Source organism: Nerophis lumbriciformis, linkage group LG25 (assembly GCF_033978685.3).
Source record: "Nerophis lumbriciformis linkage group LG25, RoL_Nlum_v2.1, whole genome shotgun sequence".
NCBI classification, from domain to species: Eukaryota; Metazoa; Chordata; class Actinopteri; order Syngnathiformes; family Syngnathidae; genus Nerophis; species Nerophis lumbriciformis.
The window spans coordinates 34,752,516-34,824,604 of NC_084572.2; the positions used below are offsets into that span (position 1 = coordinate 34,752,516).

Consider the following 72,089-nt stretch of genomic DNA (forward strand, 5'->3'; position numbering starts at 1 on the left):
TCATCAACACTCTCAAGTATAAAACTACTTTTTTAAAGTAATTTCTTATTTCAAGCATGAAAAAAAAATCATGACTTTGACACAATTGTGTCTCATAATTAAAACAGATGACAGCCAAATGGACTTTGCTGTTTTATATTCAACGAAACTATAGAAAATGCGTATTCATATAGTAGTACAGTTGTTATAAGTGAGAATATACTTATTTTAAGGTATTTTGGGGTTCATTGAGGTTAGCTAATTAGGGCCCGCAATGGCCCATTGCAAAAGGACTCCCGAAGGGAGTCCTTATGCAATGGGACATAAGGACCTATTGTTATTCGTTCGTTTTATTATTCTTTATTCTTCCGCCGCCAAAACAAACTGTAATTTGACCCACTTAACATGCTTCAAAACTCACCATATTTGACCCACACATCAGGACCTGCGAAAATTACCTTTTTTTAAAAAAACCGAACCCCACAACTCAAAATTGCGCTCTAGCGCCCCCTAGGAAAAAAAAAACTAGACTGCCTATATCTCCCACTAGGAAGATCGGAGAGACATGAAACAAAAACCTGTATGTAGGTTTGACTTAGGCCTAATTTTCATAATTGTATATCCTCGGGCAAAAATCAACAGGAAGTTGGCAATTCCCCCTTCAAGACAAAAAAGTACTAAAAACAGTCACTTTTGCCTCTTTGAGCTGTAATTTGACCCTCTTAACATGCTTCAAAACTCACCGAACTGAACGCACACATCAGAACTGGCAAAAATTGCGATCTAATAAAGAAACCTAACCCCAAATTTAAAAATTGCGCTCTACAGCAATTTTTGAATAAAACGGAGAGAAAAAACTGCTCCTCGGAAGAAAAAAATGACAAAACCGCCTGTAACTCCCACTGGGAAGGTCGGAGAGACATGAAACAAAAACCTCTCCGTAGGTCTCACTTAGACCTACATTTCATAAATTGACAACCCCCAGCAAAAATATACAGGAAGTTTGCTATTCCCCCTTCAACACAACATTTTTGTAAAAACCCGTCACCTTTCTTCAAACATTATCTCCTCTGAGCGCGTTTGTTGTTTCGGCTTCAAACTAACACAGGAGAGAGATTGAACCCTTCTGATTAAAAGTTGGTGAAAGAGTTGTGATACCTGCTCCGGTTTTGATTTTATGACCCTTCAAAGACCCGCTGCACTGATGCTCCTGCGGTGCTGTTTTTTTAAGATGGCTGCTCCAGAGCAGGAAGCACCAACGTGCCCACACAATGCAGACAAGGTAGGTACACTAGACAAAAGTCTTGGGACACTTCAGACTACAAGTAGACAAAAGTATTGGGACACTTAGGACTAGCACCTGCCAAATACGCGGGCCCGAACAACGCTGCTTGCAGCTTTAATTTTACTTGTTTTGGAAAGTCTTGACAAGCCACATTTTCTTGTTCTATTGGCAGATAATTTTGCTTAGTTAAAAAAAAATACCCCTCATTTTTGTATTTTTTAGGGACCGCAATGTCCCTTTGGGACAGAGGACCCTATTGTATTTCGTGCGTTTTATTATTATTATTATTCCGCCGCCTCTTTGAGCTGTAATTTGACACCCTTAACATGCTTCAAAACTCACCATATTTGAAACACACATCAGGACTGGCGAAAATTGCCATCTAATCAAAAAGCCAAACCCCAAAACTCAAAATTGCGCTATAGCGCCCCCTAGGACAAAACACAGCCAAAACTGCGTGTAACTTCCGGTACGAATGTCGTAGAGACATGAAACAAAAACTTCTATGTAGGTCTGACTTAGACCTAGATTTCATACATTAACATTCTTCAGCAAAAATCAACAGGAAGTTGGCAATTCCCCCTTCAAAACAAAAGTTTACTAAAAACAGTCACTTTTGCCTCTTTGAGCTGTAATTTGACTCCCTTAACATGCTTCAAAACTCACCAAACTGGACACACACATCAGGACTGGCAAAAATTGCGATCTAATAAAAAACCCAACCCCAAAACTCAAAATTGCGCTCTAGCGCCCCCTAGGAAGAAAACACAGACACAACTGCTCCTAGGAAGAAAACTCAAGACAAAAATGCCTGTAAATTCCAGTAGGAATGTCTTAGAGACATGAAACAAAAACATCTATGTAGGTCTCACTTAGACCCACAGCAATAATCAACAGGACGTTTGCAATTCCCCCTTCAAAACAAAAGTTTTGTAAAAACCGGTCACCTTTTTTCAAACATTATCTCCTCTGAGCACGTTTGTCGTGTCGGCTTCAAACTAGCACAGGAGAGAGATGGAACCCTTCTGATTAAAAATTGACCAAAGAGTTTTAATCACTGCTACGGTTTGGATTTTATGTGCCGTCAAAGTCGGTCCCGTCCATCGCTGCTTGCAGCTTTAATTCTTCTTGTTTTTCAACACTGACTTTTTGCAGTGTCACCTCCTGATGTGGTCTGAGTCTGATGCCAAAAAGATCAGATTTGAAGCACTTTGGAACGTTTGGACTGGCAAAATAAAATCCGACCTGTGTCACTTGAGGGCACAATACCAAGTTAAAGGCCTACTGAAAGCCACTACTACCGACCACGCAGTCTGATAGTTTATACATCAATGATGAAATCTTAACATTGCAACACATGCCAATACGGCCGGGTTAGCTTACTAAAGTGCAATTTTAAATTTCGCGCGAAATATCCTGCTGAAAACGTCTCGGTATGATGACGTCAGCGCGTGACGTCACGGATTGTAGCGGACACTTTGGGACAGCATGGTGGCCAGCTATTAAGTCGTCTGTTTTCATCGCAAAATTCCACAGTATTCTGGACATCTGCGTTGGTGAATCTTTTGCAATTTGTTCAATGAACAATGGAGACAGCAAAGAAGAAAGCTGTAGGTGGGAAGCGGTGTATTGCGGCAGGTGTTGTGCTGGATAACGCACCCCCGCCGTAGAATGCACCCCCTGACTGTTTTGCCGGATAACACAGCCGGTGTTTCATTGTTTACATTCCCGGAAGATGACAGTCAAGCTTTACCATTGGCCTGTGGAGAACTGGGACAACAGAGACTCTTACCAGGAGGACTTTGAGTTGGATGCGCAGACGCGGTACCGTGACTACGCTTGCAGCTGCGGCTTCCAAACATTTGATCGCTTATGTGCTGTAGGAACTTTGGGGAGGTGAACGGTACTTTGGGCTGTGGGATTGAGTGTGTTGTGCAGGTGTTTGAGTTGTATTGGCGGGTTATATGGACGGGAGGGGGGAGGTGTTTGTTATGCGGGATTAATTTGTGGCATATTAAATATAAGCCTGGTTGTGTTGTGGCTAATCGAGTATATATATGTCTTGTGTTTATTTACTGTTTCAGTCATTCCCAGCTGAATATCAGGTCCCACCCGCCTCTCACAGCATCTTCCCTATCTGAATCGCTCCCACTGCCCTCTAGTCCTTCACTCTCTCTTTCCTCATCCACAAATCTTTCATCCTCGCTCAAATTAATGGGGAAATCGTCGCTTTCTCGGTCCGAATCGCTCTCGCTGCTGGTGGCCATGATTGTAAACAATGTGCAGATGTGAGGAGCTCCACAACCTGTGACGTCACGCTACTCGTCTGCTACTCCCGGTACAGGCAAGGCTTTTTTATCAGCGACCAAAAGTTGCGAACTTTATCGTCGATGTTCTCTACTAAATCCTTTCAGCAAAAATATGGCAATATCGCGAAATGATCAAGTATGACACATACAATGGACCTGCTATCCCCGTTTAAATAAGAAAATCGCGTTTCAGTAGGCCTTTAACCAAGTTAACTTTCAGTTTTGATCCCCGTAAAGGAGGACAAAAGCTGATGAGGAGGGCGACCATTTTAGAGGACTTTAAACTCCGTCCTCTATCATTATATTGTTCGTACTTACTCTTTTTACAGAAAATGTAATTTAATTATTCCTCTTCAATTCTAGTCACCTCTCTTTCTTCTGACATCCTTAGTAGAAAAGGGTCTGGGTGGACTCAATGCAGCCATTAGTTGATGTTGAAAAGTGTGCGTCTGCACTTTGTCCGTCTCTCGGCCTCCGGCGTGCACGTTTCAGGAGCACATGTGACACGGCGACGGCCCGACTCAGCATCTTTCTGACAACACTGCTGATGTTCTCGCACGCGTGCGGAGGGTGCGGAAGGTCGGCATTTTTTTGACCTCGTCTGGGCGCCGACAGACAGCGCCCTTGAACGAATCGATTCTAGCAATGAAGATCTATTATTGTGTGAATGCCTCAATTATCCCACACCAAAATTCCTCAATTTATTATTATTCTTCCGTAGCATTTTTTGCCCGCCCCTAACTCCCAAACCGTTCATCCAATTGATCCCGTTCAACCATCAAAACGTTCAGGACAACCAACGTTCCCGGTTTTACAATAAACCATAATTTTCAAGGTAAAATTTTTTTTTCAAGGTAAAAAATGATTTTCAAGGTCCAAAAAAATTTTCAAGGTAAAATGTTTTTTTCAAGGTAAAATGTTTTCTTCAAGGTAAAAAATGATTTTCAAGGTACAAAAATTTTTTCAAGGTAACATTTTTTTTTCAAGGTAAAAAATGATTTTCAAATTTTTTTAATTTTTAAAAAATGTTTTTAAATTGTTTTATTTTTTTTAATTTGTAAAATTTTTTAAACTTTTTTTAAATTTTTTAAAACAATTTAAAACAATTTTAAATGTTTTTAATTTTTTTAAACTATTTTAACAATTAACATTTTTTTTAGGATTAGGGTTATGGTTAGGGTTAGGGTTAGGGTTAAGATTAGGGTTAGGGTTAGGGTTAGGGTAAAAAAAGTTAAAAAAAAGTTTAAAAAAATTAAAAAAAAAAATTTAAAAAAAAAAAAAAAATTTTTAAAAAATTAAAAAAATTAAAAATTTTAAAAAAAAATTTAAATTAAAAAAAAAAAAAAAAATTAAAAAAAAAATTAAAATTTAAATAAAAATAAAAAAATTTAAAAAAATTTAATTTTTTTTTAAAGAAATTTAAAAAAACTTTAAAAAAATTAAAAAATTTTAAAAAAATTAAAAAAAATTAAAAAAAATTAAAAAAAATCAAAAAAAATTAAAAGAAATTAAAAAAAATTAAAAAAAATTAAAAAAAATTAAAAAAAATTAAAAAAAATTAAAAAAAATTAAAAAAAATTAAAAAAAATTTAAAAAAAAAAAAAAAAAATCAAAAAATTTCAAAAAATTTCAAAAAAATTAAAAAAAATATGTTTTAAGTTAAAACATGATTTTCAAGGTAAAAACAAATTTTCAAGGTAAAATTTTTTTTTCAAGGTAAAAAATGATTTTCAAGGTACAAAAAAATTTTCAAGGTAAAATTTTTTTTTCAAGGTAAAAAATGATTTTCAAGTTACAAAAAAATGTTCAAGGTAAAAAATTTTTTTCAAAGTAAAAATTTTTTTTCAAGGTAAAAAATGATTTTCAAGGTACAAAAAATGTTTCAAGGTAAAATATTTTTTTCAAGGTAAAAAATGATTTTCAAGGTACAAAAAAATGTTCAAGGTAAAAAAAATTTTTCAAGGTAAAAAATGATTTTCAAATTTTTTTAATTTTTAAAAAATGTTTTGAAATGTTTTTATTTTTTTTATATTTTTTAATTTGTAAAATTTTTTAAATTTTTTTAAAATTTTTAAAAAAAATTTAAAACAATTTTAACAATTAACATTTTTTTTAGGGTTAGGGTTATGGTTAGGGTTAGGGTAAAAAAAAATTTTAAAAGTTAAAAAAAGTTAAAAAAAGTTAAAAAAGTTAAAAAAGTTTAAAAAAGTTTAAAAAAAAAGTTAAAAATATTAAAAAAAAAATGTTGCCCTTTTTTTCCTTTCGACTACTCCGCCCACATTTTTCAACTATTTTCAACCATTCCACCATTAAAACATTTGTCTTCATTAGGACAGTCAAATTTTAATGATGTAACCCACTAGTCCAACCTCGGATTCAGGAGGAACAGTGTGGTTTTCGTCCTGGTCGTGGAACTGTGGACCAGCTCTATACTCTCGGCAGGGTCCTTGAGGGTGCATGGGAGTTTGCCCAACCAGTCTACATGTGTTTTGTGGACTTGGAGAAGGCATTCGACCGTGTCCCTTGGGAAGTCCTGTGAGGAGTGCTCAGAGAGTAGGAGGTATCGGACTGTCTGATTGTGGCGGTCCGCTCCCTGTATGATCAGTGTCAGAGCTTGGTCCGCATTGCCGGCAGTAAGTCGGACACGCTTCCAGTGAGGGTTGGACTCCGCCAAGGCTGCCCTTTGTCACCGATTCTGTTCGTAACTTTTATGGACAGAATTTCTAGGTGCAGTCAGAGCGTTGAGAGGATCTGGTTTGGTGGCTGCAGGATTGGGTCTCTGCTTTTTGCAGATGATGTGGTCCTGATGGCTTCATCTGGCCAGGATCTTCAGCTCTCACTGGATCGGTTCGCAGCCGAGTGTGAAGCGACAGGGATGAGAATCAGCACCTCAAAGTCCGAGTCCATGGTTCTCGCCCGGAAAAGGGTGGAGTGCCATCTCCGGGTTGGGGAGGAGATCTTGCCCCAAGTGGAGGAGTTCAAGTACCTAGGAGTCTTGTTCACGAGTGAGGGAAGAGTGGATCGTGAGATCGACAGGCGGATCGGTGCGGCGTCTTCAGTAATGCGGGCGCTGTATCGATCCGTTGTGGTGAAGAAGGAGCTGAGCCGGAAGGCAAAGTTCTCAATTTACCGGTCGATCTACGTTCCCATCCTCACTTATGGTCATGAGCTTTGGGTTATGACCAAAAGGACAAGATCACGGGTACAAGCGGCCGAAATGAGTTTCCTCCGCCGGGTGGCGGGTCTCTCCCTTAGAGATAGGGTGAGAAGCTCTGTCATCCGGGGGGAGCTCAAAGTAAAGCCGCTGCTCCTCCACATGGAGAGGAGCTAGATGAGATGGTTCGGGCATCCGGTCAGGATGCCACCCGAACGCCTCCCTAGGGAGGTATTTAGGGCACGTTCGACCGGTAGGAGGCCACAGGGAAGACCCAGGACACTTTGGAAAGACTATCTCTGCCGGCTGGCCTGGGAACGCCTCGGGATCCCCCGGGAAGAGCTGGACGAAGTGGCTGGGGAGAGGAAAGTCTGGGCTTCCCTGCTTAGGTAGATCCCAAATACACATCAGCAGGTACCAGAAGGTAAGAAAAGTTGCTTTTGCATAATATTGCAAGACAAAAAGCCAGATAATATGTCTGCTAATGGATACAATTTATACACACACACCATAGTAATATTTGTGTGTTGAAGCACAATTCGTCTACCTATGGTAGCCGCAATGCTCCAACAATCCATCAAGCGGTGCGGCTTCATAGCTTATGTGGAGAATGCATATACAGTATTTTTAAGAGTTCTTTCTTTATTCATAGTCATGTTTGAAGCACCTAACATTTTCCCATGTGTACTCTTTATGTTTGTATCTTATGTCCGCAAGTAAACTCTGTGCTTTACCTTGAAGGGGTTCTAATGTGGGCGTATAGCATACTCCCTTTTTACCTTATCAGTATTAGAACAATGAGGCGGCATTCCTTTCTGGGCATGGTGGGGGCTGTTTTCGTATTCAATAAGTTGTCTCTTCCCGTTTGATTTTCAGACCACTTCTGGATGCTGGTCTCCTAAAGCTTTAGTAAAACTTGATAATATTCCTATTCTGTCTTGATGGTCCTTCTTACTCTGCATATATGTCATTTGAAAGAACTTGGGATTGACCAGTGACTTTAATTCCATGAGAGGAAGACTGGTCAGACGCAACACTTACCAAAGTCATACTAAAACATTTTGACAGATTTTTGAGCGCCTGTGTGTCATGTTCTATATTCTCAAAGGAACAGATAAAGTTTTGGTGTTGTTTACTGGCCTCATCTTTTCGTATTTAATAAGTTGTCTCTTCCCGTTTGATTTTCAGACCACTTCTGGATGCCGATATTAGCGCCTTTGTAAGGACTGGTCTCCTAAAGCTTTAATAAAACTTGATAATATTCCTATTCTGTCTTGATGGTCCTTCTTACTCTGCATATATGTCATCTGAAAGAATTTGAGATTGACCAGGGACTTTAATTCCCTGAGAGGAAGACTGGTCAGACGCAACACTTACCAAAGTCGTACTAAAACATTTTTGATAGATTTTTGAGCGCAGTGTGTAATGTTCTATATTCTCAATAGAACATATAAAGTTTTGGTGTTGTTTACTGGCCTCATCTTGCAGTCCACACGTATCTAAGGCTGCAACTAACGATTAATATGATAATCGATTAATCTGTCGATTATTACTTTGATTAATAATCGGATAAAAGAGACAAACTACATTTCTATCCTTTCCAGTATTTTATTGAAAAAAAACAGCATACTGGCACCATACTTATTTTGATTATTGTTTCTCAGCTGTTTGTACATGTTGCAGTTTATAAATAAAGGTTTATAAAAAAAATAAAATAAAAAATAAATAAAAAATTGCCTCTGCGCATTCGCATAGCATAGATCCAACGAATCGATGACTAAATTAATCGCCAAATATTTTTATAATCGATTTAATCGATTAGTTGTTGCAGCCCTACACGTATCTATTATGTGTGACTGCCATCTACTGGTCATACTTATCATTACACCATGTACAAAATAAAATAGCTTTGAAGTCGGTAAGCACAACCAGAATTATTCCGTAGGTGCACCGGTTTATAAGGCGCACTGTCGAGTTTTGAGAAAGTGGAAGGATTTTAAATGCGCCTTGTAGTCCGAAAAATACGGTACTCGTCCCACATTTTTCAACTAATTTCAACCCTTCCACCATTTTCGTCTTGATTAGGATAATAAAACTTGACATTTTTTAACCCCATAAATTAGTATTCTTGATTTTCCAAAATATTGGACAATACCATCGGTACTCATCCCACCATTCTCACTTACAGTTGACATTTTTTCCGCCTAAAAATAACTTTGACTGCAAGTAGAATATTCCACACTATCAAAAAAATATATTTGCTGTAGTAAAAAAATTATGTTTTTAGTGTGAAATTAGCTGAATTGCTCCCTTTAACATTCAAAGTTGGACGTCACTATGAAAGCTAAACAGTTTGGCTGAGAGGATAACATGCATGCCTTACAAAAAAAAGTTTTTCCAATCTAAATTCGTAGTCAATGCAGTACAGTTTCCTCTCTTCAACATGCAAAACAAGTGAACCAAGCGCTTCCTGAATGTGAAGTTGGTGTCGAGCTTTTAAAGCTCAAATCAAGTCAAAAGTGAAGAAAAATACCAAACACACAATTCTTTGTATAACAACTTTATTTGCATCATCTTGTAAAACATCAGCATGTTTTCCCTGATAAAAGACTGGCAAACGTTTACAAAAAAAAAAAAAAAAAAAGATTATTATGGTGACATCATCGTGGCTTAAGACTGCTGCCGGGGTCACCACGGCGGCGACATGGGCTGCGGGTTCTGGAGGTAGGACATGACCACGGCCGAGATGGACAGCCTGCGGACGCAACGTGAAAATATACTTGAACTCACTGAGATGTCAGCCGTGTCACGGTGCTTTTCTCTTCCGGTTTCGTTTCTTTTGCGAGTTGTCTTGGACAACAACAAAAAGTCTGAGGTCACGTGAAAGTGCAACTACGGGGCTGTCATGTGCTCACTAAAGCAACAGGGGGTGCTGTTGTTCTACCTCAGTTTTGTTTGAAATGAGCATTCCGGGCTGCTCATATACAGGTAAAAGCCAGTAAATTAGAATATTTTGAAAAACTTGATTTATTTCAGTAATTGCATTCAAAAGGTGTAACTTGTACATTATATTTATTCATTGCACACAGACTGATGCATTCAAATGTTTATTTCATTTAATTTTGATGATTTGAAGTGGCAACAAATGAAAATCCAAAATTCCGTGTGTCACAAAATTAGAATATTACTTAAGGCTAATACAAAAAAGGGATTTTTAGAAATGTTGGCCAACTGAAAAGTATGAAAATGAAAAATATGAGCATGTACAATACTCAATACTTGGTTGGAGCTCCTTTTGCCTCAATTACTGCGTTAATGCGGCGTGGCATGGAGTCGATGAGTTTCTGGCACTGCTCAGGTGTTATGAGAGCCCAGGTTGCTCTGATAGTGGCCTTCAACTCTTCTGCGTTTTTGGGTCTGGCATTCTGCATCTTCCTTTTCACAATACCCCACAGATTTTCTATGGGGCTAAGGTCAGGGGAGTTGGCGGGCCAATTTAGAACAGAAATACCATGGTCCGTAAACCAGGCACGGGTAGATTTTGCGCTGTGTGCAGGCGCCAAGTCCTGTTGGAACTTGAAATCTCCATCTCCATAGAGCAGGTCAGCAGCAGGAAGCATGAAGTGCTCTAAAACTTGCTGGTAGACGGCTGCGTTGACCCTGGATCTCAGGAAACAGAGTGGACCGACACCAGCAGATGACATGGCACCCCAAACCATCACTGATGGTGGAAACTTTACACTAGACTTCAGGCAACGTGGATCCTGTGCCTCTCCTGTCTTCCTCCAGACTCTGGGACCTCGATTTCCAAAGGAAATGCAAAATTTGTTTTCGTCAGAAAACATGACTTTGGACCACTCAGCAGCAGTCCAGCTCTTTTTTTCCTTAGCCCAGGTGAGACGCTTTTCGCGCTGTTTCTTGGTCAACAGTGGCTTGACACGAGGTATGCGGCAGTTGAAACCCATGTCTTTCAAGCGTCTCTTGGTGGTGGATCTTGAAGCACTGACTCCAGCAGCTGTCCACTCCTTCTGAATCTCCCCCACATTTTTGAATGGGTTTTTTTTCACAATCTTGACCAGGGCGCGGTGATCCCTATCGCTTGTACACTTTTTCTGACCACAGTTTTTCCTTCCCTTTGCCTCTCCATTAATGTGTTTGGACACAGAGCTCTGAGAACAGCCAGCCTCTTCAGCAATAACCTTTTGTGTCTTTCCCTCCTTGTGCAATGTGTCGATGGTTGCCTTTTGGACAGCTGTCAAATCTGAAGTCTTCCCCATGTTTGTGTAGGCTTCAGAACTGGACTGAGAGACCATTTAAAGCCCTTTGCAGGTGTTTTGAGTTAATCAGCTGATTAGTTTGTGGCACCAGGTGTCTTCAAAATTTAACCCTTACACAATATTCTAATTTTGTGACACACGGAATTTTGGATTTTCATTTGTTGCCACTTCAAATCATCAAAATTAAATTAAATAAACATTTGAATGCATCAGTCTGTGTGCAATGAATAAATATAATGTACAAGTTACACCTTTTGAATGCAATTACTGAAATAAATCAAGTTTTTCAAAATATTCTAATTTACTGGCTTTTACCTGTATGCAGATTTTTGGTCAAATTAGAAATATAGTGTGAAATATATTCCACACTAATATATATGTATATATATATTTATTAGGGGTGTAACGGTACGTGTATTTGTATTGAACCGTTTCGGTAAGGGGGTTTCGGTTCGGTTCAGAGGTGTACCGAACGAGTACACATGCTAGCAGCGACCGGGCTAGGACAACATGTAAAAGCCAGATCTGAAAGACCCTCCTGCCTCGTTAAGATCTCCCGTTTGGGAACACTTTGGCTGCGCGATAAAACAATGGAGGACGGAGGTTTGCCGACATTGTTCAGCAGCTGCTTCTGACAACACGTCAAACATGTGTTGCACCTTTTCCTGCTTCCGGCTCCCAGACCGTAGTCGAGGAGCGCAGGGGAGACACTCCCCCAGGGCCGATGTATTCTCGGGGGCAACACCCTTCACTCTCCACAGCTCCGGACTCCAGGGTAAATGACGAGTCCGGCGATTAGTTGCAAATCGTGGCTTTATTGAGGTCTTGCACACAGCCAATCCAACAAAACACTAGCCACTCCCTGCACTCATGCTACCGCTCCCTCACCTCGCTCGCCCACACACTCACCTCACATGCTGTCACACATTAAAGGGCCACACACACACATAAGCTACTCTCATAACACATGCTAAACCATTTGAAGCGTCACCATCGCATTCAAGCAGCCTCTCCTCGGCGAGCCAGGCAGGGCTAAAACAATAACAAATGTTTTTATAGCAGCAGATTTAAGACCATATTGCATTAAAAACTAGATTTTGACCCACTTCTATGTTGGAAGAACAATGAGCCCATATATCCTCTTACTGCCAAGTTAGCCAGGCTGGGCGGGGGGAAGAAAAGTTAATCTGACTTGAAACTGTTTAATGTTGCACTTTTTATATGTAGAAGAAAAGTTTTGTCATTTTACTTAATCCGAGCAACAACTTGAGGCAGTTTAATGTTGATTAACTTAAACAAGTTAAAAAACGTATTGGGGTGTTACCATTGAGTGGTCAATTGTACGGAATATGTACTGTACTGTGCAATCTACTAATAAAAGTCTCAATCAATCAATCAAAAAATGCACTTTATATGTAGAAAGGTTTTGTTAAGAAACCATTCGGAGCCTTATCTTGTTTAGTTTTTATTTGATATATACTTCTTGCAACTCAACGCCAAGAAAACGGAAATGCTGATTATCGGTCCTGCTAAACACCGACATTTATTTAAAAATACCACCTTAACATTTGACAACCAAACAATTACACAAGGCGAATCAGTAAAGAATCTGGGTATTATTTTCGAATCCAACTCTCTCCTTTGAGTCACACATTAAGAGTGTTACTAAAACGGCCTTCTTTTCATCTCCGTTCATCTTCGTTCTATTTTATCCACTAGCGACGCTGAGATCATTATTCATGCGTTCGTTACGTCTCGTCTCGACTACTGTAACGTATTATTTTCGGGTCTCCCTATGTCTAGCATTAAAAGATTACAGTTGGTACAAAATGCGGCTGCTAGACTTTTGACAAGAACAAGAAAGTTTGATCATATTACGCCTATACTGGCTCACCTGCACTGGCTTCCTGTGCACTTAAGATGTGACTTTAAGGTTTTACTACTTACGTATAAAATACTACACAGTCTATCTCCGTCCTATCTTGTCGATTGTATTGTACCATATGTCCCGGCAAGAAATCTGCGTTCAAAGAACTCCGGCTTATTAGTGATTCCCAGAGCCCAAAAAAAGTCTGCGGGCTATAGAGCGTTTTCTATTAGGGCTCCAGTACTATGGAATGCCCTCCCGGTAACAATTAGAGATGCTACCTCAGTAGAAGCATTTAAGTCCCATCTTAAAACTCATTTGTATACTCTAGCCTTTAAATAGCCCCCCTGTTAGACCAGTTGATCTGCCGTTTCTTTTCTTTTCTCCTCTGCTCCCCTGTTCCTTGTGGAGGGGGGGGGGGGGGGGGGGGGGGGGCACAGGTCCGGTGGCCATGGATGAAGTGCTGGCTGTCCAGAGTCGGGACCCGGGGTGGACCGCTCGCCTGTGCATTGGCTGGGAACATCTCTGCGCTGCTGACCCGTCTCCGCTCGGGATGGTGTCCTGCTGGCCCCACTATGGACTGGACTCTTACTATTATGTTGGATCCACTATGGACTGGACTCTCACAATATTATGTCAGACCCACTCGACATCCATTGCTTTCGGTCTCCCCTAGAGGGGGGGGGGGGGTTACCCACATATGCGGTCCTCTCCAAGGTTTCTCATAGTCATTCACATCGACGTCCCACTGGGGTGAGTTTTTCCTTGCCCTTATGTGGGCTTTGTACCGAGGATGTCGTTGTGACTTGTGCAGCCCTTTGAGACACTTGTGATTTAGGGCTATATAAATAAACATTGATTGATTGATTGATGTTGACCACATTAACCCTGGCAATGGACCCTGTGTACCGTATTTTCCGCACCATTAGCCGCACCTAAAAACCACAAATTTACTCAAAAGCTGACAGTGCGGCTTTTAACCCGGTGCGCTTTATATATGGATTAATATTACGATTCATTTTCATAAAGTTTCGATCTCGCAACTTCGGTAAACAGCCGCCATCTTTTTTCCCGGTAGAACAGGAAGCGCTTCTTCTTCTACTGTAAGCAACCACCCGCCCCGGAAGAAGAAGAAGCACGCGGTGCATGCTGGGATATGTGACGTTTCATTTCCATTTGTGTGTTTATGTAAAGACCCCAAAATGGCTCCTATTAAGTGTGTTGTCTGTCTAATTATAAATAATGCAGACGAGGCGTGTTAACTGAGTTCTCAACGTTTACTCACAGCGTGCTCATAACCACATTCTAACTGCCAGCATACAACAACGCTTCTCAGGGCTACCGCGCATGCTCGTCACTATCGTTGCATGCTGGGTAGTGTAGTTGCTATATTTGCTAGCTCATAACATCACATTGAGAGACACGCTTACGCGCTTAATTCAATACTCGCCGTCATTCCGGGTGGATTGACAAAAGACCTCCAGCCGCTAGATATTGGTGTCAACAGGGCATTCGAAGCTAGACTGCTAACTGCGTGGGAACAATGGATGACCGAAGGCGAACACACCTTCACTAAGACAGAGGCAGCGCCGGACGACATTCGCCCAACTTTTCAATTCGGACACCGAAGGAGAAAAATTCGAGGGATTTATGAATGAAGAATAACTTCAGAAAGTGAGCATTATGTTTATTTTGTGTGTTGTGACATTAACCGAGGTACATATCTAACCAAAATTTTACAAGGAAAAATTCCTAGTTTGTGAACCCGTTCTCAAACAATGGCAATAAAAACTATTCTGATTCTGAATCCGGGAAAAGATGCCAAAGCAGACTTATTTCACAGCGGGGGAGAAGATCGACGTTTCGTTCAGCGGCGCCTCTTCCAAAAGCACCCCTCCACTATTTGCTCCTTTCTCGTCGGCGCTTCCTTTTGCCAATGTTAATGTAAGTGGGTTTTACTTTTTAGAATGTTCAATAATGTGACAAATATGCCTGTTCAACTTTTGTGATTTCTTACCGTTTGTGAGGGCACCAAAAGGGGCTTCTCTGCGTGTGCCAGTGTTTTTTTTTCCACCTGTGTGCGTGTGTCACACTCACATGAAGCTGCTCATCATCTGTTTGGTGTCTTCCGAGCTTCTGGAGTTGGCAAAGCTGATGAAGGAGCAGTAGACGGCGATCCAGGCGCACCATTTGAGCTGTGGCAAAACACGGAATCAAATGCTCGCTTTTAGCAGTTGTCATGTTTAGGTTTTTCGTGTTGGATTTGGGTGAAGGTGCCATGTTTTGACGTGATGACGTACCTTGAGCATCAGCCCACACATGCTGAAGATCATGCCCAGCAGGTTCATGTAGTCCGGGGTGGGGTCCTCCAGGGTCGGGTTGGTCTCCGTGCTGGGGGGCTTGTACCTGCAACGCCACCGCATATTTAGACACTCACACCCATTGCCAATAATTATCCATGTAATGAGTTCGATGTTTACAAGTGGTGTTACTTTAAGAGTGCCACTTTATGTTTCGTCGGCTAATCGCTTAAGGACCCCGTGACGATTAGCCAACGTTAGCCGAACAAGCTTAGCACTAGCCTGTAAAACACTTACCGCAATATCCTGTTTGGTCTCCTTGGATCCGCCATGCTATTAGAAGACATAATAATTTAAATTAAAAACTCAGGCGATTGTTTCAGGCAGCTTGCCTTTTTTGGACGGTGCACTCGGCGCAGAGAGCCGTTTCCGCTAACGCTTCAAAACAATAGCATACGCCACTCGCCGAACCAGCATCTCAAGGAGGACATGCGCTTGGAGGTTTTGTTTTGAAGTTTTTACAGCGTTGGCGATAACGACGTGACGTATTTCCTCTCAGGCTACGGAAGTGAACTCTCGGACGGGATTGCGAGAACAAACACTGAAATAGTTGTTGTTTTTAACGATTTCACGTATTAATGTAATAATTGTTAGGATGTTTACGTATTTAATATATACATGTATAAAACATGCTTAGCATACTGCAAAAAGTAGGATACATTTTACATGAAATACTCGCAGAAGTCCTCGTTTTCAATTTTGAGTAAGTACCTCAAATGTATTTGTGTTGAATTAACGATCTTGTCTTTTAAAATTACGACTAAAGCATAATTTTGTCTTTTAAACCAATGTTTATATTACAATCAACATCAACTGTGTGTGCCAATAATGTTGATCACACTAGGAATTTAACTTGGTAGGATGAGTGCTCTCTTTGTTCAATGTCAACAATTAAAACTATCTTAAAATATAAACAAGTACTTAAATAACTAATATGTGGGAGGCTGATTAAAAAAAAACTATTTGAAATGTGGACAGAACACTTTCCCACTTTGCATCAGTCCATCTTCGACGAGCTCGGGCCCAGCGAAGCCTGGCGGCGTTTCTGGGTGTTGTTGATAAATGGCGTTCGCTTTGCATAGTAGAGTTTTAACTCGCACTTACAGATGTAGCGACCGACTGTAGTTACTGACAGTGGTTTTCTGAAGTGTTCCTGTGCCCATGTGGTGATATCCTTTACACTAGTGTTTTTCAGCCTTTTTTGAGCCAAGACACATTTTTTGCGTTGAAAAAATGCGGAGGCACACCACCAGCAGAAATCATTAAAAAAACGAAACTCAGTTGACAGTAAAAAGTTGTTGTCGCAATTGTTGGATATGACTTTAAACCATAACCTAGCATGCATCAATATAGCTCTTGTCTCAAGGTAGGTGTACTGTCACTACCTGTCACATCACACCCTGACTTAGTTTGAGTTTATTGCTGTTTTCCTGTGTGTAGTGTTTTAGTTCTTGTCTTGCGCTCCTATTTTAATGGCTTTTTCTCTTTTTTTGGTATTTTCCTGTTGCAGTTTCATGTTTTCCTTTGAGCGATATTTCCCGCATCTACTTTGTTTTAGCAATCAAGAAGATTTTAGTTGTTTTTATCCTTCTTTGTGGGGACATTGTTGATTGTCATGTCATGTTCGGATGTACATTGTGGACGCCGTCTTTGCTCCACAGTAAGTCTTTGCTGTCGTCCAGCATTCTGTTTTTGTTTACTTTGTAGCCAGTTCAGTTTTAGTTTCGTTCTGCATAGCCTTCCCTAAGCTTAAATGCCTTTTCTTAGGGGAATTCACCTTTTGTTTACTTTTGGTTTGAGCATTAGACACCTTTTTACCTGCATACTGCCTCCCGCTGTTTCCGACATCTACAAAGCATTTGCTACCGGCTGCCACCTACTGATATGGAAGAGTATTACACGGTTACTCTGCCGAGCTCTAGACAGCACCGACACTCAACAACAACACATCAATTGCAGACTATAATTACTGGTTTGCAGAAAATATTTTTAACCCAAATAGGTGAAATTAGATAATCTCCCACGGCACACCAGACTGTATCTCACGGCACTAGTGTGCCGCAGCACAGTGGTTGAAAAACACTGCTTTACACACTGATGTAAGGGATCGAAGGACTGTAATATCATCGCTTACGTGCAGTGATTTCTCCAGATTTTCTGAACCTTTCTACAATATTACGGACCGTAGATGGTGAAATCCTTCAATTCCTTGCAATAGCTGGTTGAGAAATGTTGTTCTTAAACTGTTCGACAATTTGCTCACGCATTTGTTGACAAAGTGGTGACCCTCGCCCCATCCTTGTTTGTGAATGACTGAGCATTTCATGGAAGCTGCTTTTATGGCACCCACCTGTTCCCAATTAGCCTGTTCACCAAAGAGGTGTTTGATGAGCATTACCTCAACTTTCTCAGTCTTTTTTGCCACTTGTGCCAGCTTTTTTGAAACATGTTGCAGGCATCGAATTCCAAATGAGCTAACATTTGCAAAAAAAAACAAAAAAAAAACTTACAAGTTTGAACGTTAAGTATCTTGTCTTTGCAGTCTATTTAACTGAATATAGGTTGAAAATGATTTGCAAATCATTGTATTCTGTTTTTATTTACCATTTACACCACAGGTGTCAAACTCAAGGCCCGAGGGCCAGATCTGGCCTTCTACATCATTTGATCTCGCCCGCAAACACCTGGAAATGATTTGTGTGAATAAAGTACTTAATATTTTCTCACTAAATGTAATTAATATTTTTCAGTTTGACAGAAAATATATATGTACTCCTTGAAATTACCTTTTAAACTTTAATAGTATCCAATATCGCAACAAATATTACAGTATATTAGCATACTTTCCAAACATTTTTGGTCTAAATAAAAATAAATACTTAAATATCTGCTTGACTTAGGATTTTACAGCAAATTACCCGTCAAATTAATAAAAAGGACAATACATTTTACGGTGTTCTTTACAGCATATTACTGCAAATTGGAAAAAAAACTACCAGTTTTTTGCAGTCAAATTCTGTTGTTTGAACTGCCAGTTTTTGACTGTAAAATCTACGGTTGTTGTTTTTAACGGTGTATTACTGGAACTGGAAAGACGGTATGTTTGTTTTTTACAGTAGAATAAAATAAGAACTTGTACTTTTTTTTTTCCATTAACAAAATATTGTTCTAAAAACTAATGTAAATTTAACACAAAAATTTGGGCAACTAAGCTGCCAGCTTTTTCCGTAAAGCCCCCTCCTCCCCCCCAAAAAAACGTGGTACCGTTTTTCCATATACCGTAAAATGTTGTAAATAAAAATAAATAAAAAAAACACTATATTTTACAGTAAAATTTTGTAAATATTAAGTTTTTACTGTAAAATCGACAGTCTACTTAAAACAATTTATATAATGAATAATGAAATCCAGAGGCATATTCATACATTATTCGCTGTTACAAGCGGCCCTCTGATGACAGCCGTAACTGCGATGTGACCCTCAATGAAAACGAGTTTGACATCCCTGATTGAATGTGCCAACTTCTCTGGTCTTGGGTTTTGTAAATAAGAGGGCAGTGGTGAAAAAGAGCGGAAAAGATGACGACGTGAACATGAGTTAGCACATTCACAGTGACAGTAGTTCAGAGTTATTTCAAGGCATTAATTAGAATAATGGCCGTGGGAAATAAAGTGTTTTTTATGAAGTGTCATGCTGAAACTATTTGTTTACCTCCCTTCTCCCTCCCAGGTTGTGAGGTTACAAGCAGGATGTCGTTCCCTCTTCCCAAACCTCAGGTTCCTCAGCTACCTCAGCATCTCCTGCGGACCATCGACTGTAAACAAGGACCCGTCAGAGCCGTGCGCTTCAATGGTGACCAAGAAACAACAAGAGGCCTTTTTTTTTTATCGTTATTAGTGTTATTAATCGTACGACCCTTCTTTGTCCCTCTCGACCGTGTCAGCTGACGGACAGTACATGCTGTCCTGCGGCGCAGACAAATCCCTCAAACTGTGGAGCGGTAGCCGAGGGACGCTGCTGAAGACCTACAGCGGCCACGGCTACGAAGTCCTGGACGCCGACGGGTGAGCAGCTGTGTTGGATGCACGGAATCATAAATTAATTCCGAATTGTATAATAAGACACACATCAGGGACTTTTGACATGTGGTTGTTTGCTAAAGATCCGACCCATGTGTCTTTTTTCAGGGCCCATACCAATGCCATTTACCTTTTTCCTACGCTTTGAACCCTGCAGCTTAGAAAACGGTGCGGCTAGTTTATGGCTGTTTTTTTAATTGAACAAATAGTTTACATATACCCCACTGAAAAGTTGTGTTATTGTTTGTGCTACGGCGCCATCTTTTGGACAAAATCGCTCACTGCAGGTGCTGTCGGTTGAAAATGTGGATCCAGTTTCTGCTTTAAACCGGAAGTAAAACCGTCCACAGCATTTCTGCTCGAAAGGGGTTTTTATCACTCCATTTGATTGATTGATTGAAACCTTTATTAGTAGATTGCACAGTACAGTACATATTCCGTAAAATTGACCACTAAATGGTGACACCTGAATAAGTTTTTCAACTTGTTTAAGTCGTGGTCCACGTAAATCAATTCAAACATTTTACAATATAACTAAAACTATTCATACTTAATAAACCGTGTGAGGCCTGTAGGAGTGTTTTCCTGCATATTTGTACGTGCTATCGTAATGTAATCAAGCCAGTGTTGTTAGCATGAGCTAATATGTTAACACGTTTGTCTGTGTTAGTATTGTTAATTTACAATGGCATTCTTTTTGTATTGTTTCAGTTTCACAAATTCCTCAGTAAATTCAACAAAATGTCACCGTGGAGTTATTGAGTCTGTTTAGCTGATTGGAGAGCTAGCTTCTGCAGCTAGTGGGTCCACGACGATGACTTCTGTTTTGTTTGATCAGCCGTTTTACTGCCGTGTTACAGACACCATTTGGAAGAACTTGAAGTATGTAAATAAATATTTGCAAAATCGTGATTAAGACGTAAGCTTTGGGTGTTGTTAGCTAGTAATAGAAATTTGGATAGCTAGCGTTAGCTGTCATTGAATTTATATTCTATCATAACAACAACATGACTCCAAATATAATTAATAATTATCATAATTGGTTATTAGGAGTATGTGAAAATCCGACCTCTACCTTGTTTACTTCCGTGACGACCTCCTTAAAGTTTTTTAACCAATCAGAAATTTCAAGCATTCGAAATGTGCCAAACATGGATAAGTATGGAGAGTGTTTTGCCTTGTTAAAAACATTTTTTATGCTGAGTGGATGTTTTTTATAATATTCACAAAGTTCAAAGAGCAGGTTGTGTCATGTGTGACCATGTTTGTTGATTTTTTTGTGCTGGTTGAATGTTTTTTTCCCCCCTGCACCATGACTGGGGAAGGTTGTTTGGTTTAGGTCATATAAGTAAATGCTGTGCACAAAGTCAAATTGATGTACAAGTAATGGCCACTGACAAAGTTCAAAGAGCAGGTTGTGTCATGTGTGACCATGTTTGTTGATTTTTTTGTGCTGGTTGAATGTTTTTTTTTCCACCTGCACCATGACTGGGGAAGGTTGTTTGGATTAGGTCATATAAGTACATTCTGTGCACAAAGTCAAATTGATGTACAATTAATGGCCACTTACAAAGTTCAAAGAGCAGGTTGTGTCATGTGTGACCATGTTTGTTGATTTCTTTTTGTGCTGGTTGAATGTTTTTTTTCCCCCCTGCACCATGACTAGGGAAGGTTGTTTGGATTGGGTCATAGAAGTGAATGCTGTGCACAAAGTCAAATTGATGTACAATTAATGGCCACTGACTTGAGTTGCTTTCGTTGGCCACAAAATGGCAGCTATTAGGTCGTTGACTATTTGTATATTATATGAAAACACCGAACTACTTATTGGACATGGGCCTTGGAACCGCCAACGGGCAGTAGTTTCTTGGATATTTTTTGCTTTGAAAAATGTAACTGTGAGGAAGTTGCAAACAGCCCCTTTAATAGAGGTATGATATGTGTATATATATTGTATCTGCTGATGTAGTTCTGTTGTAGTTAGAGATAAAAAAAAGAAAGAAAGACACATATACAATACAGGCCAAACGTTTGGACACACCTTCTCCTCATTCAATGCATTTTTATTTTATTTTCATGACTATTTACATTGTAGGTTGTCACTGAAGGCATCAACACTATGAACGAACACATGTGGAGTTATATACTTAACAAAAAAAGGTGAAATAACTGAAAACATGTTGTTAGAATAATTGTTTCTAAGTTATCACAAAAACTTTGTGTTACATTGAGTGCCCGGTAAGAAGACAAAAGCTGTCTTTGAACCTACCAAGAGTAAGGATCGTAAAACTCCACTGTGTAGGGGGGAAGCAAGATGAAGGTGTTCCTGCTTCTTTCATGTATTATAATCAAACAGAAAGATATTGTCTGACCCAAGGACTATAAAAGCGAAGAGGAAGCAGTACCAGAATCCCCTCCAGGCAACCTTTTTTTTCAAATGTTTTACGGACCTCATTTTGAACTATTTTACGAACCTCTTTTTGAACTATTATATGGACCTCTTTTTGAACTATTTTACAACCTCTTCTTTTGAACTGTTCTGTAACCAAAGGCAACGCTGTTTACGACCCACTTCCCTCTGGAAGCAGCTGTGGTCATGTGATCAGAGAAAGTCAAATAAAGGAGGAGTTGTACAATCTTTTGCCAGAGCGTGCTGGAGATTGTACAAGAGTACAGTGTCCCGGCCTCTCTCCTCAATCGAGTCCAAATTTAATTCTGTCTCTGTTTGATTCTTTGCTTCTTGTCTTGTTTAATAGATGTCATCAGTGTTTGAACCTGACACATGTTTTGTATTCTAGTTTCTTCGAAATAGCCACCCTTTGCGCCGATTACTGCTTTGCACACTCTTGGCATTCTCTCCATGAGCTTCAAGTAAACCTGTGAAGTGAAAACCATAGGTGACTACCTCTTGAAGCTCATCGAGAGAATGCCAAGAGTGTGCAAAGCAGTAATTTCACCTTTTTTTTTGTTAATACATAACTCCACATGTGTTCATTCATAGTTTTGATGCCGTCAGTGACAATCTACAATGTAAATAGTCATGAAAATAAAGAATCCACATTGAATGAGAAGGCGTGTACAAACTTTTTGCTGTCAAAAATGCCAACAATAACGTTTATTTCAACTGTCTTTTTGAACGGCTGTCTCCGCAGGTCCTTTGATAACAGCCAGATTTGCTCCTGCAGCTCGGACAAGACGGTGATTCTCTGGGACGTGGCCACCGGACAGCTGGCCAGGAAGATCCGCGGTCACGCCGGGGTGAGCGCCGCTCTTTTCGTCCCGTCTTCGTTATCTGGCTTTTCACTTTTCACTTGACGCGCCTCAAAATGTCTTTTGGCGCAGAAAATCAACTGCGTGCAGTTCAACGAGGAGGCAACGGTCATCCTGTCTGGTAGGTGGGAGTCTCAAATGTCGCGTTCAAGGCCTGGCTTTATTGTTGTCCAATTTTGAACAGGTTCCATAGATGGGACGGTGCGCTGCTGGGACACCAGGTCTCGCAGGAATGAGCCCCTCCAGGTTTTGGATGAGGCCAAAGACAGCGTCAGTAGCCTGAAAGTGGTCAAACACGAGCTGCTCACAGGGTTAGTGTCGCAACGTGAAGTTGGTAAAGTAACCCTCCACAGCTGGGAGAGAATAATGATGGCATGAGAGGGAAATAACACCTGTCCGTTAGCACAGTGTTTTTCAACCTTTTTTGAGCCAAGGCCATACTTGCCAACCTTGAAACCTCCAATTTCGGGGGGTGGGGGGTGGGGGGTGGGGGGCGTGGTTGGGGGCGTGGTTAAGAGGCGAGGAGTATATTGACAGCTAGAATTCACCAAGTCAAGTATTTCATTATATATATATATATATATATATATATACATCCTGAAAATATGCAAACAAATCTGTGTTTAGATAATTGATACTTCAAACTTGCATAAATAAATATTAAGGAATATAACATAACTTGGCTTCTGAGAGCTTCAAAATGTAATGAATAAAATGTTAAAGTTGTTGATAAACAAGCAATTATTTTAATAATTAAATATGGTCATTTTAAATGAATTATTATGATCATTTAAAATTAATTATTTCAAATATGTTTATTTTAATGTATAAGTCAGAAAAAATACAAATAAAAATATAATTAATTTTGATGTTTTTAGCAGATAAACATAATAACACAATTTATCTGTAGTCTGGATGATTTAGTTCTTGTCACCCTATTGTCCTCCCGTCATGAAAAAAGGCTGTCCTCACTCAGGTCGCATGGAGCTGGAGCTCCGGCTGATGGCCGAAAATCGGGAGATTTCCGGGAGAATATTTGTCCCGGGAGGTTTTCGGGAGAGGCGCTGAATTTCGGGAGTCTCCCGGAAAATTCGGGAGGGTTGGCAAGTATGGCCAAGGCACATTTTTTGCGTTGAAAAAATCCGCCAGCAGAAATCATTAAAAAGCAAAACTCAGTTGACAGTAAAAAGTCGTCGTCGCAATTGTTGGATATGACTTCAAACCATAACCAAGCATGCATCAATATTGCTCTTGTCTCAAAGTAGGTGTACTGTCACCACCTGTCACATCACGCCGTGACTTATTTTGAGGTTTTTGCTGTTTTCCTGTGTGTAGTGTTTTAGTTCTTGTCTCGCGCTCCTATTTTGGTGAGTTTTTCTCTTTTTTTGGTATTTTCCTGTCGCAGTTTTGTGTCTTCTTTCGAGTGATATTTCCCGCACCTACTTTGTTTTCGCAATCAAGAATATTTCAGTTGTTTTTATCATTCTTTGTGTGGACATTGTTGTCATGTTCGGATGTACATTGTGGACGCCGTCTTTGCTCCGCAGTAAGTCTTTGCTGTCGTCCAGCATTCTGTTTTTGTTTACTATGTAGCCAGTTCAGTTTTAGTTTCGTTCTGCATAGCCTTCTCTAAGCTTCAAAAAGAAACATAGTGCAAAAGGAGGTAAGGTGCACAGTCCAGTCCTGAGAACAAATGTTCTGAATGTGTTGTGTTGCGTTTGGACCAGTTGTTCCTCCCAGGGAATTCAAATTGCTGGCCACTCCCAAGCTCTTTTATGACAGTACAGCTGAGTAGAAGAACCACCAGAGACAGAATAGGTATTTTCTAATTTTATCTCCAAAGCTTTGGAAATAGAATGAGACCAGTCCACCATAGAACATTCAAGCGCGCAGCTAAGATGGTCTGATCTAAAATATGGAAACCTTCTCTTCTATAAAGCGTCTCTTCCTCCCACCCTCGTTGTCTCTCTTTCCAGCCCAAACACATGCCCATTGTCCTCCTCAGCTGGGCACAGGAACAGATAAGGAAAAAGAGTATCTGTCCTCATTACATTCCTAAAGTGAAGGTTAGCACACAGTACTTGCAGACAATTAAAAGATAACAAATAAAGAACACTAGCTGTTTTGTACTATGACTATGGTTTAAAAGAAGTAACACACAAATATGGATATATCTAATTATCTGCCTCAGTCAGTTGTTTAAATATTACACTATATACATATATACAGAAGCATTCAGACTGTGGATGGAAAGTAAAAATTGCACACAGAGAGGTGCTAAACTATAAAATCAGTGCCTATGAGAGTTCACCGTGGTTATGGCTTATGGGGTTTGTATATTGATATCGTTTCATCGCCCAGCCCTATAGTGCATGATAGGTTAATTGGGGACGTGTCAATAAGTATGTTTATTATTGTCTATATGTGCCCTGTGATTGGCTGGCAAGCACCTGGGATAGGCTCCAGCTTTACCTGTGAGCCCAGAAAGGATAAGCGGTACAAGATGTAATCAATGTTTTTTCTGAATGATTCCAATCCTTTTGATATTTTCTGGAGTTAAAACTGTTAAAACCTGAGATGAGGCTGGTTGGAATGCACAGCATGTGTGTGCCATCCATCCACTTCCGCTTATCCAAAGTTGGGTCGCGGGGGCAGCAGCCTAAGCAGAGACGCCCAGACTCTATTGTGTACTGTGCAGACTTGGTTTTGACTCCATGATGACTGTGTCCAGGTCGGTGGACGGTCGAGTGCGACGCTACGACCTCCGGATGGGACAGCTGCACGTGGACTTCATCAACAGTCAGCGCGGGAGTGTTTTGTGGTGTCGGGAAAAGCGTGTGTGATTGTGCACGTTGTGTGTCGCAGGTCCCATCACGTGCGTGTGTTTCAGTCAGGACGGACAGTGCACGCTCAGCTCCAGTCTGGACTCCACAGTCAGGCTCCTGGACAAGAGCACGGGGGAAATGCTGGGGGAGTGAGTGGCACGTTTATTTGGGGGGGGGGTACATCCGACATGTAAATGTGTGCCTTGGCCCGCAGGTACACGGGACACCAGATGAAGGGGTACAAGCTGGAATGTTGCCTGTCCTTCAAAGACACGCACGTCCTGAGCTGCTCCGAGGACGGACACGTGTACTGCTGGGACTTGGTGGAGGTAAGAAAGGCGGAGTCTGGTTCCGGTCGGCGGAAGCGACGACGAGGCATCCAACAATCTGTCGTCTCGCAGGGGTCTTTGTCCCTGAAGCTGCCCGTGGGCAAGGCCGTGGTCCAGTCCTTGGCGTTCCACCCCAAGGAGACCCGCCTCCTAACCGCCACGGAGGGGCGTGTCCAAGTGTGGGCGGCCGAGCCTGAGGAGGCGGACGACGCTGACATCATGGCAACATAATCTAGGGTCTGGAAGTGAACATTTATTTTGGTAAACCCCTTCCAGGGCTCCCAAGCCACCGACCAGCACGGCTCTTCAGGTGTCACAGCTAAGCTAGTTGGCACCTGTTCCATCAACCCCCCCAAACCTCACTCTCATTCCGGGTTTCGGCACCAATGTAACTGTGATCATCCCACCGGACCCACACCCACACAACCCATCAAACTGAGGCTAGCATGCTTGCCACTTTGCTAAAATCCTAGTTATTACATTCACCCCCATAAACCTCACTCTTATTCAGGGTTTCGGCACCATTGTAACTGTGATCATCTCACCAAACCCACGCCCACACAACCCATCAAACTGAGGCTAGCATGCTAGCCACTATACTAAAAGCCTAGTTATTACATTCACCCCCCTAAACCTCACTCTTATTCCGGGTTTTGGCACCATTGTAACTGTGATCATCTCACCGAACCCACGCCCACACAACCCATCAAACTAAGGCTAGCATGCTAGCCACTATGCTAACAGCCCAGTTATTACATTCACCCCCCTAAACCTCACTCTTATTCAGGGTTTCGGCACCATTGTAACTGTGATCATCCCACCGGACCCACGCCCACACAACCCATCAAACTAAGGCTAGCATGCTAGCCACTATGCTAACAGCCCAGTTATTACATTCACCCCCCTAAACCTCACTCTTATTCAGGGTTTCGGCACCATTGTAACTGTGATCATCCCACCGGACCCACGCCCACACAACCCATCAAACTAAGGCTAGCATGCTAGCCACTATGCTAACAGCCCAGTTATTACATTCACCCCCCTAAACCTCACTCTTATTCAGGGTTTCGGCACCATTGTAACTGTGATCATCTCACCGGACCCACGCTCACACAACCCATCAAACTGAGGCTAGCATGCTAGCCACTATACTAAAAGCCTAGTTATTACATTCACCCCCCTAAACCTCACTCTTATTCCGGGTTTTGGCACCATTGTAATTGTGATCATCTCACCGAACCCACGCCCACACAACCCATCAAACTAAGGCTAGCATGCTAGCCACTATGCTAACAGCCCAGTTATTACATTCACCCCCCTAAACCTCACTCCTATTCCGGGTTTCGGCACCAATGTACTGTAACTGTGATCATCTCACCAAACCCACGCCCACACAACCCATCAAACTGAGGCTAGCATGCTAGCCACTATACTAAAAGCCTAGTTATTACATTCACCCCCCTAAACCTTACTCTTATTCCGGGTTTTGGCACCATTGTAACTGTGATCATCTCACCGAACCCACACCCACACAACCTATCAAACTAAGGCTAGCATGCTAGCCACTATGCTAACAGCCCAGTTATTACATTCATCCCCCTAAACCTCACTCTTATTCCGGGTTTCGGCCCCAATGTAACTGTGATCATCCCACCGGACCCACGCCCACGCAACCCATCAAACTAAGGCTAGCATGCTAGCCACTATGCTAACAGCCCAGTTATTACATTCACCTCCCTAAACCTCACTCTTATTCCAGGTTTCGGCACCATTGTAACTGTGATCATCTCACCGGACCCACGCCCACACAACCCATCAAACTAAGGCTAGCATGCTAGCCACTATGCTAACAGCCCAGTTATTACATTCACCCCCCTAAACCTCACTCTTATTCAGGGTTTCGGCACCATTGTAACTGTGATCATCCCACCGGACGCACGCCCACACAACCCATCAAACTGAGGCTAGCATGCTAGCCACTATGCTAAAAGCCTAGTTATTACATTCACCCCCCTAAACCTCACTCTTATTCCGGGTTTTGGCACCATTGTAACTGTGATCATCTCACCGAACCCACGCCCACACAACCCATCAAACTAAGGCTAGCATGCTAGCCACTATGCTAACAGCCCAGTTATTACATTCACCCCCCTAAACCTCACTCTTATTCAGGGTTTCGGCACCATTGTAACTGTGATCATCCCACCGGACCCACGCCCACACAACCCATCAAACTGAGGCTAGCATGCTAGCCACTATACTAAAAGCCTAGTTATTACATTCACCCGCCTAAACCTCACTCTTATTCCTTGTTTTGGCACCATTGTAACTGTGATCATCTCACCGAACCCACGCCCACACAACCCATCAAACTAAGGCTAGCATGCTAGCCACTATGCTAACAGCCCAGTTATTACATTCACCCCCCTAAACCTCACTCTTATTCCGGGTTTTGGCACCAATGTAACTGTGATCATCCCACCGGACGCACGCCCACACAACCCATCAAACTGAGGCTAGCATGCTAGCCACTATGCTAAAAGCCTAGTTATTACATTCACCCCCCTAAACCACACTCTTATTCCAGGTTTCGGCACCATTGTAACTGTGATCATCTCACCAAACCCACGCCCACACAACCCATCAAACTGAGGCTAGCATGCTAGCCACTATGCTAACAGCCCAGTTATTACATTCACCCCCCTAAACCTCACTCTTATTCCGGGTTTTGGCACCATTGTAACTGTGATCATCTCACCGGACCCACGCCCACACAACCCATCAAACTAAGGCTAGCATGCTAGCCACTATGCTAACAGCCCAGTTATTACATTCACCCCCCTAAACCTCACTCTTATTCAGGGTTTCGGCACCATTGTAACTGTGATCATCCCACCGGACCCACGCCCACACAACCCATCAAACTGAGGCTAGCATGCTAGCCACTATGCTAACAGCCCAGTTATTACATTCACCTCCCTAAACCTCACTCTTATTCCAGGTTTCGGCACCATTGTAACTGTGATCATCTCACCAAACCCACGCCCACACAACCCATCAAACTGAGGCTAGCATGCTTGCCACTATGCTAAAATCCTAGTTATTACATTCACCCCCATAAACCTCACTCTTATTCAGGGTTTCGGCACCATTGTAACTGTGATCATCTCACCGGACCCACGCCCACACAACCCATCAAACTGAGGCTAGCATGCTTGCCACTATGCTAAAATCCTAGTTATTACATTCACCCCCATAAACCTCACTCTTATTCAGGGTTTCGGCACCATTGTAACTGTGATCATCTCACCGGACCCACGCCCACACAACCCATCAAACTGAGGCTAGCATGCTTGCAACTATGCTAAAATCCTAGTTATTACATTCACCCCCATAAACCTCACTCTTATTCAGGGTTTCGGCACCATTGTAACTGTGATCATCCCACCGGACCCACGCCCACACAACCCATCAAACTAAGGCTAGCATGCTAGCCACTATGCTAACAGCCCAGTTATTACATTCACCCCCCTAAACCTCACTCTTATTCAGGGTTTCGGCACCATTGTAACTGTGATCATCCCACCGGACCCACGCCCACACAACCCATCAAACTAAGGCTAGCATGCTAGCCACTATGCTAACAGCCCAGTTATTACATTCACCCCCCTAAACCTCACTCTTATTCCAGGTTTCGGCACCATTGTAACTGTGATCATCCCACCAAACCCACGCCCACACAACCCATCAAACTGAGGCTAGCATGCTAGCCACTATGCTAACAGCCCAGTTATTACATTCAACCCCCTAAACCTCACTCTTATTCCGGGTTTTGGCACCATTGTAACTGTGATCATCTCACCGAACCCACGCCCACACAACCCATCAAACTAAGGCTAGCATGCTAGCCACTATGCTAACAGCCCAGTTATTACATTCACCCCCCTAAACCTCACTCTTATTCAGGGTTTCGGCACCATTGTAACTGTGATCATCCCACCGGACCCACGCCCACACAACCCATCAAACTAAGGCTAGCATGCTAGCCACTATGCTAACAGCCCAGTTATTACATTCACCTCCCTAAACCTCACTCTTATTCCAGGTTTCGGCACCATTGTAGCTGTGATCATCTCACCAAACCCACGCCCACACAACCCATCAAACTGAGGCTAGCATGCTTGCCACTATGCTAAAATCCTAGTTATTACATTCACCCCCATAAACCTCACTCTTATTCAGGGTTTCGGCACCATTGTAACTGTGATCATCCCACCAAACCCACGCCCACACAACCCATCAAACTGAGGCTAGCATGCTAGCCACTATGCTAACAGCCCAGTTATTACATTCACCCCCCTAAACCTCACTCTTATTCCGGGTTTCGGCACCATTGTAACTGTGATCATCTCACCGGACCCACGCCCACACAACCCATCAAACTGAGGCTAGCATGCTAGCCACTATGCTAACAGCCCAGTTATTACATTCACCCCCCTAAACCTCACTCTTATTCCGGGTTTCGGCACCATTGTAACTGTGATCATCTCACCGGACCCACGCCCACACAACCCATCAAACTGAGGCTAGCATGCTAGCCACTATACTAAAAGCCTGGTTATTACATTCACCCCCCTAAACCTCACTCTTATTCCGGGTTTTGGCACCATTGTAACTGTGATCATCTCACCGAACCCACGCCCACACAACCCATCAAACTAAGGCTAGCATGCTAGCCACTATGCTAACAGCCCAGTTATTACATTCACCCCCCTAAACCTCACTCTTATTCCGGGTTCCCGCACCAATGTAACTGTGATCATCCCACCGGACGCACGCCCACACAACCCATCAAACTGAGGCTAGCATGCTAGCCACTATGCTAAAAGCCTAGTTATTACATTCACCCCCCTAAACCTCACTCGTATTCCGGGTTTCGGCACCAATGTAACTATGATCATCCCACCGGACCCGCGCCCACACAACCCATCAAACTGAGGCTAGCATGCTAGCCACTATGCTAAAAGCCTAGTTATTACATTCACCCCCCTAAACCTCACTCGTATTCCGGGTTTCGGCACCAATGTAACTATGATCATCCCACCGGACCCGCGCCCACCCAACCCATCAAACTGAGGCTAGCCACTATGCTAAAAGCCTAGGCTCTTGACGCAGCAACTAAGCTAGCCAGCATCCATTATTACATCCACCCCCTAGACCTCACTCTTATTCCGGGTTTCAGCACCAATGTAACTGTGATCATCCTACCGGACCCGCGCCCACACAACCCATCAAACTGAGGCTAGCATGCTAGCCACTATGCTAAAAGCCTAGGCTCTCGACGCAGCAACTAAGCTAGCCGGCATCAATTATTACATCCACCCCCCTAGACCTCACTCTTATTCCGGGTTTCGGCACCAATGTAACTGTGATCATCCCACCGGACCCGCGCCCACACAACCCATCAAACTGAGGCTAGCATGCTAGCCACTATGCTAAAAGCCTAGGCTCTCGACGCAGCAACTAAGCTAGCCGGCATCCATTATTACATCTTCCCCCCCTAAACCTCTCTCTTATTCCGGGTTTCGGCACCGATGTAACTGTGATCATCCCACCGGACCCACGCCCACACAACCCATGAAACTGAGGCTAGCATGCTAGCCACTATGTTAAAAGCCTAGGCTCTCGATGCAGCAACAAAGCTAGTCGGCATCCGTTATTACATCCACCCCTCCTAAACCTCACTCTTATTCCGGGTTTCGGCACCAATGTAACTGTGATCATCCCACCGGGCCCAGCCCTGGTGTACGGACCCACGCCCACAGGACCCATCAAACTGAGGCTAGCATGCTAGCCACTATGCTAAAAGCCTAGGTTCTTGACGCAGCAACTAAGCTAGCCGGCATCCATTATTACATCCAAGCCCTAAACCTACCTCTTATTCCGGGTATCGGCACCAATGTAACTGTGATCATCCCACTGGGCCCAGCCCTGGTGTACGGACCCACACCCACACAACCCATCAAACTGAGGCTAGCATGCTAGCCACTATACTAAAAGCCGAGGCTCTTGACGCAACAACTAAGCTAGCCGGCATTACATCCCCTAAACCTCACTATTATTCCGGGTTTCGGCACCACCTGGCCCAGCCCTGCGCATGCCTAGTGTTCTGGTGTTAGGTATTACAGGCCAGGGGGCCTTTTGCGGCCCAAAGCTGGAGTTGAGTTAGCCCGCAACGTATTTTCGGAAAACAACAGTAAAAATGTAAGAAAATAAAGACACAATGTGACGAGAAAAAAACTGAAATTTTGATAAAAACTATTACAATCCGTCACTTATAACACAAAGCTGAGCATTGAGTTTTTATAAACATCTGTGGATTTTTTAAATACAAAATAAAAAATATCCAAATGCCCCCTACATACTTTGTATTATATTTTCTATACATTTTCAGCTTTTTCCTCACATTGTTACTTTTTTTTTTTTTCAGATATGTTGTGGGCCTACAAAACTCAAGCTACGGGCCACAAATGGCTCCCGGGGCCACACTTTGGACACCCTTGTTTAAACACTCCGTCTTGATGGCATTTGCATTTTAGCCTTCATGTGACTTAGTTTTGATCAACATTGTGCCGCTGAATTTGTTATATTGTGACATTTTTGGGGGCATTTTTGTGTTTTGGAGCGTTTGGACAATGGACAAATAGCAGTTTAATCAGAAGTAAACAGTTACTGTCTCTCAAATGTTATTTTTTCTTCAATTCTGTTAAATTTAGACGTTTGTCACAATTTTTTGTTGCTTTTTCTAATAAAAATGATGTCATTGAAAGTGCATCGACATTATTTCATATGTAGGGTCAATTGAGGGAGACATAAGTATTATAATCGTAAATATGTGCTTTTATTGTCATCCATCCATCCATATTCTACCGCTTGTCCCTTTTTGGGGTCGCGGGGGGTGCTGGAGCCTATCTTAGCATTGCACACTTATATTTAGCACATGATTTCATTAATTGTAAGAAAAAAACCCTAACATTTTAATTACTTGACAAGTCATTACATTTCCTCCATCTTAAAGTGTCCTCTACAGTGTGAGGGCCACACTTTGGACACCCTTGTTTAAACACTCGATCTTGATGGCATTTGCATTTTAGCCTTCATGTGACTTAGTTTTGCTCGACATTTTTGGGGGCATTTTTGTGTTTGGACAATGGACAAATAGCAGTTCAATCAGAAGTAAACAATGGCTGTCTCTCAAATGTTATTTTTTCCTTCAATTCTGTTAAATTTAGACATTCATCACAATTTTTTGTTGCATTTTCTAATAAAAATGATGTAATTGAAAGTGCATCGACATCATTTCACATGTAGGGTCAATTGAGGGCATACTTGCCAACCCTCCCGGATTTTCCGGTAGACTCCCGAAATTCAGCACCTCTCCCGAAAACCTCCCAGGACAAATTTTCTCCCGAAATTCAGGCGGACCTGAGTGACGTGTCGACAGCCTGTTTTCACGTCCGCTTTCCCACAATATAAACAGCGTGCCTGCCCAATCACGTTATAACTGTAGAATGATGGAGGGCGAGTTCTTGGTTTCTTATGTGGGTTTATTGTTAGGCAGTTTCATTAACGTCCTCCCAGCGCGGAAACAACACACAACAACAGCAGTCAAGTTTTCTTCTACTGTAAAGCAGTTCGTCTGCCGTAAACAGCAATATTGTGACACTTTTAAACAGGACAATACTGCCATCTACTGTACAAGCATATGTGACCCACCCATAATGTGTCACATTTTTGTGTTGATTTATATATTTTATTTTGTGGTTTGAATTCGTTTTTGGAGCTGTCATTACACATTTATCAGTATTCACATTGGTCAGTAGGAGGCAGTAGGGCGTTTCTTCCCAATTGAATGCTATCACCTGCAGACCGGAAGTGTCTTGTCATTCTGATGAGAGCGACCAGTCTGTGAACAATTGAAACGTCCTGTGTGCTTTTTCCTCCTGTATAACAGGTTAGTTTTGGTGAATCAACTCACTGAATAATATCCATGTGATCTTTATAAGTTTAAGTACACATTCTGATGGTGGAGCCTAACTCTAAAGTGTTTGTGAGTTGTAGTTTGTATTTGTGAATGAATCCAGTGCACAGCTGCAGTAATCAATACAAAATGGCGACGTGAGTACGCAATGTTTATGTAGGAACTTCTGATCCTAATTCAGACTCCCAAATTAGAGCTCCCGTTTTCTTATTGATTTTATAATGTATATTTGTATAATGTGTGTGTTCTGAAATAGTGACAAAGAATAGAACCAGGATGGACAATTCAACCCTTAACTCAACAATGAGTAGATGAGTGTTATGTGTGTGTGTATATGTGTAAATAAATGAACACTGAAATTCAAGTATTTATTTTCTTTTTATATATATATAGCTAGAATTCACGGAAAGTCAAGTATTTCTTATATATATATATATATTTATATATATAAATATATATGTATATCTTAACCACGCCCCCAAACTCCCGAAATCGGAGGTCTCAAGATGGCAAGTATATGTGTAAATAAATGAACACTGAAATTCAAGTATTTCTCTTATTTATATATATATAGCTAGAATTCACTGAAAGTCAAGTATTTCTTATATATATACACCGGTATATGAAATACTTGACTTGGTGAATTCTAGCTGTAAATATACTCCTCCCCTTTTAACCACGCCCCCCCCCACCTCCCGAAGGTCTCAAGGTTGGCAAGTATGATTGAGGGAGACATAATGGTAAATATATGCTTTTATTGTCATTGCGCACTTATTTTTAGCACATGATTTCATTAATTGTAAGGAAAAAAACAACTTACCGTATTTTCCGGATTATAAATCGCAGTTTTTTTTCATAGATTGGCCGCGGGTGCGATTTATACTCTGTTTCGACTTGTGTGAAATTATTAACACATTACTGTAAAATATCAAATGATATTATTTATCTCATTCATCAGAAATCGTCTTTCAAATATCTATTCTTGGTGTTGGGTTTTATCAAATACATTTCCCCAAAAAATGCGACTTATACTCCAGTGCGATTTGTATATGTTTTGTTTTTTTTTCCTTCTTTATTATGCATTTTCGGCCGGTGCGACTTATACTCCGAAAAATACGGTAATATTGAATGACTTGACAAGTCCTTTACATTTACAGTGTGAGGGGTCCTGTGAGGGCCACTGAGAGTCCTTGGGGGTCCACAGCGGGACGACCCAGCAGGGACGTGTCCTGCAGCAGAGAGACCAGCTCCACGGGACCGGGGCCGTTCCCGCACACGCCGGCCACCTTGTCGCTGCAGCCGCTCAGCCGGGAGGTGAGCGACCTTTTGGGCCGAGGCATCCTCTTCCTGTCCGGGTCGTGGACCACGCGGTGCCGCCGGAGGCTCTGCTTCATGGCGAAGGCCCGGCCGCAGCCCGGGTGGCCGCAGGCGAAGGGCCGCAGCTCGTCGTGGAAGGCCCGGATGTGGCTCTGCAGGTTGAAGGTGGTGGTGAAGGAGCGCTCGCAGGCCTCCCGGGGACACTTGAAGACCAGCCGGGTGTCCGAGTGGACCCTCCGGTGCTGCCCCAGGAACCAGGAGTCCTTGAAGACCTTTCCGCAGTGCTCGCAGGCGACCGCCGGCCGGTGCTGCTCCCTCCTGTGCTTCAGGTACTCCGTCCAGGTGGCGCCCGTGAAGGCGCACCCGTCCCGGGCGCAGGGGTAGCCCCGGTGCACCTTCATGTGGCGCTTCAGCGTGCTGGGGAAGGTGAAGCGCATGCCGCAGCCAGGGTGCGCGCACGGGTAGGCGGGCGCGCGCGTGTGGCGCTCGCTCATGTGCGACTTGAGCTGCTTGTTCTTGCGGAACGCCAAGCCGCAGCCGTCCACCTCGCAGCGGTACCGCTTGGGCTCGCCGGCGTGGGCGCGGCCGACGTGCCGGGCCCGGTTGGAGTTGGTGGTGAAGGCCTGCGCGCAGCCGTCCACCGCGCAGGGGAACGGGCGCAGGCCGCTGTGGCTGAGCTGGTGGCGGGCGAGGTGGGAGGCGCTGCAGAAGGCTTTGCCGCAGCCGGCGTGCGGACACGCGTGCGGCTTGACGCCGGTGTGCTTGCAGAGGTGCGCGTCCAGCTTCCACTGCTTGTTGTAGGCCGCCGCGCAGCCCGCGAACGAGCAAATGTAACGCTTGTCGCCCATGTTTGCCTCTTTCCCCAACTTAAAAAACACAACATTTAATTCATCACAGCCATTTAGAGACGCGTTACCTCCGGGAGCTGTCGACACGTTTTCGCTTTTGACGCCATTACTCTCCCCATGAGCCTCCGCGGCGTGACGTCACATCCGCGACACTATCAGAGATGTTTTATGAAAGAGACGAAGATGTCATTCACTATTGAAGAGATCTAAATTGGCCCTAGTGTGTGGATGTGAGTGTGAATGTTGTCTGTCTATCTGTGTTGGCCCTGCGATGAGGTGTGTAATGATAGTGTTTGACCACATGGTGGTAGTAAGTCTACAAATGACTAGGAACCAATATATAGGATGTGTCAGGTAGGACTCTTCAGAGAGGTACACACCTTGTACGCACGAGTGTTGAAGTAGCGTTTGTAATATGTGATCGTGATTAAAAGACAGTTCTGCAAGTCATCCAACGATGTGTTATTTAAAACAATAACATAACATGGTACCAGGAGTGAACGAAAATTGAAGTGGTGTATTGTGAAAAGCGACATGGATTTGAAGCCACCTGAAAAGCTGAAGCTAAGTGGAAATGTCGACAGCAATTGGCGCACCTTCAAGCAGCAGTTCCAGCTGTACATGGCGGCTATGGCACTGCAGGATAAGCCGGATGCAAGGAAGGTAGCGTTACTGCTTACAATAGCAGGCCCACATGCCATTGAAGTTTACAACACTTTTGTGTTTGATAATCCAGATGAAAAAAACAAGTTGGATGTTGTCATTGAAAAGTTTGATGCTCATTGCTCTCCCAAGAAGAATGAGACATATGAGAGATATGTGTTCCGTTCAAAAGTGCAAGCTCATGGAGAAAGTTTTGACAGTTTTGTGACTGATTTGAGGCTGAAAGCACAAACTTGCAACTTTGCTACACTGAAGGACTCTATGATAAGGGACCAGATTGTATGTGGCATAGAAGACAAAAAAGTCAGAGAAAGACTGTTGAGAGAGACAGAATTGTCGTTGGAGAATGCCATTAAAATTTGTCATGCAGCAGAATTGTCACAGATGCACGTCAAGACTTTTGGTGAAATGGCGTCCACCGCAGCCATCAGCGTGGGAGGCGACAATGTGTATGTCGTGTCAAGGGGATGGAAGTCGCAGCCTGCACAGCAGAAGAGTGACGTCATGTACCAATGCAAGCGCTGTGGATCGCAGCACAAGCCAAAGCAGTGTCCCAAATGCTATGGAAAAAATCACTTTGCCAAACAATGTTTTGCTAACGGAAAACCATGCGCTAAAAAGGAAAAATCTGTCAATGTAGTGGAGGACACTGATCTGGGTGAAACATTCTTTGTTGGCCTAGTGAACAGTGAAAATAAAACTGAAGAAGTAGTCAATGCTGTTGAAAAAGACAAGTGGATTGCACCGCTACAAATAAATGGAACTCGAGTTAACATGAAACTAGATACTGGTGCAAAGGCAAATTTGATCAACATGTCAGACATCAAGGAATTGAGAGAAAAACCGAAAATCCACAAAACAACAGTTGTATTGAAAGACTACAATGGTCGTAGCATTGACAGTCTGGGCACATGCAAATTGAGAGTCACTGTAAAAGGAAAAGTGCACTACCTGCTATTTTCAGTTGTCACTGAAGAACGTGAGTCAATATTTGGTGACAAAGCATGTGAAGTTTTAGGACTGGTGAAAAGAGTGTATCTTGTGAACACAGATGTGAGCGCTCAAAAAATTGAAACTGATTCAATAGTGCAGAACTACGCTGGTGTGTTCACTGGTTTTGGTGCTTTACCTTTTACATACAAAATACAGCTTAAAGAGCAGGCACGTCCAGTTGTCCATGCAGCGCGAAGAGTTCCAGCAGCACTTAAAGAGCGTCTCAAAAAGGAACTGGACCGTATGACAACACTGGGTGTAATAAAGAAAATTGAGGAACCAACAGATTGGGTAAACTCCATGGTCTGTGTGAAAAAGAAAAATGGCGATCTAAGAATATGCATGGATCCAAAAGACTTGAATGAAAACATAAAACGTGAGCACTACCAAATACCAAAACGTGAAGAAATAGCCAGTGAGATGGCTGGGGCAAAATATTTCTCAAAATTGGATGCGTCAAATGGCTTTTGGCAAATCAAACTAGACGAAAACAGTAGCAAATACTGCACTTTCAACACGCCTTTTGGTCGCTACTGCTTCCAACGCCTACCATTTGGGATCAAATCTGCATCAGAAATATTCCATAGAGCAATGGAACATATCATTGAAGGCTTGGAAGGCGTGCGAGCGTACATCGACGACATTGCTGTGTGGGGAAGAACAGCAAAAGAACACAACGAAAGGCTGACCAAAGTGTTGGAAAGAGTACAACAATATGGACTCAAATTAAACAAAAAGAAGTGTCAGTTTGGAGTGTCAGAGATAATTTTTCTGGGAGACAAGCTCAGTGCACATGGCGTTCAACCTGATGATGAAAAAATACACGCCATACAAAGAATGCCGAGTCCCACAGACAAGACAGGTGTACAGCGTATATTGGGCGTGGTCAACTATATTGGCAAGTTCATCCCAAACCTTGCTGTGAAAACATCCTGCATTCGTGAACTCCTTCACAATGACACAGAGTTCAAGTGGACGTCCAGGCACGAGAATGAGTGGCAGAGACTGAAGGAAACACTCACTACTGCACCTGTGCTGACGTTCTTTGACCCTACAAAGAAAACAAAGGTGTCAACAGATGCTTCAAAAGATGGACTGGGTGGAGTTTTACTACAGGCTGATGATGAACACTGGAAACCAGTAGCCTATGCATCACGATCCATGACACAGGCTGAATGTAGGTATGCTCAAATAGAAAAGGAATGTCTAGGGTTAGCATATGGCCTGCAGAGCTTCCACAACTATGTTTATGGTCTCCCTACCTTCACTGTAGAAACAGACCATCGCCCACTAGTTTCCATCATCAAGAAAAACTTGAATGACATGACACCACGAATACAACGTTTCATGATGAAGATGCAGCCATATGATTTTCAGCTCATCTACACACCTGGAAAGCACTTGATACTGGCTGATGCACTCTCAAGAGCACCCATAAAAAACAGCGTCAGTGCTACTGAAGAGGATGTACAAAACCATGTGAATATGGTGTCAGCTACACTTCCAGTGTCAGACATAAAATCACAACAAATCGCTGAGGAAACGGCAAAAGATGAAGAGTTGCAGCGTGTTATTACCAACATGCAGAATGGATGGCCTCCACGTTCCAGCCCACGGTTCTTCCATGTTAGAGGTGAACTAAGTGTTGTGGATGGACTTTTACTGAAGCGAAACCGAATAGTCATTCCACAAACATTGAGGCAGGATATACTACAAAGAATCCATGAAGGTCATCTAGGGATTGAAAAGTGCAAGAGACGAGCACGCGACACTGTATACTGACCTGGAATCAACAAAGACATTGACAACATGATTGGCAGATGTGCAACATGTCAAAAATACAGAAACAAACAAACCAAAGAACCCATGATATTGCCTGAAGTTCTTACTGCACCATGGCAGAAAGTGGGAATGGACTTGTTTTATTTGAAGGGCAAAGAGTATGTTGTTGTAATTGACTACTATTCTAATTTCCCTGAAATGGCTTTGCTATCAAGCACATCATCAAACTGTGTGATCACGCATGTCAAATCTATATTTGCTAGACATGGTATACCGCATACTGTGGTGAGTGACAATGGACCATGTTTCAACAGTAAAGAGTGGCAGCAATTTGCAAAACACTATGATTTCAGACACGTGACGTCAAGCCCTCTGTACGCACAGTCAAATGGAAAGGCTGAGAAAGGAGTACATATTCTCAAACAACTTTTGAAGAAAGCAGTGGATAGTAACTCTGATCCATACCTAGCACTACTTAGCTACAGAGCAACACCTCTTGAGTGTGGCTTGTCACCCTCTGAACTACTGATGAACAGAAAGCTTCGTACTACACTACCAAGTATGTCTACACCAACGCAGAGTCAAAAAGTACAACGGAAGCTAAAGCAACAAAAGCTAAAGCAGAAGTCGTTTTATGACAAAGCAGCCAAATCGCTCCCATCACTATCACCAAGTGACACAGTGAGAATTGAAAGTTCTGATGGTTGGAAAACCAAAGCTACTGTTCTTCAAGAAACATCACCACGATCATATACTGTGAGGAGTGAAGAAGGACAGATACTACGTCGCAATCGTCGCAGTTTGCTGAGGGTTCCAGAGACTGTTCCAAACCAAGAAACAGCCGAGTCCGAGGTTTCATCTACACCGACTGTTTCAAACCAAGCAACAGCTGAGTCCGAGGTTTCATCTACACTCACTGACTGTGAAACAATGCCAACGCAGCACATGAATGAAGATGTGACTGACGATCCTGAACCTGTGTTGAGAAGATCCACAAGGCAGATCAAGAAACCTGTGAATGATGACTACGTGTATTATTGAACTCGTATAATATCAAACTGATTGACTAGCTAAAGAGTTAATGTTTTTTAAAATACTTTAAATGTTTTCTAATACTGTGGTGCGTGGATAGTTTTTGAAAAGATTGCATATTCATGTGGTCAAGATAGAAAAACAAGTAATTTGTTTAATACAAACATTGTATTAGCAATGGGTGCTTAGTTTAGAAAGGGGGATGTAATGATAGTGTTTGACCACATGGTGGTAGTAAGTCTACAAATGACTAGGAACCAATATATAGGATGTGTCAGGTAGGACTCTTCAGAGAGGTACACACCTTGTACGCACGAGTGTTGAAGTAGCGTTTGTAACATGTGATCGTGATTAAAAGACAGTTCTGCAAGTCATCCAACGATGTGTTATTTAAAACAATAACATAACAAGGTGGCGACTTGTCTAGGGTGTACCCCGCCTTTCGCCCGATTGTAGCTGAGATAGGCTCCAGCGCCCCCCGCGACCCCAAAGGGAATAAGCGGTAGAAAATGGATGGATGGATGGAGATCCAATTTTGTATTTTTTTCCAAACGACTGTCACATAGAAATGTTCAGAGGTGGTAGTAACGCGCTACATTTACTCCGTTACATCTACTTGAGTAACTTTTGGGATAAATTGTACTTCTAAGAGTAGTTTTAATGCAACGTACTTTTACTTTTACTTGAGTACTTTTACTCCGCTACTTTTATCTACATTCAGCTCGCTACTCGCTACTAATTTTTATCGATCTGTTAATGCACGCTTTGTTTGTTTTGGTCTGTCAGACAGACCTTCATAGTGCCTGCGTTTCAACAAATACAGTCACTGGTGACGTTCACTCCGTTCCACCAATCAGATGCAGTCACTGGTGACGTTGGACCAATCAAACAGAGCCAGGCGGTCACATGACCTGACTTAAACAAGTTGAAAAACGTATTCGGGTGTTACCATTTAGTGGTCAATCGTACGGAATATGTACTGTACTGTGCAATCTACTAATAAAAGTTCCAATCAATCAATCAAAAGTGTGAAGGAAAAAAGACCTTTTTTTTATTTCAACCGTTCATCCCGTCCTGTCTTCACAATAAAAGTGCCGCTCCATCGCGCCTGCGCTTTCAAAATAAGAGTCTCCGAAAGCCAGCGCAAACAAGCTAGCAAGCGACGGAGTTTGCCGCCAATGTATTTCTTGTAAAGTGTATAAAAACGAATATGGAAGCTGGACAAATAAGATGCCAAAAACCAACCACTTTCATGTGGTATTAGACAGAAAGGAGGAACTTTTTTTCTCCTCCATTTGAAAACGTGGACGATCATTATCATCACTACTGTCTGATTACAATCAATGCAAGTCATCAGAATCAGATAATACACCAACTTATATTCTTGTTTTCATGAAAGAAAGGAATCTATATGTGTTAAACATGCATGTATATTCATTAAAACACCTTTAACGTGTAAACAAAAACGGCAAAATAAATAAATATAAATGATATACTGTATATATATATGTATGTATATATATATGTGTGTATATATATATATATATATTTATGTGTGTGTGTGTGTATATATATATGTGTGTGTGTGTATATGTTACTCATCAGTTACTCAGTACTTGAGTAGTTTTTTCACAACATACTTTTTACTTTTACTCAAGTAAATATTTGGGTGACTACTCCTTACTTTTACTTGAGTAATAAATCTCTAAAGTAACAGTACTCTTACTTGAGTACAATTTCTGGCTACTCTACCCACCTCTGGAAATGTTTGTCAACATTTGCAAAACAGACTATCGTTGAATCTCAGTAAAACTAAAATAATGCTATTTGGTAACAGTAAAAGAGAAAGTCAAACACAAATACAAATAGACGGAATAGAAAATGAAATAGTAAATGAAACCAAATTTCTAGGTATAATGATTGATGATAAATTGAACTGGAAATCTCACGTAAAAAATATACAACATAAAGTAGCAAGAAACACGTCAATAATGAATTGATGATAAATTGAACTGGAAATCTCACGTAAAAAATATACAACATAAAGTAGCAAGAAACACGTCAATAATGAATAAAGCAAAACATGCTCTAGACAAAAAAATCACTCCATATTCTCTACTGCTCACTAGTGTTACCATATCTGAGTTACTGTGTAGAAATATGGGGAAATAATTACAAAAGTACACTTCATTCATTAACGGTGTTACAAAAAAGATCAGTTAGAATAATACATAATGTTGGATATAGAGAACATACAAATCATTTATTTATTGAATCAAAGATACTGAAATTCCATGACATAGTGCAGGGGTGCTCACACTTTTTCTGCAGGCGAGCTACTTTTCAATTGATCAAGTCGTGGGGATCTACCTCATTCATATATATAATTTATATTTATTTATTTATGAAACATATGTTTTTGTTAACAAGTTAAAGGTGTTTAATGATAATACAAGCATGTTTAACACATATAGTTAATATTGTTAATAAATTAAAGGTGTTTAATGAAAATACAAGTTTGTTTAATACATATAGTTAATATTGTAAACAAGTTAAAGGTGATTCATGATAATACAAGCATGTTTAACACATATAGTTAATATTGTTAAGTTAAAGGTGTTTAAAGATAATGCAAACATGTTTAACACATATAGTTAATATTGTTAACAAGTTAAAGATGTTTAGTGATAATGCAAGCATGTTTAACACATATAGTTAATATTGTTAATAAATTAAAGGTGTTTAATGATAATACAAGAATGTTTAACACATAGTTAATATTGTTAACAAGTTAAAGGTGTTTAAAGATAATACAAGCATGTTTAACACTTATAGTTAATATTGTTAACAAGTTAAAGGTGTTTAAAGATAATACATGCATGTTTAACACATATAGATTCCTTTCTTTCATGAAGACAAGAATATAAGTTGGTGTATTACCTGATTCTGATGACTTGCATTGATTGGAATCAGACAGTGGTGCTAAAAACGTCCGCATTTTCGAATGCAGGAGAAAAAAGTCCTCCTTTCTGTCCAATACCACATGAAAGTGGTTGGTTTTTGGCATCTTATTTATCCAGCTTCCGTACTCCTTTGTATACACTTTACAAGAAATACATTGTCGGCAAACTCCGTAGCTTGCTAGCTTGTGCACGCCAGCTTTCTGAGACTCTTATTTTGGTAGCGCAGGCAGAATGAAGCAGAGCTTTTATTGTGCAACTGTGCAGTCGGTCTTTGGAGTTTTGACGACAGGTACGGCGCCAAAGTCTGTTGAAATAAAGTGTTTCTCGCCTTCCAGTCGGTCATTTTAATGAGCTGGCAGCAGCCAGCATCATCTCAGAAGACCCTCGGGTGCCGTGAATGTCAATCAAGTGACGAAAGTGACGTCATAGTGAAGATTTATGATCGCTCATTTTTAGGACTATTTTTTTAATGCCTGGCTGGTGATCGACTGACACACCCTCCGAGATCGACCGGTAGATCGCGATAGATGAGCACCCCTGACATAGTGAATTTGCAAACAGCTAAAATGATACACAAAGCAAACTATAATCTGCTACCCAAGAATATACAACAATTATTCTCAAAAAAAGAGGAGAAATATAATCTTAGAGAGAAATGTAATTTAAAACATTTGTACGCACGTACAACACTTAAGACCTTCAGTATATCAGTATGTGGAATTAAATGATGGAATGGATTAAGCAAAGCAATCAAACAATGTACTAATATGATCCACTTCAAGAAACTCTTCAAACTTAAAGTGTTTACAAAGTACAAAGAAGAAGAACCACGATAAACATTCTGAATTTATTTAATTAATCCATTCTTTCATTCTTTCACCCTCAAAATAATCTTACTTATCTCATCATATGAAATGTAACTTACTTCACCAATTATAATTTATTTACTTATTTTTATTGTGATTACTTATGGAGTATATTGTGAATTAATTGAGAAGAGGAAGTGAACAAAAGTTTTAGCAACTGTTATGTAAAAGAATAAGGGTAGGATTAAATAAGCTCTGCTTCTTCCTACTCCTTTTCGAACATGTTGAAAAGAGAAACTGGAGATTGTGATGTATCATGTTGTATGCTTGCATGTTGCAAATAAACTCAAACTCAAACTCAAACATTATTATTAGGGATGTCCGATAATGGCTTTTTTGCCGATGTTATATTATCCAACTCTTAATTACCGATACCAATATCAACTGATACCGATATATACAGTCGTAGAATTAACACATTATTATGCCTAATTTGGACAACCAGGTATGGTGAAGATAAGGTCCTTCTTAACCCTTGTGTGGTGAATCAATTTAAGTGGACCCCGACTTAAACCAGTTGAAAAACTTATTCGGGTGTTACCATTTAGTGGTCAATTGTACGGAATATGTACTGTACTGTGCAATCTACTAATAAAAGTCTCAATCAATCAATCAATCAATCGGGTCTGTGGGACCCGTTTTCATTTTTTATTAAAAGGAAACTGATACAATTAATTAATTTTTCAAACCGAGACTCACTGACTTTGGCTCATTTTCTGTGAAGAACATATATCAGAATACATATTTAATGACCACACACCATACACCCCCTCCTACACATTTCTATTACATATAAGATGTCCGGGTCCACTGGACCCGGGGCTAATATAAGTGTGGAAATTGAGGAGGAGGACAGAGTGTAGGTACACAGAACATCAGAGGGTCAAATGTGCGAGAAAATGAGAGCAGACCGTGTTGACAAACAATGTTGCAACCTTGTGTGGGAACCGCAGGTGCAGAAACACAAAAGAAGAATCCCTGTGGGATGCAGAAATTTTCCGTGCAACGTTCATGTTGTTGTTACTCAGCCAGCGCTTGTGGGTCTGATGGACCCGTTGCATTTTGTGGCTTTTAATGCCTCACAATCAAACACTTTTATGTTAAAATACTGAACAGGTGTTTATTGGGATAAGGTAAACATCTGTTCAGTATTTTAACATAAAAGTGTTTGATTGTGAGGCATTAAAAAGCCACAAAATGCAACGGGTCCATCAGACCCAAAAACGCTGGCTGAGTAACAACAATAAGAACATTACACAAGGGTTAAATAATAAGATAAAATAAGATGAATAAATTAAAAACATTTTCTTGAATAAAAAAAAGTAAAACAACATAAAAACAGTTACATAGAAACTAGTAATTAATGAAAATGAGTAAAATTAAGTGTTAAAGGTTAGTACTATTAGTGGACCAGCAGCACGCACGATCACGTGTGCTTACGGACTGTATCCCTTGCAGACTGTATTGATATATATTGATATATAATGTAGGAACCAGAATATTAATAACAGAAAGAAACAACCCTTTTGTGTGAATGAGTGTGAATGGGGGAGGAAGGTTTTTTGGGTTGGTGCACTAATTGCAAGTGTATCTTGTGTTTTTTATGTTGATTTAATACAAATAAAAAACAATTAATAAAAAACGATACGATGATAAAAAAACGATACCGATCATTTCCGATATTACATTTTATTAAAGCATTTAATAATTGCCCAGGCCTGCTTTAAAAAATAATTTCTGTGCACTTTCCTGTCTGACGATACTAATTCCGTTGCTTTTTTTTTAGGTAGCCCTTTATATATATATATATATATATATATATATATATATATTTTATTTTTTTAATTTATGTATTTATTTTATTATTTTTTTAATTGTATTTTATTTTATTTTTTTAATTAATATTTAATACTCTATCTTTATTTGCATTTGTTTTCTTTGAAAGTGCCTTGACTGTTGCGTGAATTATAAATGTATGTTTGTTGTTCAATTAAAAAAATAAAAAATAAATAAATAAAAGAGATGAAGACCAGCCATCCATTTTCAACCACTTGCTCCTTTAGAGTCGCATTTGTTATTAATTTATTAATAATCAGTCAAATGTCGTCATTGACTATTGGACTGAAGAATTAAGCTCTTTTAGTGATGCTTAGAGTTTCGACAGTTCGCATCAACTTACGGCAGCTACATCTTTCCTTAAAAACGTCCTCAAATCGTGTGTCAAAATTTGAGCATTTTATCTTGGAATAAATTCAAAATATTAAAAAAATACATATTTTGGGAATGTCCGAAACGTTTGTGGGACATTTGTCAATAACGCCAAAGCTCGCATATAAGCTAAATTAGCAGCGAGACAATCTCGATTGACTTAACATCTCTGGCGGACGCTGGACGGTCGATGGTTTCCTGTGCGCTCACAACAACATTTGTAAGTGTTTTACTTTCATATTCGTGATAAAATGCAGCGGCTGGTTTTTGTGGGAGCACACAAGAGTGTGCGGGGTTCGAACATAAGGCCGTATTTGGGTCATAATTCGTTACAAAGACGCCGAGGGCTCAGTTAGCATGTTAGCTCACTTTGCTAACTGCTGACGTCACCAGCCAGACTCGCAATGTTTACACTTAAATTGTGTTATTATTGTCCTATATTATCTTTTAACAATAACAACATATGCACTAGTCGTATTCTACTAGTTGTTTACTCATTTTAATCATACAGTAGTTGGTATTCCCACTCTCAAGAAATGAACTGAAGACTGACACAAAATGTAATGCATTAAACGTATGATCACAATCTTTAAATAAAGTATAATTCAGTCTGTTATTGATCTATTGTAGATAATTAGATGTAATGGATGGTGTGAAAGGGAGACCACACTGCACTATTAGGACCACTATTAGAGTCCTGCCTAATTATTTAGTTTAAAGGGGAACATTATCACAATTTCAGAATGGTTAAAACCATTAAAAATCAGTTCCCAGTGACTTATTATATTTTTCTAAGTTTTTTTCAAAATTTTACCCATCACGCAATATCCCTAAAAAAAGCTTCAAAGTGCCTGATTTTAACCATCGTTATAAACACCCGTCCATTTTCCTGTGACGTCACATAGTGAAGCCAACACAAACAAACATGGCGGAAAGAACAGCAAGCTATAGCGACATTAGCTCGGATTTCAGCGGCTTAAGCGATTCAACAGATTACGCATGTATTGAAACGGATGGTTGTAGTGTGGAGGCAGGTAGCGAAAACGAAATTGAAGAAGAAACTGAAGCTATTGAGCCATATCGGTTTGAACCGTATGCAAGCGAAACCGACGAAAACGACACGACAGCCAGCGACACGGGAGAAAGCGAGGACGAATTCGGCGATCGCCTTCTAACCAACGATTGGTATGTGTTTGTTTGGCATTAAAGGAAACGAACAACTATGAACTAGGTTTACAGCATATGAAATACATTTGGCAACAACATGCATTTTGAGAGTGCAGACAGCCCAGTTTTCATCAATTAATATATTCTGTAGACATACCCTCATCCGTGCTCTTTTCCTGAAAGCTGATCTGTCCAGTTTTGGAGTTGATGTCAGCAGGCCAGGGAAGCTAGGGTCGATATTCTTCTCTTGATCATCTTCGGTGGCATAAGGGACGGTGTGAGCCAAGACATCCAGGGGGTTTAGCTCGCTCGTCTGCGGGAACAAACTGCCGCCATTGCTTGCCGTGCTACCGAGGTCCTTTGTCCCTGAATTGCTCACACACTTCTGCAGATTCAATGGGGGTCTGGCGGCAGATTTCTTTGACTTTATGGTTGGAAATGCATCTGCTTTGAGTGTCGCAGGATATCCACACATTCTTGCCATCTCTGTCGTAGCATAGCTTTCGTCGGTAAAGTGTGCGGAACAAACGTCCAATTTCTTGCCACTTTCGCATCTTTGGGCCACTGGTGCAACTTGAATCCGTCCCTGTTCGTGTTGTTACACCCTCCGACAACACACCGACGAGGCATGATGTCTCCAAGGTACGGAAAACAGTCGAAAAAACGGAAAATAACAGAGCTGATTTGACTCGGTGTTTGAGAAAATGGTGGATTGCTTCCCGATGTGACGTCACAACGTGACGTCATCGCTCCGAGAGCGAATATTAGAAAGGCATTTCATTCGCCAAAATTCACCCATTTAGAGTTTGGAAATCGGTTAAAAAAATATATGGTCTTTTTTCTGCAACATCAAGGTATATATTGACGCTTACATAGGTCTGGTGATAATGTTCCCCTTTAAGGCTGTCCAAATAATGAGGTGACGAGAATTGAAGATTAACCATTTATTATTCTACAAAACAGGGGGAAGTGCAAACAATTGTGATACCAGCACTGAAGAGCGTGAACCTCGCTATCCGAAGGTCGACGCAGTCTCCAAAACGGTGGCCCGTCTCTCATGCTTTTGTTCTCCTTGATAGCCACGCTTTGGCGGAGATCAAACCTGAAAGTTGACTTGAGCACACACCTCCTTCGTCACTCTCTCGCCAGTCTGGACTCTCGTGCAAGGCTGCACGATTTTGATAAATATCTTGATCGCGATTTTTCTCTCCAAAATTGTGATTAGAATTGCGATTTTTTTAAAATATGTTATACATAAAATGCATAAAACCGCAAAAATAATGAGTAAAGCATACCTGCCAACTACTCCGGTTTTCCCGTAATTAGTACGGTTTTCATCAACCTATTCCGGGTTACGGTTGCAGTGATAAAAAATACGGTTTTTCATTCATTAAAAAAAAATTTAAAAAAAAAGTTTTATTCACGAAATCGCGTAATAACAATGACAATCGACACTGCTTCCCGTAACGTCCTATCGAGCCATTCCGAATGCCATGCGCGAGGCTATTTATAGCACCGCTGCCAAGCACGAGGCACCAGTTGCCATTGTTTCCAAACGAGCGAACGATCATGGAATCAGCCGGAGAAAAATCGCAAACGAGTCTTAAACCGAAAAGAAAACTGCAGTCATTCCGTGAAGAATATACAAAAGCCTATCCGGGAATAATTATCCGTTCCAAAAAGGGTGAAAACTACGCGAATTGCACCTTGTGCAGACAAGATTTTTCGATCGGACACGGAGGAATTAGCGATGTAAAAGACCACGTTGGGACAAAAAAACACAAGTCTAATGCCGTTGCTAGCGATACAAGTGGAAAACTTTCAACGTTTTTCGTCGCCCAAACAGATTCTTTGGATGTGATAAATGCCGAAGTTTTATTTATGATGCTATTGAATTACATTTTAATGAAGTAAACTTATCATAAAGTTACCATATCATTTTTGCAGTATGATCAATCTGATAGAATAAATTTGGATTTTAGCCACAAAAAGGTAATGACACCAATGTTATCTATTGGAATTGTTTAGTACTGTTACACTGTTAAAAGTGTTTGTACTATTTATGCTTTCAAGTCCAAGTTGAAGAAATCTTGTTAAATGTTGACAGCATAACTACCAAAATACAGAAGTAAGTCCTTAATATTTTTGCAGTGCTATTTCTGTTGAAAAGTTAAAATGATTACATTAGAGATGTGATGTGCCACTTTTCAAGTGTCTGATGGCTTAAATGAAATTTCATTAATTTTTCATATTTTGAATTCTTTTGAAAGGCTTACAAAAAAACTACATTTGAATTGTAATTCCATGCTATTGACAGGACTATTAATTTTAATGAAGTTAGCTTACCATGTTTACAGTATGATAATTGTGATAGAAATGTGAATTTTAGGCACAGAATATTTTTTACAATTGAACAAGGCAGTAGATTATACAAGCTTGGACAGAAAGTTAATAATGACACCAATTTTTTTTTTAATGGAATTGTTTAGTACTGTTTTATCATTTGTTTACTGTAAAAAGTGTTTATACTGTTTGTACTTTCAATTAACAAATTGAAGTCTTGTGAAAGGTTGACAGGATAACTGGCATTAACTGTCAAAATCATTTCAAACTATTGAAGTTAGCTTACAGAATAAACATGTCAATCAACCCATATGATTTTTGCTGTAATATTTTTGTTTTGAAAAGTCACTGTGACTGATAGAAAAGTGATGGTTTTAGCAACATTTTAACCTGTCTGAATGCTAATAATCATTTTGCGTCGGCCCCCCTGAACCCCCCACCAGGACTTTGTCCTGGACCTACCGGGGCCTGCGGCCCCTGGACCCTGGCTACTAGGTTTTTCTGATTTCAAAAGTTGGCAGGTATGGTAAAGTAATGCATGTTACTTTTAGACTGTCACATTAGAACAATATGCAATAATTAACTTTAAAAAATATTTGACGTCATATAGATGTTCTAATGTGTGGCACCTTGAGACAGGAATATGTAGATTAAAAGTAACATGTATTCCTTTACTCATTATTTTTGCAGTTTTATGCATTTTTATGTATAAAATATTTTAAAAATTGCAATTCTAATCACAATTTTGGAGAGAAAAATCGCAATGAAGTTATTTGTCAAAATCGTGCAGCCCTGCACGAGAGGTCCAGACTGGCGAGAGAGTGACGAAGGAGGTGTGTGCTCAAGTCGACTTTCGGGTTTGATCTCCGCCAAAGCGTGGCTACCAAGGAGAGCAAAAGCATGAGAGACGGGCGACCGTTTTAGAGATAGCAAGGTTCACGCTCTTCAGCGCTGGTATCACAATTGTTTGCGCTTCCCCCTGTTTTGTAGAATAAATGGTTAATCTTCAATTCTCGTCACCTCATTATTTGGACAGCCTTAAACTAAATAATTAGGCAGGACTCTAATAGTGGTCCTAATAGTGCAGTGTACATACTTGCCAACCCTCCCGAATTTTCCGGGAGACTCCCGAAATTCAGTGCCTCTCCCGAAAACCTCCCGGGACAGATATTCTCCCGAAAATCTCCCGATTTTCAGCCAGAGCTGGAGGCCACGCCCCCTCCAGCTCCATGTGGACCTGAGTGAGGACAGCCTTTTCTTTATGACAACAGGGTGACAAGAACTAAATCATCCAGACTAGAGATACATTGTATTATTATGTTTATCTTACCTAAAAATAAATATATTTATTAATTAAAAAATATATATATATTTTGCTAAAAACATCAAAATTAATGGTATTTTTATTTATTTTTTCTGACTCCTTATTACATCCAGCCATAGAATTATACATTAAAATAAACATATTTGAAATCATTCATTTTAAATGATCATAATAATTCATTTAAAATGACCATATTTAATTATTAAAATAATTACTTGTTTATCAACAACTTTAGCATTTTATTCATTACATTTTGAAGCTCTCAGAAGCCAAGTTATGTTATATTCCTTAAGATTTATTTATGCAAGTTTGAAGTATCAATTATCTAAACACAGTTTTGTTTGCATACTTTCAGGATGTAGATATATATATATATATATATATATATATATATATATATATATATATATATATATATATATATATATGTATATGTACGTATGTATACCGGTGTGTATATATATATATATATATATATATATATATATATATATATATATATATATATATATATGTACGTATGTGTGTATATATATATATATATATATATATATATATATATATATATATATATATATATGTACGTATGTATATATATGTATATGTATGAAATACATATATTTCTAGCTGTCAATATACTCCTCCCCTCTTAACCACGCCCCCCTCAACCATGCCCCCGTCTCGACCACGCCCCCCACCTCCCGAAATGGGAGGTCTCAAGGTTGGCAAGTATGGCAGTGTAGTCTCCCTTTCACACCATCCATTACATCTAATTATCTACAATATATCAATAACAGACTGATTTTGAGAAATAACTTAATTGCGATTTTTCTCTCCAAAATTGTGATTAGAATTGCAATTAAAAAAAAAAATTTTATACATAAAAACTGCAAAAATAATGAGTAAAGTTAGACTGTCAATCAACATATTCCTGTCTCAAGGTGCCACACATTAGAACAATGTGCAATAATTTACTTTCAAAAATATTGACCCCATTGAGATAGACTCAGACCTCTTTGTCTCCATCATGCTTTTAAACTGAAGATATAACCCATACAAAACTATACAGTGTTTATAAAGTTATGTAATCCTTACATATAATGATAAAAAGTAACCATTTGAAAGGGTATAAACTTTATTTCTCGTTACTGTAGAATTGTTTATCGTTATACTGTAATTGGAAGATAAATAACTTATAAACGAAAACATAAAAATGTACTCCGTAAACAAAAATGTAACTTATATTGAACATCTTAAAGTGCTTTTTTTTCCACGTGGAAAAATTCGGTTGGACGTTGTGTCAGGTTCAAACCCTGATGACATCTATTAAACAGACAAAGAAGCAAGGAATTAAACAGAGACAGAATTCAATTTAGCTCAATTGAGGGGAAACGTCTGGGCTGTACTCTTTGTACAGTCTTCCACCACGCTCGGACGAAAGATTGTACGCCTCTTTTATTTGGACTTTCCCTGATTACATGGCAACAGCTGTTTCTAAAGGAAGGGGGGGTCGTAAACAGCCATCGCCTTTGGTTACAAAACAGTTCAAAGAAAAGGTGCCTGGAGGGGGGTCAGGTCCTGCTTCCTCTCTGCTTTGTAGATATCGGGTCAAGACAAAATCTTCCTGTGGATTACAATACATCAAAGAAACCAACACCTTCATGTCGCTTCCCATCCGACACAGTGGAGTTTTACAAGCCTTTTGATTGGTAAGATCAACAAATATCGGATCGGGACATCCCTAGTATACTCCAATATCACGATATAGTCCTTTTCAATATCGCACAGAGACAAACCCGCGATGTATCGCATATATCGATATATCGCCCAGCCCTACTATGACTATGAGTTGTTTTTTCCCTTGGCCTCAGTCTGGACCCCCTCTCCAGGGGCCCAGGCTTAGACCGATTCCCCCCACCCTCAATTGTTTACCTGTATCTCACCTTTTTTTTATAAGGGGCGCCGGAAGTTGGCAGACCCGTCAGTGATCCTGTTTTGTCTCCCTGTAATGTTTGTCTGATCTTGAATGGGATTGTGCTGAAAATTGCAATTTCCCCTCAAGGATTAATACAGTATTTCTGATTCTGATTCAAAGCCTGCTTTAAAAGAACATTTCTGTGCACTTTCCTGTCTGCCGATACTAATTCTGTGGCTTTTTCTTCCAGAAGTCGTGTTGAAATCTCGTCGCCAAGATGGTAAGTCTGTGTTCTCGCGCTCACGCTTGAACCGCTCACACCACAAACACAAGTGAATATAACTGTCGTCTTGTAGGGAGAACGCAAAGGAACAAACAAATACTACCCTCCAGACTTCAATCCGGCCAAGGTGCGTACGGTGATCATAGGGTGTGTTCTTGGTGCTTGTCAGTTGGTTCCTGTCACCGCCGTACGTTTCTTCGTCCGCAGCACGGGTCCCTCAATGGCTACCACAAAACCCACGCTCTCCGCGAGCGAGCCAGGAAGCTGTCGCAGGGCATCCTCATCATCAGGTTAGTGGGACCTCCATTTTACCACCCTCACTGGTACGTGAACAGGGTTCGCAAATTGAAAAGTTCTCACAGCGAGGCACATTTCTCCAAGAAAGAATGTAAATACTATCCAGTGTTTCCCACAGGACAGGCATCTATTTGTAGTGGTGTGGTCGGGGGGCATGATCTCAAATATCGCTACAAACGAGGCATAATGATGCAATATGTACATGCAGCTAGCCTCAATAGCATGTTAGCATCAATTAGCTTGCAGTAATACACTGACCAAATATGCCTGATTAGCACTCCAACAAGTCAATAACATCAACAAGGATCACCTTTGTGCATTCACGCACAGTATAAAACGTTTGGTGGACAAAATGAGAAAAAGAGGGAGTGGAAGATTTTACATGTAAACAAACTGTTGCGTCACAGTCCACACTATGGTGAGTTCAAGAACCACCCAAATGAGTAGGACAAAAGGATGTTGAATAAATAGTGTCATCAGTGAAGCATACACACAAACATATTCAACAGTGGTAGTTCTAGCAATTGGGAAGGTTTGTGTCATGTTTGTGAAAAAAAATAAAAATAAATTCCCCATCTTTTTACATTTTCAATCCTTTTTTATAAATGCTCCAGGGAGCCACTAGAGCGGTACTAAAGAGCCGCATGTGGCTCGAGAGCCGCGGGTTACTGACCCCCGATGTAGTTGAATAGCCCTGATTTATAGCATCTAATAGACAGAAACCATTGTAGTTCTCCTGCATTTTTACATAATTTTTATGCTTTCCAAAGCATCTAAAACATGGTCAATTCTGCCCCCTACACCTCCAAAAAGGGCCACTTAGATCCCCAGCTGATATTTTTTTAATTCTTCTCATTTTTTACCCCACTGGGATCCCTGTTAATGAGTTCCAGCCTCGTCAAAAGTCCATATTTAAGTGGAGGTTTGTACACTTTGAACATAACATAAACTGCTATACAGTACTGTATATCAAACAAACACAACAAGTAGGTGATGGATCAACTCTCTTTATTAACAACCCAAAACAACAACGACAAGTGTAACTGTGCTGTATTTGCTGCTCTTCCGTTGGTGCCCTCATAAACAATCAGAAATCACAAAAATCTTTAACTTCAAGAACGACGTTGTTACAACAATCACCGTTTAAAGATGTCAAATCCACTTGGAAAGGTACAGACGGGGGTGTGCGAGTATGGAAGAGGCGTTGCTGAACGAGAGTAGCTCTTCTCCGCTGTGAAATAAGTCGGCTTTGGCATTTTTTTCCCAGAAAAGTCCGGTCTCATCACGATTAAAACTTGTTTTTGTGCGCCACAGGTTCGAGATGCCGTACAACATCTGGTGCGACGGCTGCAAAAACCACATCGGCATGGGTACGTGTACGCCTCCACCTTGTCCAAACTCTCACCCCGGTCCTCACTGTTGACGTCCTTCCCGCTCAGGGGTCCGCTACAATGCGGAGAAGAAGAAAGTGGGCAACTACTTCAGCACGCCCATCTACAGGTGAGCACAAACGTTGTGTCGTCGGATCGCACACGCTTCACACGGAAGACCTCCGCCGACAGGTTCCGGATGAAGTGCCACCTGTGCATCAACTACATCGAGATGCAGACGGACCCGGCGGCGTGCGACTACGTCATCGTGAGTGGCGCCAACAGGAAGGAGGAGCGCTGGGACATGGCGGAAAATGAGCAGATCCTCACCACGGGTACGCAAACATAATAGTATAGCAAGCCTGATGTACTTTAGAGTAGTCAGTGTGCAGGTTTTTTGAGCAATACAGAATGAAGACCCACTGAAAATGAGGCAACACACTTTATGTTATGGCAGTACAAGAGTGTGACAGTCTGGAACTGTATGAGTGCTGCCGGCATTGGGGAGCTGTGGATCATTGAGAGGCGATAATTCATACATGCACTGTATGGTTGCGTGATACAGCTGTTATACTATATATATATATATATATATATATATATATATATATATATATATATATATATATATATATATATGTCTTATTAAGGTTATCCAAAAAATAGTGCTCGATACCGTAGTAGAGCGCAATATATGTATGTGTCGGAAAAAATCACAAGACTACTTCATCTCTACAGGCCTGTTTCATGAGGGATTCCCTCAATCATCAGGAGATCTCCTGATGATTGAGGGAACCCCTCATGAAACAGGCCTGTAGAGATTAAGTAGTCTTGTGATTTTTTCCCACACATACATATATATATATATATATATATATATATAGTATACATGCATATTTTATACGATTTATATATATATATTATACATGCATATATTATACAATATATATATTTATATATATATATATATATATATATATATATATATATGTATATATATATATATATATATATACATGCATATATTCGTTAGGTCAGGAAAAAACACAGAGGCTATTTCATCCTTAAAAGCCTGTTTTGCAGGTTTCCTTGCTTTTCAGGGGAGTTTTTTTTATATAAATGTGTGTGTGTATATATATATATATATATATATATATATATATATATATACATACAAAAATATGTATATATATATATATATATATATATATATATATGTTTCTCTGCTCTTTAGGGGAGAAAAAACTCCCCTGAAGAGCAAGGACCTAACGAATATATGCATGTGTGTATGTGTGTGTATATATATATATATATATATATATATATATATATATACACACCCACATGTATATGTGTGTATATATATGTATATATATATATATATATATATATATATATATGTGTGTGTATATGTGTATATATATATATATATATATGTATATACACACACACACACACATATACATGTGGGTGTGTATATATATATATATATATATATATATATATATATACACACATACACACATGCATATATTCGTTAGGTCCTTGCTCTTCAGGGGAGTTTTTTCTCCCCTAAAGAGCAGAGAAACATATATATATATATATATATATATATATATATATATATATATATATATATATATATATATATATATATATACATATATATATATATATATATATATATATGTGTGAATGCTAAAGGGCCAAAGCCAAACTGGAATGCTAACAGCGCGTCAAGTTACAAAAATATGAGCAAAAAAAGCTAGCATGCTAACAATAGCATGTTTACCGTTAGAATTAGCGGACGAAGATGGATGAGTGAAATACCAAAATATATGACACTGATGTGTATACCTGCAAAATTAGCTACAAAAAACAGCCATGCTAATTTTGGCATGCTAAAGTGCTAACTGTAACGCGTGTCAGCATTTGTTTAATGTTAGCTTGCATCAAGTACCAAAATTAGCAAAAAAGCTAACATGCTAATATTATAATGCTAACGATCGCTATTTTTGATTTTATCCCTCCTTAATGGTAGTTTTTGCTTTTGTTTACTTATCTCGCACTACTGACATTTTGCTAAAAATATATGTGATAAAAGGTAATAAGAAAATATTTAATTATTATTATTGTGACACCGCCATCCTCTGTTTTTGTCTAACAAATGTGGAAAAAGAAAATTCAATAATTACTTGGCAACAGCAAAATGATGCAATATTTTACTGCACAATCAGGCGCCTTTGTAACCCATTTTGAAATGTTTTATATTATCCTTTATATGCCAGATATATTGTGATATATATTGGTAATGCAGAGGTTTTAGGCTGTATCGCCCTTCCGTGACGCACTGTGACCTTCTCGCTCACAGAGCGGGAGGAAAAGGAGAAGCTGGAGACGGACGCCATGTTCAAGCTGGACCACGGCGGCAAAGACAAGGAGAAGCTGGCAAAGGCTCTCCCCTCGCTGGTGGAGCTTCAGGACTACCAGGCGGGCTGGAAGGACGACTTCCAGCTCAACAGCTCCCTCCGCAGGAAGTTCAGAGTAAGACACCTGCCTGTGTTTGTGCCTCCGCCTTGAGGCGCCGACGCTAAAACCGATGGCGGCTCCTCCCTCGACGGTCTAGACGGAGAAGAAGGTGATGACGGAAAAGGAGGCGAAGGACGACGCGGTGAGGGCGAGGACCAACCTGTCCATCCCGCTGCTCCCGGAGAGGGACGAGGACAAGCGGCTGGCGGCTCTGCTCAGCTACCAGACCCCCGACTGTGAGTCTCCACCCACATGCCTTCTATGCTTTCAATGCTTGCATCGCTGCATCAACTTCTGATCTGTCCGTCAAAATGAGGCCAGGTATTTTAACTGTTTTTGCCTGTTTTGTCAAAGAAAACCCAGTTTTTTATGGCAAAACACAAAAGATGCAACATTTCGCACCCACAAAATGTCAGAGGGGAATATTTCATGTGAAGTAATTGGAGCCTTACAAAGGTCAATTATTCATAATATTGATTATTATTTTTTACAATGACAGTTTTAAAAAAAAATACACTAAATGTCTTGTGGATCCAATAGGGCCCCACTCATAAAAGTGTTAAAAAATGTCATAAATTATTATTAAAAAAAAAAATCTAACTTCAGTGCTTTACAGATCTATCCGCCTATTATAATTTTTTTATTTGTTTTATGCTATTAGTAAAACAAAACCTTAATTTTTTATATGGCAAACACACAAAATATGCAACATTTTCCCCCAAAAAATATTTTAAAGTGGAATATTTGGTGTGAAGTAATTGTAGCTTGAATATACCAATACTTTGTTACAACATTATTTTTGATTCATTTTTTATTTATTTTTAACAATGACAGTTTAAAAAAAAAAAAGAAAAAAAAAGTACGCTAAAGGTCTTGGGGATCCAAAAGGGCCCCACTCATTAAAGTGTTAAGAATTTGTCATATATTATGATAATTGTTATAATTTTTCCTACTTTCAATGCTTTACATCAACTTCAGATCTAGCCGACGATTATCATTTGTTTTTGTTTTATGCTTTTTGTATAAGAAAACCTTAATTTTGGCAAACGCCTGAAATATGCAACATTTCCCCCCAAAATATTTCAAAGTGGAATATTTGATGTGAAGTAATTGGAGCTTGAATATACCACCAATAAATCATAACATTGATTTTGATTAATAATTATTATTTTTTTAACAATGACAGGTTTAAAAAACAAAAACAAAACAAAACTCAGTCTTTGGGATCCTAAAAGACCCCACTCATAAAAAGTGTTAAGAATTTGTAATATATTATAATAATTTTTTTTACTTTCAATGCTTTACATCAACTTCAGATCTATCCTCTGATTATACATTTGTTTTTATTTGTATTTGTTTTATGCTCCTTTTAAAAGAAAACCTTAATTTTTATATGTCAAGCACACAAAATATGCAACATTTTCCCCAAAAAATCTTTCAAAGTGGAATATTTGATGTGAAGTAATTGGAGCTTGAATATACCACCAATAAACCATAACATTGATTTTGATTATTTTTTTAATTTATTTTTTTAACAATGACAGTTTTAAAAATAAATAAATAAGTAAACCCTCAAAGTCTTGGGATCCTAAAGGGCCCCACTCATAAAAAGTGTTAAGAATTTGTAATATATTATAATAATAATAATATTTTTTTTACTTTCAATGCTTTACATCAACTTCAGATCCATCCGCCGATTATACATTTTTCGGGGTTTTATTTGTTTTATGCTTTTTGTAAAAGAAAACCTTAATTTTTATATGGCAGACATACAAAATGTTCCCCAAAATATTTCAAAGTGCATTATTTGTAGTGAAGTAATTGGAGCTCGAATATATCAATAATTCGTAAAAACATTGATTTTGATTATTTATTTAACAATGACAGTTTAAAAAAAAAAAAGTACACTAAAGGTCTTGGGGATCCGAAAGAGCCACAGTCATTAAAGTGTTAAAAATGTGTCATACATTATTATATTTTTTTTTACTTTTAATGCTTTACATCAACTTCAGATCAGATCCATCCTTTTATTTTTGTTTTATGCTCTTTGTAAAAAAAAAAAAAGTTAAAAAAAAATGATATGGTCAAACACACAAAATATGCAACATTTTCCCCAGAATATTTCAAAGTGCAATATTTGATGTGAAGTAATTGGAGCTTTAATATATCAATAATTTTTAAAAACATTGATTTTTTATTATTTATTTAACAATGACAGTTTAAAAAAAACAACAACAAAAAAAAGTACTCTAAAGGTCTTGGGGATCCAAAAGAGCCACAGTCATTAAAGTGTTAAAAATGCGTCATATATTATTATAATTTTTTTTACTTTTAATGCTTTACATCAACTTCAGATCAGATCCATACTTTTATTTTTGTTTTATGCTCTTTGTAAAAAAAAAAGTTAAAAAAATGATATGGTCAAACACACAAAATATGCAACATTTTCCCCAGAATATTGCAAAGTGCAATATTTGATGTGAAGTAATTGGAGCTTTAATATATCAATAATTCGTAAAAACATTGATTTTTATTATTTTTTTAACAATGACAGTTTAAAAAAAACAACAACAAAAAAAAGTACCGGTACTCTAAAGGTCTTGGGGATCCAAAAGAGCCACAGTCATTAAAGTGTTAAAAATGTGTCATATATTATTATAATTTTTTTACTTTTAATGCTTTACATCAGGGGTTCCCAAACTTTTTGACTCGGGGGCCACATTGTGTTAAAAAAATTTGGCCGGGGGCCAGGCTGTATATATATATATATATTATATATACACACATTAGAGATGCGCGGTTTGCGGACTCAACCGCGGAGGTCGGGCGGGTAAAAATAGATTTTAAATAGATGCGGGCGGGCGGCGGTTGAACCAATTCAGAAATATATATACATAGTTAAATGTTGTTACCCACATACGAAAAACGAGCAGCACTCTTTGAAACAGTCAATTATTCATCAGGCACTGCAGCACACCACAACACAACACAACAGAAGAAGAAGAAAAAAAGAAAAAGATGGCACCGCGTCCCAGCAACAAGTGGCGCAAGTGAGCGCTCCTTCAGCGCAGCAGGGCGCATTTTAGAGGCCAGGCGCTCTCGCATGAATCCTGGCACTGTAGATGCCATTTTATTCCTGCATATGCTAACAAAAAAAAAAAGTAAGTAGACATACGGTTGGATATGTTAAACAAATTAGTCTACGTTACCTGGGCTATAAGCCCATGTCTAACCTATATTGAGTTCGGTCAGCTGAATAATTTTGATGGTTACGTGTTGTTTGGGCGCACTACAATGCAAAGGAATTAAGGCAATTGCGTTATTTATTGTGTTTTTTTTCTATTTGAGATATACTACTGTGTGTTAATTATTTGGCCTCGCTTTCAAGTGAAGCGCATCTCCGATTGGCGACAATGTAAGGCTATTTAGCCTGCTTTGTTTGTCGCGACCGTCTATTTTCATTATAATTCAAGTTTGATGATAAAGTGCAGTCTGATGGGTTTGATTTCCCCCCTTCAGCTATTTGCCTTGGCCAATAAGTTGCAGGTAATTTATTATTATTATTTATTGAATTTATTTTTGTTTAAATAGGGATGACATACATATGTTATTGTATAATTTAAGTTTGTGCGCGTGATTGACAGCCTAAGGCTTATGAGGCACATTTTTTATTTATTTTTTTATTTCAACTTAAAAACGTATGAGCCTATGCCTAGAACATAGGCTATGTGTTTATCTTTATTTTCCTGCCTGTCGTTGACAATGGAGATTGTCTGATATTTTGTCATGGCTGCAGATCAATCAATAAAGGTTCATCTTTGTCGCGAAATTGTTCACTGCTTCTCTGTGCACCCCGCCCTCGTCCCTATTTGAGCATTATAATGTTAACAAGTTAATATTCATTGAAATAAATTCAGAACATTTTTTTTACCTAACGAAAATATAGGCCTAGTCTATCTAAAACATTTTTTTTAACTTCTTAAAAGCCTCGTTCGGCTTGCTGCAACTGCGCACACAAAGTGTGAGGAACGCACTCCTGATCTGAGGGCATTGGCAACAATAGTCAACACTTTCTTAATGGAAATGACAATAATATTATAATAATGATAAATATATTATCACGCATTAATATCTCTTAGCCACTAATGCGTGGCCAAGATATATTAATGCGTGGCACGCATTGAATGTCTCTGCTGCATTGGATCAGTCTCCTTTCTTTAACAGGCAAAAGCTTTATAACCTCACTAATGCCTTGCATCGTCTATATTAGATATATAACAACGGGCGGGTGGCGGGCGGGTGTGGTTTTGATAAAATGTTGGTTCGGGTGCATGGCGGGTGGATGACGACTTTTGTGATGCGGTTGCGGATTAAATAATTGCCTATCCGCGCATCTCTAACACACATATACACATTCTCTTTATAATCCGTTTTGTCATTTAACATCAATTAATATTGATGTTCATCAACATTTAACATTGTCACGTTATCGATGGGCCCGCGACCCCGCAGGGAATAAGCGGTAGAAAATGGATGGATGGACGTTATCGATGGGAAAACTCATTTTTAGACAATATGATTTTCCTGAGCAGCTAAGAGACACCAAGAGTAACAAGCAGTAGAAAGTGGATAAGAAAGGAAAGATGTAAAAAAAAAAAAAAATTACTTGGGACTTCCTGTGGGCTGGATTTTGGAGTTTGGGGACCCCTGCTGTACATCAACTTTAGATCAGATCCATCCTTTTATTTTTGTTTTATGCTCTTTGTAAAAAAAAATTAAAAAAAATGATATGGCAAACACACAAAATAGGCAAAATCTTCCCCAGAAAATATATTTCAAAGTGGAATATTTGATGTGAAATAATTGGAGGTTGGATATACCAAAAATTCATAAAAACATTGATGACAGTGACAGTTTTTAAGAGAAAAACTAAATTTCAATTTTCCTCGTTAGAGTACGCCTGTCTTTTATTGTACTTCTTATAATTCTTTGAGAATTAATATTTTTAGAATGTGTGGCGGGCTTTTAAGAAAATAGCTGCAGGTGGCAAATGGCCCCCGAGCTGCAGTTTGGATACCCCTGATGTAAAGTGGTCTTCTGGTGCTTCTATGTCATCATTAAACTTCTTCCAAAAAATATATATACTTGGTCTAATTAGGGCAATAAAAGCTGCGTGCGAAGTAGGCGTGGTCTGTTTTAAAAGCTCCTCCCCTTCCCCCCAGCCTACGATGACAAGCAGCGCAGCAAACGCAGGGAGATTTCCTCGCGCTCGTGGTTCATCTCCCCCCCGACCACGCCAGGGGGCGCCGCTCGGGGTCTGCTCCACAAGCTCAGCCTGCAGGGCAAAGACGCGGCGGTGGCCAAAGCTCTGGGCCCCTCCCACAACCAGCTCATCCGCAGGAAGTCGGACCCGGGCGAGCCGTCGCGGGGCGGTCGGAGGCAGGAAGCGAGCGGGTCGAGCGAGGAAGAGCGCGAGGCGGCGACGAGGCCTCAGGACTGTGAGACGAGTTCGGGAAGTTCTCTGGTGCCGAACTACAGCGACTCTGACTCAGACCATGGACACTGAGGAGAACTGTGAGTTTGTGTACATTAACTATTGAATGCTGGCATGTGAAGATCCTTGGGGGGCGGGGTTACAGTATGTGACTATGACTATGACCTCTGCCAACACAACATCCAGTTGGCTTCCATTGATTTTTTTTTTCCTCTGGAATACAAACTGATTGCACAAAATTGCCGGGAAGTTTGGACCGCGTCACGTTCCAGAATTTCCCGTGCTTCACATCCGCTTGCACAACCCAGCAGGCACAAGACGTTGATTATACGTACATGTCCTTTAAAACTGACTTTGGAACAACATTGCGAAACAGTTTTAGTTTAAATGAAAACAATGTTGATGTCTATCGTTGGATCCACGTTGTTGGTTAGGAAATGACCAAATTTCAGTGGTCAAATCAACATCACAACCTGATATTGATTAAACGTCGTCAAAAAGCATGTTGTTTCAACGTTGTATTTCTGTTGTAGAATATTGGTGAGGAAAATGACCAAAATTCAATGGTCAAATCAACGTCCCAAAAATGGCAAAAATTAACTAAAAGTATAGTATTGGCCACTATAGAGACAAACCAATCAGAGCATCAAATCAAATCAAATCAAATCAACTTTATTTATAGAGCACATTTAAAATTTACCACAGGGGTAGCCAAAGTGCTGTACAATGAGCAGGTTAAAAGATAAAACGAGTACCGAGCAAACACAACACAACACAAACAGAACACGATCAAAAATAAATAATTAAAATAGAATTAATAAAAACATAAAAACATAAAAACAGGATCACAGCAGGTGTATTATGGGGCGCCATTGCAGGATGGATATCACTCAGTGTTAAAAGCCATGGAATAAAAGTATGTTTTTAAGAGAGATTTAAAAACAGGAAGAGGGGAGGCTTGTCTAACACTCAGGGGTAGGTCGTTCCAGAGCTTGGGAGCAGCAACGGCGAAAGCTCTGTCACCTCTAAGCTTCAGCCTTGTGTCAGGGACCGTCAACAGCAGCTGATCGGTTGATCTTAAGGATCGGGTGGGGCAGTAAGGCTGAAGGAGGTCGGAGAGATAGGTTGGCGCGAGGTTGTTTAGACATTTAAAAACAAATAAAAGGAGTTTAAAATGTATTCGGTAACGCACAGGGAGCCAGTGAAGGGACGCTAAAATAGGGGCGATGTGCTCACGTCTGCGGGTCTGTGTTAGCAGACGAGCAGCAGAGTTCTGCACGAGCTGCAGGCGGGCGAGGGAGGCCTGGCTAATGCCAACATACAGGGCATTACAATAATCAAGACGAGTCGAGATAAAAGCGTGGATTAATTTCTCAAGATCATGTCTTGATAGAAGCGGTTTCACTTTCGCTATTTGGCGTAATTGATAAAAGCTTTTTTGAACGATGCTGCTGATTTGTTTTTCGAATTTAAAATCTGAGTCAAACTTTACCCCCAGGTTTGTGACAGAGTCGCTGAGATACGGGGTCAGAGTTCCGAGGTCAACGTTGGGGGAGGGAGAGCGACTTGGACCGAACAACATAACTTCTGTTTTATCTTCATTTAGGCTCAGGAAGTTAGCTGAAAGCCAGACTTTGATGTCGTGCAGGCAGTCAATAAGACGTTGAACCGTGTTATTTTGTGCCATGGGAAAATAAATCTGGCAATCATCGGCATAAAAATGAAATGCAATACTGTACTTCCTAAAAATAGAACCAAGGGGGAGAAGGTAAAGCGCAAATAAAATTGGGGCAAGGATTGAGCCCTGGGGGACCCCATGTGGTAAAGGAGCTGTGGACGACATAAAACTGTCTACTTTTACACAAAAACTCCTGTCGGTTAGGTACGACCGGAACCAGTTGAGGGCGACGCCCTTAATGCCCACACAGTTCTCAAGACGAGTGATTAAGGTGGCGTGGTCGACGGTGTCGAACGCAGCAGACAGATCTAAAAGCACCAGGACAACATATTTACCAGAATCAGTGGACAGGAGGATATCGTTAAAAACTTTTAGAAGCGCTGACTCTGTGCTGTGGAGGGCTTTAAAACCGGACTGGAACAGCTCAGTGATACCATTATCCTCTAAGAAGGGCAACAACTGACTGTAGACAACCTTCTCTAATATTTTGGAAATGTATGGAAGATTAGAGATAGGTCTGAAGTTAGAGAGGAGAGAGGGGTCGAGGCTGGGTTTTTTAAGTAGAGGTCGTACCACTGCATGTTTAAACTCTACTGGAACTATTCCAGAAGAGAGGCTACTATTGATAATGTAGCATGCTGTTCAATATCGTGGCCACCGATTGGCTCAGCCTCAGTCAGCAATACTTTGCTGTAATAAAAGCTAAAACTAAAGGGTGCTATATCATGTGAAAGGGGCTCCCATAAGGTTAAAAATGATTTAAAAGGTTGGAAAATGTTTTTTGTGCTCCCTTTGAGACACACTGAGGGCTATATAAATAAACATTGATTGATGATTGATTGATGAATATGCTGTCATATTATGCATTTTGCACTTAAAAATTTGAATTTATGTTAAAATAATTTCGGTAACACAAATATGAAGTATTTTACTTAAACTGTTTTAAAACAATAAAAATCCCTTTGCTATCTTGTATAAATAGCATTTTTTTGGTTAAAGATAATTTAAGTAGAATCATTTTCAATATACCGTATTTTTCGGACTATAAGTCGCAGTTTTTTTCATAGTTTGGCCGGGGGTGTGACTTATACTCAGGCGCGACTTATATGTGAAATTATTGACACATTACCGTAAAATATCAAATAATATTATTTAGCTCATTCACGTAAGAGACTAGACGTATAAGATTTCATGGGATTTAGCGATTAGGAGTGACAGATTGTTTGGTAACGTATAGCATGTTTTATATGTTATAGTTATTTGAATGACTCTTACCATAATATGTTACGTTAACATACCAGTTGGTTATTTATGCCTCATATAACGTACACTTATTCAGCCTGTTGTTCACTATTCTTTATTTATTTTAAATTGCCTTTCAAATGTCTATTCTTGGTGTTGGGTTTTATCAAATAAATGTCCCCAAAAAATGTGACTTATACTCCAGTGCGACTTATATATGTTTTTTTCCTTCTTTATTATGCATTTTCGGCAGGTGCGACTTATACTCCGAAAAATACGGTAATTTATATGTGGTCCAGACAAGGGTTTTATTCATTTAAATTTTTTACTATACTTCTTTTTTTTTTTTAAACTGAATTAAGCATTTTTAAGCATAAAAATTGCAAAAATGAACTAAAAGTATCAATACTACAGTAGTATTGGCCACTATAGAGACCAACCAATTATAGCGTGCTGTTCAGTATTGTGGCCACCGATTGGCTCAGCCTCAGACAGCAATACTATGTTGTATTAAAAGGTGACTTAAGGGTGTTATAGCATGTGAAAAGGGCTCTAGTAAGGTTAAAAAGCCTATTTAAAAGGTTTTAAAATGTTTTTTGTGCTCCCGTGAATATGCTGTCAGATTACGGATTTCGCACTTAAAAATTTGAATTTATGTTAAATTAATTTATGTAACACAAATAGGAAGTATTTTGCTTAAACTGTTTTAAAACAATTAAAAAACCCTTTGCTACCTTGTATAAATATCTAATTTTTTTTTGTCTAAAAATAATTTAAGTAGAATAATGTTTAATATTCTACATAGGGGTTTTATTAATTACAATTTTACTATTTAACTTTTTTTTTGACTGACTTAATCATTTTTAAGCAAAAATTTTAAGTCAAAATAATTTCTATAACACAAATTTGAAGTATTTTACTAAAACAATAAAAATCACTTTGCTATCTTGTATAAATAGCATTTTTGTTGTTGTTTAAAAATAATTTAAGTAGAATCATTTTAATATAAACATAAAGGTTTTATTAATTAAAATTTTTACTATTCTACTGGTTTTTTTGACTGAATTAAGCATTTTTAAGCATAAAAATGGCCCAATCCAATCATAGTGTGCTGTTCAGTATCGTGGCCACTGATTGGCTCAGCCTCAGACAGCATTACTATGTTGTATTAAAAGGTGACTAAAGGAGACTTATATCATGTGAAAAGGGCTCCCGTAAGGTTAAAAAGCCTATTTAAAAGGTTGTAAAATGTTTTTTGTGCTCCCATGAATATGCTGTCAGATTATGGATTTCGCACTTAAAAATGAGAATTTATGTTAAAATAATTTCTGTAACACAAATATTAAGTATTTTACCTAAACTGTTTTAAAACAATTAAAAATCCTTTGCTATCTTGTATAAATATATATTTTTTTATTGTTTAAGAACAATTTAAGTAGAATAATTTTAATATGTGGTCCGTACAAAGGGGTTTTATTAATTTAAATTTTCCTTTTTTTTTTGGATTGAATTAAGCATTTTTAAGCAAAAAAATGTAAGTCTTAATAATTTCTGTAACACAAATATGAAGTATTTTTCTTCAACTGTTTTAAAACAATTAAAAACCTTTTGCTATCTTGTATAAATATATATTTTTTTGTTGTTTAAGAATAATTTAAGTAGAATAATTTTAATATGTGGTCCATACAAAGGGGTTTTATTAATTTAAATTTTCCTTTTTTTTTTTGGATTTAATTAAGCATTTTTAAGCAAAAAATTTTAAGTCTTAATTTCTGTAACACAAATATGAAGTATTTTTCTTCAACTGTTTTAAAACAATTAAAAACCCTTTGCTATCTTGTATAAATATATATTTTTTTGTTGTTTAAAAATAATTTAAGTAGAATAATTTTAATATGTGGTCCGTACAAAGGGGTTTTATTAATTTAAATTTTCCTTCTTTTTTTTTTTGGATTGAATTAAGCATTTTTAAGCAAAGAAATTTAAGTCTTAATAATTTCTGTAACACAAATTTGAAGTATTTTGCTAAAACATTAAAAATCCCTTTGGTATCTTGTATAAATAGCTTCTTTTTTGTTGTTTAATAATTTAAGTAGAATCATTTTAATATGTGGTCCGTACAAAGGGGTTTTATTAATTTAAATTTTCCTTTTTTTCTTTGGATTGAATTAAGCATTTTTAAGCAAAAAAATTGAAGTCTTAATAATTTCTGTAACACAAATTTGAAGTATTTTGCTAAAACATTAAAAATCCCTTTGGTATCTTGTATAAATAGCTTCTTTTTTGTTGTTTAATAATTTAAGTAGAATCATTTCAATATGTACATAAGGGTTTTATTAATTTTAATTTTTAAAATTGTACTATTCTACTGTTTTTTTTGACTGAAATAAGCATTTTTAAGGATAAAAATGGCAAAAATTGCCCAAACCAATCAGAGCGTGCTGTTCAGTATTATGGCTCAGCCTCAGACAGCATTACTATGTGGTATTAAAAGGTGACTTAAGGAGACTTATATAATGCGAAAAGGGCTCCCGTAAGCCTATTTAAAAGGTTGTAAATGTTTTTTTATGCTCTCGCTACAAACATATTTGATTTATAATTCCTACTTTGCAGACATGTATTCACCACCATCAGGCCTGGAACCAATAAACTGTGATTTCTCCTAAAATGTTTTTGTTCAATGTGACTTTCAGCAATCGTGTCTCCTGTCCTGAAAATAAACATTTGTGCTTTTCCTCCACCGAGATCCAAACTTCTCACATATTCCGTTCAATTCAGTCCAAAAACTGTTCAGTCAGAAAACTGAACAGGTTGGAATTAATTTCGACAACAAGCAATGTTTCAAGTCACTTTTGAGAAGTTTGTCAATAGTCAAAAGTAATAAATGACTTCCAAGCGGTCAGTGACGCAAAGTCCAGTTTTGTTGACCAGACCTCCTCCCATGACCTTTTATCTTTTGTGGAGTTTCCAATTGCACCACATTGCCTCTTTTGCCAACCTGCCAAGCCCCGCCTCCTCTGCCACGACGTGAGAGGGGGCGGAGACTAAGTCCGGTATAGCTGCCGACTCCCCCCACAATTCGCTGAAGATGGACGGACGGACGCTGCGACGACTGGTGTGTGTGTGCTTGCTGTGTGAGGTCGGAGGTCAGCTGCCATGGTGAGCGGTGACACGTTAGCGCAGGCCCTCCGTCACCTTTGACCCATTAACGACTGACCTTGTCTTTGCAGGCAAGACTTATTCCGCAGGTAAAATGACGTCTTGCTTCACCTCTTGCACCCATATAAGATGTCAATTGTCCCCGCAGACCCCTACTGCAGATGCACATCGGACGACCTTTGTAAGCCATCTTGCATATTTTCTCTTTTTGCCTTGAAAGAAAAAGTTTTTTTCTTTGACCAAAAAGGCATTAAACATTAAAAAAAGGTTATATTGACAGAAAGATTTGAAGAGGATGTGGAGATTTAAGCGTTGAAAAAAACAACTTATTTTTAACACTTTTATGAAAATTTTAGTGTGATTTTTTTTAATTTTTTTTAAACGGTAATTCCTCAGAAAATAATAATAAAATCAAATCAATGTCGTTATGAATTATTGACAAATATTCCACTATGAAATATATTCTGGGTGGGAAATATTGCTTATTTATCAATTTTGTTAAATCACAAACAAGAGGGTTTTCTTGAATAAAAAGAGCATAAAAAAGATTAAATAAACATATCAACAGATGGATTCAAAGATGACCTACAGATTGAAATATGAAATATGTTTTAACATTTTTAAGTCCATGAATATTAAAAAAAAATCCATCTGTTTTGAAAATTAAAATCCTCAAAATTCAGTGGAAAAAGTTAGGACACCCCTGGTGTAAATATTTGCAACATAGTGAGTGACAAATGTTGTCTGTTGTTTACAGTGGAGCATGGGGGGGCACTGTGCATGAGTGATGCCGGCACTGGGGAGCTGTGGTTCATTTTTGTGAAAGGATTAGTTCCAACCTGTGGGACATTTTGAAGCAGAAGCCAGCAAGCAAGGAAAGGGGTAAAAGAAAGAAGCAAGGAAGGAAATGAGGGAAGGAAGGATACAAGTAGTGAGAGACAGTAGGAAGGAAAACAAGTGGAATGAAGGAAGAGGAAGGAAACGCAAAGAAGTAAAGGAGGCAACTGAAGGAAGTAGGGAAGGAAGCAAACAAACAGGAAGAGGAAAAGAAGGAAGCAAGAATAAGGGAAGAAGAGAAGGGAGAGTGGAATGAAGGAAACAAGGAAGGGAGAGGGGAGGAAGAGACAAGAGAAGGAATTAGGAAAAGGGAAGAAAGGAAGCAAATAATAAAAAAGAGTGAAGGAAAGTAGGAAGCAAGCAAGGAAATACGAGACAAATGAAGGAAGGAAAGGGGAAATGATGAAAGAGAAGGAACAATTCAAAAAGCAAAGAAGGAACAAGGAAAGGAATTTAGGTAAAGGAAAATGAAGGAAATGAGGGAAGAAGAGAGGACGGAAGGATAAAAGTAGTGAAAGAGAAGCAGCAAGGAAGGAAAATAGGAAGCAAGCAAGTAAAACGAGTGGAGTGAAGGAAGCAAAGACGGAAGGAAGCGAAGGCGGCAACTAAAAGAAGTAGGGAAGGAAGCAAATAAACAGGAAGAGGGGATGGAAGGAATGAAGCAAGTAAGGCAAGAAGAGAAGGAAGAGTGGAATGAAGGAAACAAGAGAAGGAATTAGGAAAAGAGGAAGGAAGCAAGTAAAGAAGGAAAAAGAGGGAAGGAAAGTAGGAAGCAAACAAGGAAATACAAGACATGAAGGAAGTAAATATGGAAGGAAACAAGGAAGAAGGTAAGAAAGAGAATGAATAATGTAAAAAGGAAGGAAGGAACAAGGAAATGAGTTAGGAAATGAGGGAAGAAGAGAGGAAGGAAGGATACAAGTAGTGAAAGAGAAGCAGCAAGGAAGGAAAATAGGAAGCAAGCAAGTAAAATGAATGGAATGAAGGAAGCAAATCAAATCAACTTTATTTATAAAGCACATTTAAAATGTACCACAGGGGTAGCCAAAGTGCTGTACAATGGGCAGGTTAAAAGATAACACAAGAGAAACGAGCAAGCACAACACAACACAAACAGAGCACGATAAAAAAAAAAAAAAAAAAACATCAAAAACAGGTTGACAGCAGGTGTATTATGTGGCGCCATAGTAGGATGGAGATCACTCAGTGTTAGAAGCCATAGAATAAAAGTGATTTAAAAACAGGAAGAGAGGAGGTCGTTCCAGAGCTTGGGAGCAGCAGCGGCGAAAGCTCTGTCACCTCTAAGCTTCAGCCTTGTGTCAGGGACCGTCAATAGCAGCTGATTGGCTGATCTAAGGGATCGGGGGGGGGGGGGGGGCAGTAAGGCTGAAGGAGGTCGGAGAGATATGTTGGAGCGAGGTTGTTTAGACATTTAAAAACAAATAGTAGGACTTTAAAATGTATTGGGTAACGCACAGGGAGCCAGTGCTAGTATAATGCTCACGTCTGCGGGTCTGTGTTAGCAGACGAGCAGCAGGCGGGCGAGGGAGGCCTGGCTAATGCCTACGTGCAGGGCATTGCAGTCGTCAAGACGAGTCCAGATAAAGGCGTGGATTCATCGAGATCATGTCCTGACAGAAACGGCTTCACTTTTGCTATTTGGCGTAGTTGATAAAAGCTTCCTTCCAAAGATGGAAGGAAGAAGGGAAAGGAAGGAAGCAAAGATGGAAGGAAGAAGGGAAAGTAAGGAAGCAAAGAAGTGAACAAAGCAACTACAGGAAGTAGGGAAGGAAGCAAACAGGAAGTGCACCAACACTCTACCTGCAAACAGGAAGTGCACCAACACTCTACCTGCAAACAGGAAGTGTACGACACTCTACCTGCAAACAGGAAGTGTACGACACTCTACCTGCAAACAGGAAGTGTACACCACTCTACCTGCAAACAGGAAATTTACCACCACTGTACCTGCAAACAGGAAGTGTACAACACTCTACCTGCAAA

General features: G+C 39.8%; 4 protein-coding genes and 1 long non-coding RNA gene across 8 annotated transcripts in view; 3 read left to right on the forward strand and 2 right to left on the reverse strand.

Annotated features, from left to right (window-relative positions):
* Positions 1–9,271: 9,271 nt before the first annotated feature.
* On the reverse strand, positions 9,272–15,656 carry wdr83os (WD repeat domain 83 opposite strand). The gene is made up of 4 exons (XM_061984261.1): positions 15,469–15,656; positions 15,172–15,277; positions 14,969–15,066; positions 9,272–9,482 (listed from the first exon to the last, which is right to left on the reverse strand). The coding sequence occupies exons 1-4, from the start codon at positions 15,516–15,518 to the stop codon at positions 9,416–9,418; spliced, it is 321 nt and encodes a 106-aa protein (XP_061840245.1). The 5' UTR covers positions 15,519–15,656; the 3' UTR covers positions 9,272–9,415.
* wdr83 (WD repeat domain containing 83) lies at positions 15,421–32,912 on the forward strand. 3 transcript variants are annotated; one of them, XM_061984260.1, is made up of 11 exons: positions 15,421–15,934; positions 18,961–19,083; positions 19,175–19,295; positions 22,463–22,568; positions 22,653–22,701; positions 22,765–22,891; positions 25,312–25,379; positions 25,446–25,554; positions 25,620–25,734; positions 25,807–25,995; positions 32,225–32,912. In XM_061984260.1, the coding sequence occupies exons 1-10, from the start codon at positions 15,898–15,900 to the stop codon at positions 25,963–25,965; spliced, it is 1,014 nt and encodes a 337-aa protein (XP_061840244.1). In that variant the 5' UTR covers positions 15,421–15,897; the 3' UTR covers positions 25,966–25,995; positions 32,225–32,912. The 3 variants fall into 3 exon arrangements, with proteins under 3 accessions (XP_061840244.1, XP_061840243.1, XP_061840242.1); XM_061984259.1 differs by having other exon boundaries at positions 15,422–15,934; positions 25,807–25,971; XM_061984258.2 differs by lacking the exon at positions 32,225–32,912 and having other exon boundaries at positions 15,422–15,934; positions 25,807–26,732.
* Positions 32,913–34,510: 1,598 nt separating this feature from the next.
* LOC133622047 (transcription factor IIIA-like) lies at positions 34,511–36,103 on the reverse strand. The gene has a single exon (XM_061984587.1). The coding sequence runs from the start codon at positions 35,938–35,940 to the stop codon at positions 34,927–34,929; it is 1,014 nt and encodes a 337-aa protein (XP_061840571.1). The 5' UTR covers positions 35,941–36,103; the 3' UTR covers positions 34,511–34,926.
* Positions 36,104–46,438: 10,335 nt separating this feature from the next.
* Positions 46,439–63,672, forward strand: yju2b (YJU2 splicing factor homolog B). 2 transcript variants are annotated; one of them, XM_061984262.1, is made up of 10 exons: positions 46,439–46,667; positions 53,447–53,476; positions 53,553–53,606; positions 53,687–53,769; positions 55,091–55,146; positions 55,216–55,276; positions 55,339–55,481; positions 57,518–57,690; positions 57,773–57,911; positions 62,898–63,672. In XM_061984262.1, the coding sequence occupies exons 2-10, from the start codon at positions 53,474–53,476 to the stop codon at positions 63,239–63,241; spliced, it is 1,056 nt and encodes a 351-aa protein (XP_061840246.1). In that variant the 5' UTR covers positions 46,439–46,667; positions 53,447–53,473; the 3' UTR covers positions 63,242–63,672. The 2 variants fall into 2 exon arrangements, with proteins under 2 accessions (XP_061840246.1, XP_061840247.1); XM_061984263.1 differs by having other exon boundaries at positions 53,450–53,476.
* Positions 63,673–68,228: 4,556 nt separating this feature from the next.
* Positions 68,229–72,089, forward strand: part of LOC133622048 (uncharacterized) — a 4,966-nt gene continuing 1,105 nt past the window's right edge. The window contains exons 1-3 of the long non-coding RNA XR_009817741.1: positions 68,229–69,248; positions 69,320–69,337; positions 69,397–69,429. This is a non-coding gene — a long non-coding RNA (uncharacterized lncRNA). The remainder of the gene's footprint in view (positions 69,249–69,319; positions 69,338–69,396; positions 69,430–72,089) is intronic.

Coding starts and splice junctions, on each gene's coding strand:
- LOC133622047 (XM_061984587.1), bottom strand. CDS start 35,940: ATGGGCGACAAGCGTTACATTTGCTCGTTCGCGGGCTGCGCGGCGGCC.
- yju2b (XM_061984262.1), top strand. Junction 53,607..53,686: donor CAGACTTCAATCCGGCCAAG/GTGCGTACGGTG, acceptor CTTCGTCCGCAG/CACGGGTCCCTCAATGGCTA. Junction 57,912..62,897: donor CAGCTACCAGACCCCCGACT/GTGAGTCTCCAC, acceptor CCTTCCCCCCAG/CCTACGATGACAAGCAGCGC.
- wdr83 (XM_061984260.1), top strand. CDS start 15,898: ATGAAATACTCGCAGAAGTCCTCGTTTTCAATTTTGA. Junction 19,084..19,174: donor CAGAGCCGTGCGCTTCAATG/GTGACCAAGAAA, acceptor CGACCGTGTCAG/CTGACGGACAGTACATGCTG. Junction 25,380..25,445: donor GCACGTGGACTTCATCAACA/GTCAGCGCGGGA, acceptor TGTGTGTCGCAG/GTCCCATCACGTGCGTGTGT.
- wdr83os (XM_061984261.1), bottom strand. CDS start 15,518: ATGTCTTCTAATAGCATGGCGGATCCAAGGAGACCAAACAGGATATTG. Junction 15,278..15,468: donor AGACCAAACAGGATATTGCG/GTAAGTGTTTTA, acceptor GTGGCGTTGCAG/GTACAAGCCCCCCAGCACGG. Junction 15,067..15,171: donor TGTGTGGGCTGATGCTCAAG/GTACGTCATCAC, acceptor GTTTTGCCACAG/CTCAAATGGTGCGCCTGGAT.